Consider the following 71,442-nt stretch of genomic DNA (forward strand, 5'->3'; position numbering starts at 1 on the left):
GGCTCCCTGTGGCTCTACAACCAGCAACTTCAGATGTCCCCTCCCCATTCAACAGATAGGGAGATGAAGACAAGTGAGGATGAGGGCAGTGTCAGGCCAGGCTTCGTGAATTTGAGATGGAGTCATATCAGGGAAGGGTCAGGAGAGAAACAGACTCCCCTGGACTTGGACTCAACTTCTTCATGGGTTCTATTTGAACGACCAGATTAAGTGAGCGGTTCCTTCGTTGATTCAACAACATTTATTTGGCATTAGCTGTAGGTCCCCTGGGCTTCCCAGGTGACACTAGTGGTAAAGAACCTGCCTGAAAACGCAGGAGACATAAGAGATGCAGGTTCAATCTCTGGGTTGAGAAGATCCCCTAGAGGAGGGCATGGCAACCCACTCCAGTATTTTTGCTTGAAGAATCCCATGGACGGAGGAGCCTGGTGGGCTAAAGTCCATAGAGTCACATAGAGTTGAACCCGACTGAAGTGACTTAACGAGCATGTAGACCCCCTAGGGAGCACAATGGTGAATTAATTACGCTTGGGCTTGATCCCTGCCTCTTTTGGAACTTTCTTTGCAGCCCAACTGGACAACTCAGCACTTCCCAAGGAGCCCTGGGGGGCCCGCCTCGGCCCCTGGAAAGCCCCCTGCCTTTCCGCTCCTGCCCCTCCTCAAGGCCCAGCAGCTTCCACGCAACGCTGCCCAGTTGAAAACCTGCTTATCCTTCTGGGCCCAGCTCCCACGCCTGCCTCCCACAGAGGGATAAACGGGACCCAGGGGTATAGGGAGAACTGGAGCCTTCCGTGCCATCTCTGGGGGTGGCTCCAGCTGCAGAAGGAGGTGGGGGAAAACCATCTCTCAGGACTGTTCTGATTTACGATGTTCAAGCGGAGGCGGAGTCTCTCCCTCTTAAAAGTGCAAAGCTACACTCTCCTTCCCATTCATCATGGCACCTGAGAGCAAGGGAAAGCATGGGATTCAATCCCATCTTGTGAGCCAGAGCTCATGGACTAGGATCGAACTGGGTCGCTCCTTCACTTTTCCAACATGTATTGATGGAGCATCTACTTACTATGTACCAGATCTCCAGAACTGAGGCTTGCCCCGCTCTGCTCCCCTCTTCCTCAGGAGACCCTTGGGCCCCTGTGTGTGTGTGTGTGTGTGTGTGCGCGCGCGCGCGCGTGTGTGTGTGTCTCACTCTGAGACTCTTAGGGTTTAGCCAGGCTTGGTGCCCTCGCAGTAGAGGCAGCTGGGCTCTCCTCACCTATATTACCAGCCTGGCTTCCTGGAGACTGAAACCACAAGTAGAGCACAGAGGCGTGAGAGACACTCGCAGGCTGGGCTTGGCCGCATGCGTGCAAAGGGTGCCGTCTTCTGCAGAGAAAGAGTTACAGACAGGAGCAACCAGGGACAGAGCAGCTGCGAGGGGCCCTCAGCGGCCTGTCCACCTCCTGGCCCTGGGATGGTGCTTCCCACCAGCGGGCACGCATAGCGGTCGGAGATGGTGGCAGACATGGCGCTCTTCTTCGTGGTTGCTGGATTGCTGACGGCAGCTCTCTCAGGTAGCCCCCTCCTCACCTCCTGCCGTTCCTGCGGGGAGGGCCTGGAATCTGCCCTCCAGGCCCCCTTTCTGGCTGTTTCCTCATGCTCATGGAGCCTTTCTGGAGCCTTCTAGCTAAGACTACAGTCTGGTACCAGGATGGTCCCAGCTGTGCCAACAGCATTCGGAGCCCAGGGAGGGTATAGGCATCCCCGTGAGGGGCTGGGGCTATGCCTGGACAGTGCTAAGAGGACCCCTGTGGGTCAAATAATGTGGGCAGCATGCAAGCTTCTTATCAATGGGCTCCCAGTGTCTGAGGAAGGAGACACCTCTCATCCATAGGCTAAGGATTTCTGGCCAACTTTCTGGAAGAAACCGTTTTCCTTTCAGAGAAGCAGGCTCACTGATGGTTGTGTTTTCAACCCCAAAGCAGAGGCTCTGGGTTCACCAGGCTTGTACCACGCATGGTAGAGTCGTCCTGTAACAGAATTCGGGGAAGCCAAGCAATGTAGGGGACAGCTGGCCTCTGGTGACTCCATTGGGGGTAGCTTAGGTCAGTGTTCCCCAACCTGTTGGGTGGCAGAGACCAGTTTTGTGAAAGACATTTTTTATTTTCCACCAACCAAGGTGGGGGTGGGATGGTTTCAGAATGATTCAAACACATTCTATTTACTGTGCACTTTATTTCTATTATTATTACATCAATTCCACCTCGGATCATCAGGCGTTAGATCCCAGAGGTTGGGGACCCCTGATTTAGGGCACAAATGAGCAGAAAGTCTCTTGAGAGCCAGCTCCTTTCTGATCCTGAGGCCCTCATGGGGACCAAGGCACCCCCTGGAGTGACCTGGGCCAGGCAAAAGATGGCGGAAAGGTTTGGGCACTGGGCTATGCTCATCGGATGCTTGTTGGTCCCCCACAGAGGGTGGGGTTCAAGGTGGCAGAGGTCCTGCTGCTCTGGGCCCTCACGTCTGGAGAGTAAGGAGATGGGGATGCTAAGTGCTTTCAGTTTGATGTGAGGGAGACCCTGGAAGGCGCCGTCGGGAAACCTGGAGCATCTGGGAAGCTGTGGAGGGCTCTTCTCTCTGCCTCCACGTGTCTAGAGGCATGTACTTCCAGCCTCCTGACTTCACACTGCTTCAGGAAAAACTGATTAGCTCTGGAGTGGGTATGGGTATGACTTTGGCACCGTATGGGTGGCCGGAAGAGAGGCCTTGCCTGTTCTCACTCTACCAGGAGCTTCCGGAGCTCGGCCACTTTCTGCCTCTGAGCTGGACAGACAGATGGCCCCTCACTCTGCATCTCTATCCTCTGTTTTTCATGAGTGGCTGGCTTCAGCTTCGGGTCTGAAAGGCCTGCAGGCCCTGGGATCTGGCCTTGCACGGTGTCTGAATGGAGGTGGGAACCCGGGCTGGGCAGAGCCGAGGAAGGTGGAGTGGAGGGCACCTGGGGCCTGTTCTCTACACTTCACCTTGGCTCTGCCCAGCCCACTCCACTCTCAGGATTGTTACCTCGTGTTTTCAAAATTGCCTTTATGCTCAATTGACTCACTTGTTACTAATACAAGTTCAGTTTTGAAAGGAAACTTTATGTCACAATTTACACATGGAAAACTGACATCATTTGCCACAAATAAAAGGAAAAGATAAGCATAAAAATATATGGCAGTGAAAACCAGTTCTTACGACTTGTTAGCAGACAGTTAAAAGAATGTAACGGCCCTTGAGCCCAAAGCCAGCCCTCTTTGTTAAAGGGGAGATACAGAGGTGATAAAGACATCCTGCCTCCAAACTGTGATTTTTGTCTTGACTGTTCAAGGGGACTGAGAGCCCTTTTGTTCATAGTATCAGTCTTTGTGACCCCATGGACTGTAGCCTGCCAGGTTCCTCTGTCCAGGGGATTTCCCAGGCAAGAATACTGGAGTGGGTTGCCATTTCCTCCTCCAGGAGAAAGCCCTTTAGACGGGAATAGTTTCCTTGCTCTGTGATTAAATGGCATTAAATGTTGCTCCCTTCAACCCTCCTAAGGGTGCCCAGAGGTATAGATCCTAGTTCTTGGAAATATGGCCTGACAATAGGGGCACTCGGGCAGAAGGGAACTTGAGAAAAGCAAAGAAAGAAAAGCAGCGGAGAAGAGGGAGGAAGGAAGGGGAGCTGGGAGGATGAGGTCCATGAAGAAGTTCCAGGGCTTTGCCCCCATGGCTGCATGTGGCCCGGGCAGCTTACCAGGCGTGTGGCACGTGGAGTCTGGCTCTCTCATGTCGTGGTGGACCTGATCATGGCTCTTTGGAGTTGGGTTGGCCTCCCCTGTCCTTCTCCCCTTTGCAGTCCCAGCTTCAGATTCCATCCTGGGCCTTGCAGAGCAGTTTCTCTGGCTAGGCTGGCCTGGATTCTGGGCCGGCCTCTCAGCAGTCTGTCCTGATGAGTGACCAGGGCAGGGACCAGGGTCTAGAGACCGATGCTTCCCAGTTCTCCCTTGGTGCTCCCTAGAGGCCTGGGCCGGAGACCTATTGGTCCACCTACCCTCCAGTTCTGCCTCAATTTCCAGATCAGCCAGGGGTGGGTGGAGAGGTGGAGAGAAGGAGCCAGAAACCCCTGACTGGGGAGTTTGGGAGGGGTGAGTGGGGGAGTCAGGAGACCATCGATGGATCCCTGTCACCCTGCCTCTCAGTCACATTGTAGTAGGGCTTCTCAGCTTTAGACCTCAGTTTGTGTGGAACGGGGAGCTTTGGACAGACAGTCCTGAAGGGCACCATCATATCTGACACTATGAGAGACGCGGGAACAAAGAATCTAGCCATTCCTGCCAGGGCCGAACCGAAGCCAGTGACTCGAATTCCATCTGGACTATGGTTGGCGAGGTCCTCAAGGGCTGCTGCTGTGCACTTGGAAAGGCTATATATGGTCACTTGAAAAAATAACTTCTTAAATTAAAAACTTTTTAAAAAACATCTATTATTTCCTTGCCTTGTAAATACACAGACCTCATTTTCTTTATAAGTCCAATAGCTTTTAAACAATGGCTCTCAAGGACTCTGATTAATATTTCAGCAAGTCAGGTTGAACAGAGTAAGCCTCCTTAAATAATAAATACCACTTACAAATGTAGCTGATTTAATTCCCTTAGATCTGTGATGTCTAATTTAGCTGCCACTACAATGTGCTGTCCAAATGTGGTCATCCGAAGGGAGATGTGTTAAGAATGTAAGATACACAGCAGAGTTTAGAGATGGGTTCAGAGAAAGAATGTAAAAAATAACTCATTAATAAATTTTATATTAATTACACATTGAAATGAAAATATTTTAGATATGTTAGGTAAAAGTACTACTGTTACAATTAAGCTTACCTATTCCTTTTTAAAAATGTGGCTGACAGAAAATTTAAAATGATGTATGGAGCGTATATTACATTTATACTAGAGATCACTGCCTTAGATATTCTACACTGCATTTATGCGTGGGTACTTGTAAGTCACTTCAATTATGTCCAGCTCTTGCAACCCCCTGGACTGTAGCCTGCTAGGTTCCTCCATCCTTGGGATTCTCCAGGCAAGAAAACTGGAGTGGGTTGCCGTGCGTTCTTTCAGACACTGCATTTATAAATTGAATGTACTTGATTGTCTTATAAATGCCTCAAATACCTTTAAGAAACACAGCCTTACCAAGGATTTAAAATAATTCTCATAAATCTAAAAAACTAAGTTATAAACAAAGTGAATATTAGATTCTCTTAAGTAGTTTGATCATGTTTACAGACATTGTCAAATTCTCCTAATTTTTTAGGTTAAAATTTCAACTGGAGTCAATTACTCAGTCACAGACATGAGAAACTCTGCTGCTGCTGCTGCTGCTGCTAAGTCGCTTCAGTCATGTCCTAATCTGTGCGACCCCATAGACAGCAGCCCACCAGGCTTCCCTGTCCCTGGGATTCTCCAGGCAAGAACACTGGAGTGGGTTGCCATTTCCTTCTCCAATGCATGAAAGTGAAAAGTGAAAGTGAAGTCGCTCAGTCGTGTCCGACTCTTAGCGACCCCATGGACTGCAGCCTACCAGGCTCCCCTGTCCATGGGATTTTCCAGGCCAGAGTACTGCAGTGGGGTGCCATTGCCTTCTCCAAGAAACTCTAGTAGCCAAAAATTCTTAAACACTAAAATACAGGATTTTATACACCAACATGCAGAATCTGACCCAACTTAAACTTGACAAAAAGATACAAATACTATGGATTTTTATGTTTTTCATTACCTGTGTATTTTAAATTCTAATCTTCCTGGGCTTAAAAGCCACTTACCAAGGAGAAAATAGTTGTACCACTGCAGGTAACTTGACTTATCCCAAGCAGGCTGGAGTTTCTATATCAGTGGACTGAGATGAGGACAGCTTTTTTTTATTGTTTTGCCAAAATATGAGATAGCATTCTCTTGTGCTGCTGATGGATAGCTCATGCCCTCTGATTGGACTGGGCTCTCCACACACAATCCAGATTTCACAAACCTAAGCAACCCACTCCAGTGTTCTTGCCTGGAGAATCCCAGCAATGGGGGAGCCTAACTCATGGGCTTTTACCACTTGATTGGATTAAATTAAACAAATGGTTACTATTCTTTTTTTTTTTTTTAAATCTCCCATATTCTTCCTGTCTGGGAAGACTCAACCATCTATGAATAATATATGACAGCCACCTCTGTCACCAGGGTGGTAACACAAGACAAGGCAGCTCCTAGGGCGTTGGGGCTGGCATAGTCAGCCTAACATAGATGATTCCAGAGGGATCCAGAAGGAGTGAGAAACACTACCCACAGCATCCCTCATTCAGTTCACATATATTGAAGCCTGCTCTGAGTCAGCCTCATTTCTTACAGAAACGCTCGAGAATTAAGCTGGGACCCCAGCTGTCAGATTCTGAGGCTAAAGCATCAGTCGTCCCCCTGGGACAAGGGGGCAGGTGGTCCATTTGAGGCTTTGGGACAGGGGCCTGGAGGAAAAGACCCCCTCCCCCCTCCACTCACCGCACACACACCCTGGCATGCAGCCTTCGCCATCCCCCTGCATGGACCACAACTAAATCCCATGCTGGGTTCTCAGCCCTGCACTGAGCAGACCCTGGTGGGGCTGGAATGCCCGGATCCCTTGTTTTCCCCAGTCTCAGGGTCTTCCAACTCCTCCATCCCACCCTCATCACTGCCCCCCTCCCCACATCTGGTCAGGGCGAGGTGCGTTAGAAGAGCAGCATTTTCTGGCCGTCCACATTCCTGCCCCTTCTAGGTGTTTACTAAAGCTGCCATTCTACCTGACCATTTGCTTAATATTCTTAATAGATGCTTACAAGTATAAAGACATTTACTTAAAAAAAAACACAAAACCTATATATTGCTGCCTTAAAGCCATTGTCAATCACCTGAATGGTAATAATGGTGAAAATAAACATCATGGAAAAATGTTATTCATTTCTGGTCAGACCTGTGGTATTTAATACCATGTCAGTGACCACTTAAATGTGAACTTATAAATGTTACACAGCCAGGACAAAGATCTCATATGTGTAAGGACAGGATTTAGTGGTTAACATAATGTCGTTTGTACCATAAGCTCGTTTACCCACATGAAGACCCCATTGTGTAGGTGAGGAAACTGAGGTTTAGCGAGGCTCAGCCCTGTCCGAAGTCTGTGGCTAAGACCTGCCGGGGCTTGAGCTGAGGTCTCCTGACTGGCAGCTCTGAGCTCTCTCCCCAGCGAAAGGCTGCCTGGCCTGTCTCCCGCCTGGCTGCTCTCCAAGGATGAGGCATCTCTCCCAGATATTGTATCCTCCCAGGCTTGCAGCCTTAATACTGGGTCCAGGGATGGCCCCAAGGGGCCTCAGGGATGGATCCTGGGGCCCCCAAAAGGCTTTTAAGGGATGGATGAGAGCAAATGGGCTGCCTCCCACCACAAGGCTCCACCTTCACGGACTTGCTGTGCATGTACCCTGCCCACCAGGCCAGGAATGATCTAAGTGAAGCTAAAGAGACACCATGTCAAAGAGGTACGATAAGCCAAAGGAGAGCTTGCATAGCAGAGGGCTCCATTTATCTGCATTTATTTAACATCTGTCAAGAAGATCCCCTGGAGAAGGAAATGGCAACCCAGTCCAGTACTCTCGCCTGAAAAATTTCATGGACAGAGGAGCCTGGTGGGCTACAGTCCATGGGGTCACAAAGAGTTGGACACAACTGAGTGACTTCATACTCACTCACTGTGTGCCAGGCCCTGAGCTGGCACTGAGATATGAAGGCTTAACATTGAACGTGTTAAATGTTGAAGTGAAAGTGGCTCAGTTGTGTCCGACTTTTTGTGACCCATGGCCTACAAAGTCCATGGAATTCTCTAGGCCAGAATACTGGAGTGGGTAGCCTTTCCCTTCTCCAGGGGATCATTCCAACCCAGTGATCAAACCCAGGTCTCCTGCATTGCAGGCAGATTCTTTACCAGCTGAGCCACAGGAAACGGTGGTAAAACATACAAGGGTCAGCCCAGGGTAGATGTGACAACAGGTGCAATCTGATGACAGTCATAACCACCATCCATTGCAGGGGACTTGCATTCTCCAAGCACCAGCCATGATTATTCTGTCCTCCCTTGACATTGGGGTGCTTGCTCCCATTTTATACTGATAGGTGGGAAAACAGAGGCTCAGAAAGTTCTGTGCTTTGCCCCAGTCTGTGGCTGATGCTGAGCTTAACTCCATGGATTTAAGTCCATGATGCTGAGTTTAAAACACGGGTTTTAGATCTCCAAAACCCACGTTCTCCATCACTGGGTTGCACAGTTTCCGGGAGCTGGAAATCAGAATAGGGAGAGCTTGAACTTGCCAGAGAGGGGCTGAACATGGGGACAAGAAGGCTTTGCATACCAAAATATGATGGCAAAAGATATCTTAGGCCCAAAGACACTTTAAAAAAATTTTTATTTACTTTCTTTGACATTAAAAAAAAATGAATGCCTGCAAAACCTGGTCAGATCCTTGTGTTGTGTGGGTATCTACTTCCTGGTTTTGGTGAGTTACTCTAGTTTTAGAGTGGGTCACCATCCAGGGAAGCTGGATTTTTCTGTGTTCTTCTGTATCTGGGATTTCTCTGTGCTATTCTGGCAACTTCTTGTGAGTCTATAATTTCAAATTAAAAAGTTAAAGGGAAAAAAAAGGCATTTCAGGCAAAAGGACCATTTCAGCAGAATCTGGAGAGCAAGGCCGAAGGCCTGTTGGGTGGGTAGGGCCCCAGAGCCCAGAAGAGCTGTGTGGCAGGCTCTCTATCTGTTGATTCACCCAGACTGCTGTATCAAGAGGATGCAGTGAGCATGCCAGGCACAGAGATTGGCACAGAGACGGCCCACACAGACCGTACATTTGCCTGCGCCAGGCCAACTGGGCAGTGCTTTGTAAATCATACACCTGTCTTGCCCTGCTCACAGCCCTGTGAAGTCTGATTATGAGTGCCACTTTACTGATCAAGTGTCAGGGGCTCAGAGAGGTGAAGTGATTTTTCCTGTATGGCACAGCGAAGAGTCGGTTGAAAGATTAACTGAGGCATATTAAAATCTTTTAATGCAGTAAAAATTTTAAAGAGCAAAAAGCAGTTAGAATCGGCAGCATGCGCTCTGACAGAAAGGATAGGTATATAAGGGGATTTTTATTTTATTTTCGAACTTTAAACTTTAAATTTTGTATTGGGGTATGGCTGATTAACAATGATGTGGTAGTTTCAAGTGAACAGTGAAGAGACTCAGCCATGCAAATACATGTATCCTTTCTCCCCAAAACCCCTCTCCCATTTAGGCTGTCACATAACACTGAGCAGAGTTTACAATGCTCTGTTAGTTTTAGGTATACAGCAAAGTGATTCAGTTATGCATACACATATATCTATGTTTTCCAGATTATTTACGCTTATAGGTTATTGCAAAATGTTGAGTATAGTTCCCTGCGCTATACAGTAGGTCTTTGTTGGTTATCACAAAATTGCTTTCTTTTAGGAATGGCAGGGTCTAACAGGCAGATGACTTAACTAGCCCTGGTCAGGTGAAACCATACAGTCTCGACTTGGTGATGTGGGGCTTAGCATAAGCAACCCCATTTGGGGCCCCTTGTTTTTAACAAGGCTCGCAGCTAACTATTAGGTGCCAGATCTTTTTTAAAAAATTCTATTTATTAATTTATTTTTGGCTGCATTGGTGTCTTTCTTGCTTTACATGGGGTTTCTCTTGCAGTTGCGGTGAGTTGAGGCAACTCTTGCAGGCTTCTCATTGTGGTGCCTTCTCTTATTGCGGAGCACAAGCTCTAGGCGCTCAGGCTTCAGGAGCTGCACCACAAGGGCTCTGTAGTTGGGGTGCACTGGCTTAGTTGCTCTGAGACATGTGGAATCTTCCTGGCCTAGGGATTGAGCCCATGTCCCCTGCACTGGTAGGCGGATTCTTATCCACTGTGCTGCCTGGGCCTCCAAATTCGTAATGTTTCCCTGCCCTGGAAGATGGCAGGGTTTGGGAACCCATCCACATCAATTTTTCTAGGAAAGGTCTCCCATTCTCTGGAGAGTCTTCACCTCAGCTAGGCTGTCATGGAATGAGTGTGAAGAAACTCTAGAAGGGGCTTGTGTGTCAGAAGCCATTTCCTGGCCAGTCGAGCTTCCACCTAGCCTCGGTTTCCCCAGTTGTAAAGCGGGATCAGTGGCAACCTCCGGAGCCCCGGGTTGGGATGAGGCTGCATGAGATGTTGGCTGTGAAGTACCTGGGGAAACTCAGGGCTCCCTGGGGCCCCAAAGAGCCCCACGGCTAGGGTGTGGAGCTGGGCCTCAGGGCGGGAGCTCTCGGGGACAGCGGAGGGAAGCCCGGGTTTCCGCCCACCATTTTGTAGACTCTTGCGGCCAAACTGCCTCTGCCTAAAAACGGCAGCTGAAGCAGCCCCCAAGAGGCCAGCCCGGGCAGGGAGGCAGGGCAGATGGGCTGGGGAGGAGCCCGTGGGGGCCTTGGGGAATGCTGGATTAGGGTAGTGTAATGGAAAAGAGACCCCCTTTTTTTCCCCTGCGAGGGGGATGCCCCAGATCTCCACTGTGTATCAGAGATGGCAGAACACATTAGAAGTTCCAGCGTCTAAGTTTCCAGGTCACCCTGACCACTCCACTGTGACCCTGAACCAGGCTGGGTTCTCCAGGTAGGGCCAGCCCAGCTCAGGGAGTCTGCGTGGAGGGTTGGCGGCCTGGGCTGTGGGGTCCTGAATGAGGGGCTCCTCAGAGCTGACAGCTTCTCAAGGTGTCCTGAGGGTCTTATCTGAGTGCCCCGCTTTCAATTTGAAAATCACCTACTGAGCCCTGAGCCGAGGAGAACAAAGGTGAAGTCACTGTGTCCTCAGCTGTGTGCAAAGCCATGCGTGGCTCTGCCATCTTGCAGGAGTGATGCTCGGAAAACTGCAGCCATGCAGACAGTTGCTGACTGAACCGGGACCAGAGTGGCTTTCTGGTCTCTGACCAACCCATCCCTACCAGCTGCCTCTTCCGAAATAGGGCTTCAGGAAAGATTTTCTCTATACTTCGGTATAAGTTTTTGCTAGTTGTGTTCGTCTCTTCCAGGAGGGGTGCCTGGGAGCAGAGCTGGGGTGGGGGAGTGGGGGCAGAGGTGGAGAGGCGTGCCCAGCACGGGGAGAACGTTCACTCCTCATTCTGCTCAGCGAGACCACCTTTCTGTCTTTCCTTCGGCTAAAGTAAACATACTTGCCAAATGAATCGAGTTTCTTGGAGAGATATGCTGTACTCTCCAGATGGGATTCTAGAAATATCAGAATGAGATGGTTGGGTGGCATCACCGAATCAATGAACATGAGTTTGAGCAAACTCCGGGAGATGGTGAAGGACAGGGGAGCCTGACGTGCTGCAGTCCATGGGGTCGCAAAGAGGCAGACACGACTTAGTGATTGAACAACAACGACAAGCTGAGTTGGAAGACTTCATCGCCAGAGGGCTGCCAGTCACTGACATCTACCCATTTGTCAGAGGAGGGAAGTGAGGTGCAAAGTGGGGAGTGAGACACCCAGGGTCATGGTCAGGGGTGAGAAGTTTGCTCTGCAGGCTGTGCCCTGGGTCCCTTCCACACATTACTCAGAGGGCCCACATGCGTCCTCAGTTCCCCCACCTCGATATGGATCTGTCAGGGAAGCGCTGTGGGCTGACATGGTTTAAGGTGAACACAACTGACCCTGGTCTCTAAGAGGTCAGCCTTGTGAAGCGGGGAGCTGGCTTCCTGCAGCCACTTTGCCTCCACCATCTCAACGGCTCCTCAATTCCTAGCCTTCTTTCTAGCTCAGTATTTTAGTTAGTTTTTTTTTAAATTTATTTCAGCGCAATTTTAGACTTCCTGCAAAGCTGCAAAAATAATACAAAGATTTTCCTTGTGCTCTTTACTCAGACTCCCTGACTGGTTAATACTTTTTATAATTTTCTCTATTTTTCTACCACATTTTTTTCTTAAACCACTTGAGAGCAAGTTGTAGACATAATGGCCCCTTCTCTTAAATATGTCAATATGTCCTAAAAAAAAAAAAAAAAGAGCGTTCTCTTATGTAACCACAGTGCATTTCTCAAAATCAGGTGATTAACATCACTACAAAAATAATCTACAGAACTCTCTGAGATGTTTCCAAGGCAATTTGCCTTAGAGGCAAAAGAAAATTCTGTGGAATGTATTGTGTTTCACTCTCCTGATTTTCTGGAGCATTTGCTCAGATTTTCTTTCTCTTTCATGGTATTGATCCTTTTGAAGAGTGCAGGCTAGTTTTTCTATAAAATATTCCTCATCAGGGCTTGTCTGAAGGTCCCTCGTGATTAGTTGTTCTTATTTTGTCAGGAGTTTCACAAAAATGAAGCCGAGTCCTTCTCGGACGTAGTATCAGCTCATCCCATTACCAGTGGTCTCCCTTGGGTTGCTTGGATTAAGGTGCTGTCTGCAGGTAAAGTCACTCATCTCCTTTGTAATGAATATGTCTCTTATGGGCAGAGTCTCTGAGAATATATAAATATTTTGGTCCTCTTCAAATCTTTATCCACTCCTAGTAATATTATGGCTGATTCCAGTCTGAATCAGTTATCATGATAGTGTCTTGATGGTGATGTTGTAAAGCCTTCATTCTTTCACAGGTATAATTGCTGCCATGGCTTTCTCTGCTGGCTCAGTGGGTGGGAACCAGTTGGCTCAGTGTCTGGAAGGCTGACGGGGCCATGTGTGAGAGCCCTCAGGCTGAGCCTCTGATGGCCGCCATCTTGCCGGCCTCCTTGTTGTGCCCGGTGGGCTCTGCCTTGCTCCCTGGCAGCCCTCCCTTCACCTTTACAGCTTCCTACCACTCATTTGTGGAGCTCCTATTATGAGCGGGCACTGTTTTCAGCCACAGAGGAAGTGGGACAAAGCTCCAGACTTTAAGGAGCTTATATTCTAGAGTAGAAAATAGATAAACAAATAAACACATTAAAAAATTAGTATTGGGACTTCCCTGGAAGTCCAGTGGTTAAGACTTGGCTTTCCAATACAGGGAGTGCAGGTTCGATTCCTGATCAGGGAACTAAGGTCCCACAGGCCTTGAGGTGAACTCCCCCAAAACATTTTTAAAATAGTATCATTTCAGAGAGGAATATGTGCTATAGGGGAAGTAGAACCAAGGAAGGCAGATAGAGAGACTGGAATGGAGATTTAGGACAGGCCTCTGAGAGCCTGTGAGCAGAGATCTGACTGATGAAATGAGCCGGCCTTGCCGAGATCAGGGAGTAGGACATTCCAGGCAGAGGGCATGGCAGGTGCAAAGGCCCTGAGGCGGAAGTGAGGTTGACACGCTGGAGGAGATCACAGAGGGAGGGGGAGCCGGAGATGGAAAGGTTGGCAGTGTCAAGGAAAACATCAGTGTGGACTTGGAATTAATCCAGAGGAAATGGGGAATCAGAGAGTTTTAAGTGTACAAGGATGTGATATGATTCATCCTTGTGCTTACTCACTCAGTCCTGCTTGACCCTTTTTGACCCTTTGGACTGTAGGCAGCCAGGCTTCTCCGTCCATGGGATTTTTCAGGCAAGAATACTGGAGTGGATTGCCATTTGCTTCTTCATGGGATCTTTCTGACCCAGGGATTGAACCGGTATCTCCTGTGGCTCTTGCATTACAGGTAGATTCTTTACCATCGGGAAAGTCCTTATGTATATGAGGGAAAGTCCTAAGCCATCGGGAAAGTCCTTATGTATATACAGTTACTTAACAAATATTTTTTATAGTCGACTTTGTATGTAAATCTAAGTAAGTTTATTTAAACCTTGAAAGTCTCCAGGTTTCCTATATCTCAAACCAATGTTACTTCAATAAGTTGATTATATCCATATAAACAGATGAGTCCCTCAGAACGACTGTGTCATTCACTAGCCTGCTATCCAAACCTAAGTCAGCTCTCCTTGTGTTAAAAAATCTTAGACATTAAAATAGAGAAGCATGACAATAAGACTTGCAATCCCCAGGACTGAAGAACTGGAAAAGGAATCCTTTGCTTACTATGGGATTCAATACATTTTAATCTTGAATCTGAAGGTCATCTGCTTAGGAAATACTGCATAGCTGGTGGAAGGACCAGCTGGGTGGAGGTGGTAGGGACAGTGGGAGCTGTGTTCTGAAGCACTGTCTGCTTGGCAGCCTCAAATCAGGGGCCATTGGAGGCAACAGAACCCAAACCCCTCTGGCTGACCCCAGCTTGCCCAACTCACCCATTTTCACCGTGGAGACCCTAAGGCCCAAAATGGGACAGGGACTTACCCAAGGTCATAATAATGGCTAGTCTCTATTCTGCCATCTCTCCTTGTGACTCCCACCCAGTTCCAGCTGAGAATTCAAACACAATGTAAGCATTAGTCATCCTTATTGTAAAAATGTTATAATAGCCACATTAAAAGAGATCTCACCCAGCACCCTCACACAACATGGCGTTTCGTTCTCGAAGAGGGACTGTGTGAAGCTCTGGGCGTGGTGGGTGTTTAGCCTCATCAGTATGGAGGTGGGTGCGCTGAGGGGCACTGTGTTGGCTCTGATGAATGTTTATCAGAATGGCTGTGAGCATGTGAATTCTGGGGTCTCAGAGACCAGCATTTGCTCTCAAGCTCCGCCACCTCCTCTGTGACCTTGGGCAAGTTTCTGAACCTCTCTGAGGGAAAATGAGTATGACTGGAATGTCAGCATCCCAATTCTTGCTCTCTGAAGTGAAGTATTAGCATATGCTATATAATGTCTCAGCAGGGGCCTGAGTAGCCCCTGTAACCAAGTACACTAATATTTTTGCAGCAAAATATATGATTTTTTCACACCGTACAGAATAAATAAAGACCATGAAACAACCCTGCATCATTTCAGGTCAGGAAGGCCACTCACAGAGTTATGAAAAACCCAGTGGTTTCCGAGGGCTTCAGAATTGCAGTAAAGGACTGTGTAAGCGCAGTGCCGACTAGTTAGGGAGAGTCAGGCCCCATGACAATCATTTTCTCTTTCAATCTCCCAGCATTGCCAGGAGCTGGCTGTTAATGTCACCACTTTCGTGGACAAAGATCGCGGAGGATACTAGAGGTTAAGAAGAGTGGCTACGTTTACACGTAAAACTGATTCACTTTGCTGTATGCCTGAAACTAACACCACATTGGAAGTCAATACTGTATGCCAATAAAATTTCTTTTTAAGAAAAGAAAAGAAATCCAGATCCTAGTATTAAGAGGAAGAGATGAGATTCGACTTCAAAGCCTGTGACTGTGTGCTAAGTCGCTTCAGTTATGTCCGACTCTTTGTGACCCCATGGACTGCAGCCCGCCAGGCTCCTCTGTCCATGGAATTCTTCAGGCAAGAATACTGAAGTGGACTGCTGTGTCCTCCTTCAGGGGATCTTCCCAACCCAGGGATTGAGCCCGTGTCTCTTACGTCTACCTGCATTGGCAGGTGGGTTCTTTACCACCAGCACCACCTGGGAAGCCCATCGGCTTCCAGCTCTGCTGTGCTGACCCTGGCCCTGCACAGATGGCTTGACGTCTCTGCTCCCCAGGACTCTGAAGTTTAGAAACAGAGTTGCCAGCCAGCAGAGTGGATTAGGAGGGTGGGATGCAGCTGGGAATAGGTTGGGAGGTCAGTTCGCTGAGCCAGACACTTATACAAAAGCAGTGGGTGTTGGATGCTAGAGCCTGGGATGCCCACCTTAAACCTCTGCAAAACTTCCCAAGGGTCCAGCATACTTTGGCACTGACTAGACATTCAGCTGGCTCTCTGCTTGCCCCAGTTAAAAGGCTTCTTTATTTTATCTTTTAAATTAATTTGTTTATTTCTGGCATCACTGAGTCTTTGCTGAGCACAGGCTTTCTCTAGTTGTGGTGAGCAAGGGATACTCTCTAGTTGTGGTGCGTGGGCTTCTTATTGCAGTGGTTTGTCTTGTTGCAGAGCACGAGCTCTAGGGTGTGTGAGCGTCAGTAGTTGCAGCTCGAGGGCTTTAGAGAGCCAGCTCGGTAGTTGTGGCTCACGGGTTTAGTTGCCCAGTGATATGTGGAATCTTCCTGCACCAGGGGTTGTACCCATGTCCCCTGCATCGGCAGGAGGATTCTTAACCAATGGACCACTCAGGGAAGTCCTAAAGCTTCTTTTGACACCATGGGGAGAGACACTGGCCAGAGATGTTACCCATCATTGGGGTTCAGGGGCTGAGAAAGCAACAATGTCTTCTCAGCTTTTAAGTCAGGGCCCAAGCACTTTTGTGAGGAAGAATGCGGGAAGCCCCGTGCTGCCAGGCTACTGGTGAGGAGAAAGGGTGACATGGAGAGTGAAATTTCACTGCCCCACGTGCTCTTGCCTCCAAGCCCGCTTACCCTTTGGAAAGATACATGTTAGATCCCCCAGGTTGTTTGGCAAAGACTTGGATATCTCCTGCTGTCCATCACATTCTCATCCTTGAGAACTCCTACTCATCCTCTGAGACCCCTCTCAACTGTCCCTGTCAAAGTTATGGCCTCTCATCTCTATTCTTTGCAGAGCACTTTGTTCTGATGCTCGGATTAGCACTTCTATTTGATCATAATCAACTGTGAATATACCTTTGTTCCCCACCATGGTGAGGGGCTGGTACAGAACCTGGCTGGAAGGGAGGGAGGGAGGGAGGGAGAAGAGAAGGAGGCATGAAAAGAGGAAAGGAAGGAAGGGAGGAAGGGCACCTTCCTGACCAAGGTTTGGGATAAGCAAGAACGTGAAAGTGGTTTGAGCCACCTCGGAAGCTCCCTAGACAAGACTTATGAAGGGGAGCGTGGGGTGATGCTACGGCCCCACAGCCCAGACGTGGGCTTGAATTTAGAGAGACCAGAAGCTGAATTCTGGCTCTATCTCTTACTGCCTGTGACCTTGAGCAAGTCAGTTTGAGTTCTCATCTGGAAAACTGAGACTTCAGTGGGTCCAACGGAAAGTAATTAGAGAGCATGTGCTGTTTGTAAAAGCAGGTAAACACACACGCTACCACCACCCAGGGAACCCAAATTTATCTCCTGCACTTGAACTCATGGGTCTGGTTGGCCACGTGGCCATTGACCGCTGCTGGCCTTCGGCTGCTAAATGGCACAAGATGGCCTTGGAAATTCAGGCTGAACATTCCCCCGTGTCTTCTCAGCTTCCCCTCTGAACCTGGATTTGGGTCTGGATTTGTTTAGAGAGTGGAGGTGGGTGATGGTGGGAGGGGTGGGGCTGATGGACACATGCTGAGCCAGGGTTGGTCCCCATTCTGTTCCAAGCCCAAGGTACCTCCTGCTGAGAAGGACTGCGTTGCCTTCCTAGGAAGGATGCCAGTGACTTCCAACAGCTTCTAGATATTGACATTAAGGGCGCCCTTCTCTTAAGGGGGCTATAGACCATCTCAGGAAGGTGTCAGCATCACCCCCTGAGAGTTGGGGGGATTTTCACCTCTTGCCTACACACAAGCTTCATTTACCCAGAAACTGCTGCTCCAGCAGCTCTCGGCAACTTTGACCCAGAGTCACTCCTATGAGCCGGTGGGTGGGGACGGGCCCCCTGGAAAATCCTGCATGACCCAGCAGAGTTTCAGCTTCCACTGAAACCCAACCCTGCACTTTGCCCAGAGGGCTGGGCTCTGGGGGATTTTATTCTTTCATTTCACATACCTGAGTTTCTAGCTAAACATGGCAGGCCCTATCCTGCCTCTGGGCCTTTGCACGTGCTGTGCCCCCCTATCTAGAATGCCCCTCTCCTCCTCTCACTTGCGGATGCTGCCTGGTACAATGGAAAGGGTGACTCTGGAGAACAGACTTGGATTTCTACCCTGGCTCTGTCACCACCAAGCTCTGCGACCTTGGGTTAGTAATAGTTCCTCTGAGCCTCTTTGTCAGTAAAATGGGTCTCATAATAGCACCTCCTCACAGGGTTTTCATGTGGGTTCTGTGTGACAACATACATAAAGCTCTTGTTTCAGTAAATATGCCCCCAAAGAAATGTCCGTTGACCATCAAGGCTTAGCTCAAAGGTCGCCTCTCCTGTAGTAACTTCCTGAGCAGGCAGTCTAGGAAATCCTCTGTCTGGGTTCCAATCCTGCTTTGCCTCTTATGAGCCCTGGTTCTGGAAAGTTCCTCCACCTCTCTTGGACCCTAAATTTCCCCATGTGTAAAGTGGGAATAATAGTACTTTTCTGTAAGCATCGTGATGAAAACAACAGAATTTAAAAAATATCCGAGTAAGCACACAAGACTCATTGGCAGGGGCATTGATATGATTCAAGCAATTCACAAAGCTTTTTTTTCACATATGTTGTCATTTTTAAAAAGTGTTGCTTTCATTTTCATCATTACATTACGTATAATGTAAAATTACAGAATTTAGCAACTCCGGGAATACAAAGAAAAAACCTACCTGTAATAAAAACTGTTGTTATTACCCTGTTATAGAACCTTCTAGAAATGGCAACCTACTCCAGTATTCTTGCTTAGAGAATCCCATGGACAGAGGAGCCGGGTGGGCTACAGTCCATAGGGTCACAAGAGTCAGACATGACTTAGCGACTAAACCACCACCTCCAGACGTTTTGTTAGAGAGAAATATTGCAAACGCACGGAAGTGCACTGACAGTGTTCCCACGACCCCTAGACATTCCTACCACCCAGACGGAAGAAGTGCTGGCCTTTGTGCCATGTTTTCTCAGATCTGTTTTAATAAGGAAAAAACCACACAGATGCATTTGAAATATTTTCTTATCCCTCCCTCCCCAGAACACTCATGCTCCAAAGTGTGGTGTGTCCCTTCTCCTCCATGTTTTATATTTTTATTACACAAAAATGTATCAATACTCAATAGATAGTACGTCCACCATATTTTTCTATACATGGTATCATATTGGACATATTATTCTACAACTTACTTCTCTTGCTCAGAATGCATTTCGAAGATCTAGCCAGGTAGGTAGATAATAGATCTAGTTCGCTTTTTTAATGAAATAATTCCTTCTATAAATATCGCAGTTTCTTTAATGATTTCTTGCTCGTGAACTGTTAGACTACTTTTAATTTTCTCTGATTACAAGCAGTGCTGTGGTAAAAATCCCTGTGCATGTCTGTGTGTGAACATGTCAGCGAATATTTTTCTAGGCTATAAATAGAAAGGTATCGTTTTGGAGTCAAGACATCAGCAACTTCAATTCTATGAGGCCTCATTGGCCCTTTTTTCTATGCATTATAGTTATAAGAATGTGATCATTCTATGTGTTTTTTTGCTTAATTTTTAAAAAAGATTTTTAAATTTAATTAATTTAGTTTTTGACTGTGGTGGGTCTTCGTTGCTGCACTCAGGCTTTCTTTAGTTGTGGTGAGCGGGGGCTACTCTTCATTGTGGTACACAAGCTTCTTATTGCGATGGTTTCTCTTGTTTTGAAGCAAAGAGTCTTGGTGCATGGGCCTCAGTAGTTGTGGCTCACAGGCTTAGTTGCTCTGCGGCATGTGGGATCTTCCTGGACCAGGGATCAAACCAGTGTCCCTTGCATTGCAAGGCAGATTCTTAACCACTGGACTGCCAGGGAAGCCCTCACCCTTTGTATTTTATTATACTCTGCTTTTACCACTTATTGCACACATGCACACACACGTCTATCACACGGATACATCGTGCTTGTTGATTCTGCAGGGCCTTCTTGGCTACTTACCGGGGCCAAGGTATTGGAGTTTTATGTGATCTTGTTTCAATCCTGTGAGGTTTTTATTACCTGTGAGGTGAGTGAGGCAAGCTGGGCATATGAAGAGATTCGCCCAAGGTTTTCATAGTGAGGAAGAAACTGGTTTTCAAACCCAAGTTTCTTCAGTTCCAATCCAGTGCTATTTCTGCTGCCAAAAACCTGGTAGATGGTTCTACCCAAACCAGATTTTAGGACCCCATCCAAGACCAACTGAATTGAAATCTAGAGGAAGAACCTGGATGTCCGCCTCTTGCCATGGTCTGAATTCTTATGGGGAATCAAGAAGATGCAGTTAGTAAAAGGCCAGTGTCTCTGGCCTGCTGGGCTCACTTGGAGCCATATCCTTGTTACGCCTTGAGATTTTTTTTTTTTTTTTTTTTTTCACAATCCTCTGTGCTCTTTGGTGTCCCATCTTACCATCTGGTAGATGCAGGGAAGGTATCATTTGGCATGGGAGCCTGAGCAAGCCTTGTGGCCAAGACCAGAGAGCCTTTGCTTTTAAAGGAACTCATTACCATGGAAACTGCAGTCCCTATCTCATCTCGAGGAATGCTGGATGACATGTTTGTAGAGGTGGGGAAGGGAATAGTGAGTTGTGAGTGTGAGGCAGCTCTGCTAAGCTTCCTAAGAAAGATGAGGAGGCAGGAAGAAAGAAGGATGTTTGGGGGGAACTGGAATTGTCCCTTTGCAGAGAAAACTGAGGCACCCTCAGATCCATCTTTATGCCTGGGATGAACATAAAATTAGTCAGTGGCCAGCTGCCCTTCCATGTCCATTCAGGACTGAACAGGAGAAAGTGGATCAAAGCTTCAGAGAGGGGCATGTAATGGCAGCTGTATCAGTCCCAAACATGTTACATATGCCATCCACGCACTTCTCAAAGCAATCCGATGTGGCCCATGTATTATGCCAAGCACCAGCTTAAAACCCATCTAACAGAGCCCAGAGACTTTCCCAAGGTTGCACAGCTGGTGATTGACAGAGATGGGTTCAGATCGCTATTCTGTCGGTTCCCAAGGTCCCCACTCTAAATCATGAAAAAGGAACTTCCTGTTTGTTTCTTGTTTGGTTATTACAGATAAGCTTACTATGAACATATACGTAAAACTCTTTATATGAACATGCGGTTTCATAAAATGAATGACTGTGTCTATTTGCATTCCCAGTGACACTATGGGAGCATTCCAGTTCCCCTGTATTCCTCACCAGGGGAGGAATGGTTGGTACAATCAGTATTTTGAATATTGCCTGTTTTAAAATTGTGGAGACGTGGCTCACCAGCACCTGATTGCGTTTCCTTAAGATTCATGGGGCTTTCTGGGTAGCTCAACTGGTAAGGAATATGCCTGCAATGCAGGAGACCCTGGTTCAAATCCTGGGTTGGGAAGTTCCTCTGGAGAAGGGATAGACTATGCACTGCAGTATTCTTGGGCTTCCCTGGTGGCTCAGACAGTAAAGAATCTGCCTGCAATGTGGGAGACCTGCCTTCAGTCCCTGGGTTGGGAAGATCCCCTGGAGGAAGGCATGACAACCCAGTCCAGTATTCTGGCCTGGAGAATCCCCGTGAACAGAGGAACCTGGAGGGCTACAGTTCATGGGGTCAGAAAGAGTCGGACACGACTGAGTGACTGGGCACAGTACAGCACAATGATTCGTGATGTTGGACTTTTTTGTATTCATTTTTGTGTTCACATCAAATACATATGTATGATAAAATGTCTGTTCTTATATTAGTAACTGTTCCACTAGTAACTTGCTACTAGTAACTGTGTTGCTACAAGACAATGAATGTGTTGGAACCTGAAAAAAGAATTTCCCGAGAGTGCTGACTGTGAAGCAGATGCATCGGCGCTAGGGAGGGTGTGGATTCTGCCACTCCTGGGATCATCCCATTCACTCTCTCCTCCCTAATACCTGCCCCAGGCCCTGCACGTGGTCCGAGTTCGGCACATGTTAATGGAACTGAATGCAGACCAACAATAGACTCATTTCTCAGCTTTCAGGATAACGTCGCTCACACGCCCTCACTTTCTTGAGCATGAGAGAAAGAGGAGTTCCAGGAACTGAACATGCCCCAAACCGGTGGTGTTGCTTGATCTAATCTTTGAGCTTCCTCTCAATGCAGATTGTGAGTTGCTGTCCTTCACCTCCCCTGGGTTTGGTGATGGAAAGTGGGGGAATTCAGTCTGGCATGAAGGGAGGATGTAAGGCAGGTGAGCATCCTGGGTTGTACAATATGGTGATAAAAGACAGTTAAAAAGGTTGATTTCTTTGACCCGGGTAACTGAGGACCTTTGGGTCTGGGACCCTTGAAACCTTTGCCATCACCTTGCTCTGTCAATCATGTGCTCCCTTAGCTTGGGCTGCTACAGCAAAATACTACAGACTGGGCAGTTTAAATGTTTGTGGCTTAAACAACAAACATTTGTTTCGCACGGTTCTGGAGGCTAAGAAGTCCAAGATCAAGGTGCCAGCAGCTTCGGTGTCTGGTAAGGGTTCTCTTCCTGGTTTGCAGACGGCCGCCTTCTTGCTATACTCTCACAGGATAAAGAGATCTTAGGTCTCTCACTTTTTTTTCCCCATCATGAGGGCCCCACGCTCATAATCTCATCTCACCCAAGTTATCTCTCAAAGCCCCACTTCCTCATACCATCGCAGTGGAAATTAGGGCTTCAACATATTAATTTTTAGGAAGACACAAATATTCAATCCATAGCTTGTGCCTTGAGTTTTCCTTATGTCCCTAAGCCCTTTCTAGGTATAGGGAGAGAGAATGAGAAGGAACAAACAAAAATCTTGTAAAATAAGTTAAATACATTTAAGATACCATTTGCTAACTTTGTCTTTTTCCAGGGGGTTGGGGGGATGGGATTTCAGCCCACTCTTGCTGGCTTTAGAAAGGCCACAGTGGGTGCCACCTGGTCTGTTCACTGTAGTCATGGATGTCAGTCACCTCTGGAAGCCATGAGCCTTACTGTCCAACTGAGCCCCCTCTACAGCCTCGGTCTCTGTGATAAACTCAGCCAAACCTCTCCAAGTCCCTTCAAAGATGGGGCACAGCTCTTCCCTCTGAATCAAGTCATACATTACTTGTGTGAACCAGCCATGCTTCTTTCTAATTTTAATGGAATTATAACCTCTCTGGGTTTTCTTTCCAGTTGTTTTACCAATTGCCTTCCATCGAGTTTAGGGTTGACATGAACACACTGCTAGTGGGGAAGGAGAGGGTAAGACAAATTGACAAAGTAGCTAGTACTCTTGCCTGGAAAATCCCATGGACAGAGGAGCCTGGTAGGCTGCAGTCCATTGGGTTGCTGAGGGTCGGACACGACTGAGTGACTTCACTTTCACTTTTCACTTTCATGCATTGGAGAAGGAAATGGCAACCCACTCCAGTGTTCTTGCCTGGAGAATCCCAGGGACGGGGGACCTGGTGGGCTGCCGCCTGTGGGGTCGCACAGAGTCGGACACGACTGATGCGACTTAGCAGCAGCAGCAGCAGCAGCGTTGATATTTATATACTATCATGTGTAAAATCAAGAACTAGCAGGAAGCTGCTGCATAACACAGGGAGCCCAGGCCAGCACTTGTGATGGCCTAGAGGTGTGGAATGGAGGGGGAGGGAGGCTCAAGAGAAAGGGGATATACACACACACATATATATATATATATGACTATGAGTAATTCCTGTTGATGTATGGCAAAGACCATCACAACATTGTAAAGAAATTCTCCAATTTAAAAAAAAAAAAAGAAAGGAAAAAGAAAAAAGAAGCCCAAATGCTTAGATGGAAGAGGAGGCAGTTGGCCAGAGAACAGGGAAAGAGTGTTCCAACCTGAGGAAGTTGCATATGCAGAGGCTGGAAAGCAGAAGGAAGGGGAGAGACAAAGAGAGAGGGAGAGAGAATACGAATGACTTCTAAAAGCAGAAACGTGTTCAGTATGTTCGGGGCGTAGAAGGGGATGATGAGATGATTAAAGAAACCCCCAAAGGGACATGAAGGCGCTCATGGGCCATGAGGACACTTAGGTCTCATTCTGTGGGCCGTGGGATTTAAGAAGGAATGTGAGGAGAATCAGTCTGGGGAGAGTACGGAGAATTGATATGCGTGGGGAGTGTGATGGCTGGGGACCACTAAGAGACTGCTATAAGTCATCCAGATGGGAGCTGAGGGTGACCTGCTTCAGGTAACGGCGTTTGAGAAATGAAAATACCTGATGTTGAAGCAGGTACAGGAAACATGCATTCTGAAATCCTGCTGCTGAGATAGCTGATGCAACTTTCTGGAAAGCAATTCAGGAACACGTAACAAAGCCTAAAAAACGGGTATTACCTTTGATTCAATAATTCCCTTTCTAGGACTTATTCTACATAAATAATTAAGAATGTGCAATTCATCTCAATATTAATTATAAAAGGAAAATTTTGAGAACAAATGTCCAACACTGGGTATCAAACATATGTACACAAATAACATTTTAGACATTAAAACCATATTTTAAGATAAAAATTAAAACATATAATCAACAAGGGTCTACTGTGTCGTGCTGGGAACTCTACTCAATATTCTAATAACCTAAATGGGAAAAGGATTTGAGAAAGAATAGATACATATATGTGTGTGCATGCGTGCTACAGTTGTGTCCAACTCTTTGCGACCCCCATGGACTGTAGCCCGTAAGGCTCCTCTCTGCCCATGGGATACTCCAGGCAAGAATACTGGATTGGATTGCCATGCCCTCCTCCAGGGGATCTTCCCCACCCAGGGATTGAACCCGCATTTCTTATGTCTCCTGCATCAGTAGGTGGGTTCTTTACCACTTGCTACCTGGGAAGCCCTACCAGGAAAGTCCCTAAAATAAAGATTATAAAAGAAAACAAAGCATTTTAGAGGTTTACTGTTCCACTAAGGATCCTTGTTGTCAGTCATTAAGTCATATCCAACTCTGTGACCCCATGGACTGCAGCATGTCAGGCTTCCTTGTACTTCACTATCTCCCTGAGTTTGCTCAAACTCATGTCCATTGAGTCAGTGATGCCAGCCAACCATCTCATCCTCTGTTGCCCCCTTCCCCTCTTGCCTTCAGTCTTTCCCACCATCAGGGTCTTTTCCAACGAGTCGGCTCTTTGCATCAGGTGGCCAAAAGTATTGGCCCTTCACTTCAGCATTAGTCTTTCCAGTGAATATTCAGGGCTGATTTCCTTTAGGATTGACCAGTTTGATCTTCTTGCAGTCCAAGGGACTCTCAAGAGTCTTGCCAGCACTACAATTCAAAAGCATCAATTCTTAGGTGCTCAGCCTTCTTTATGGTCCAACTCTCACATCGGTACAGGACTACTGGAAAAACCACAGCTTCGACTATACAGATCTTTGTCAGCAAAGTGATGCGTCTGCTCTTTAATACGCTGTCTAAGTTTGTCATGGCTTTTCTTAGCTATTAGTAAATAAAACTAGTATTAAACTTAAAAAACAAAGAACAAAAATAATTTCTCTCCATCAACAACCTCAAGGAACTTCTCTAAAAACAACAAAAAAACCATTCACTGGAATTCCACACTCTTCGGCTCAGGCTCCTCCCTCTAAATTCCCTGGGGGTATCAGGCATTGACTAGCTCTTCATTTCCAACCAGTTCTCCTCTGGCCTCAGAAGCGAGGCAAGGGAGTTCAGGTGGCTCTGGAGCCAGGCTGTGTGGAGAACAAGTGGAGAAGAGGTGGGGACGCTTTTGGCTGGGCTGCCAGACCTCATCTCGTCGTTGTCGTGGGGCCAGGGGACAAAAGCCATCCCAGAGGCTCCTGCCCTGGGAAAGGACAGTTTGCTCCCTTCTGCGCATCTTTACAGTCAGGGCCCTTCTAAGACTTGGTCCCTGAGGCTTGGCTGGATTCTGAGTTGTATCACCTCCGTTGTTGCTTGGTTGTTCAGTCGTCTCTAGCTCTTTTGTGACGCCATAGACCACAGCCTGCCCAGGCTCCTCTGTTCACAGGATTTTCAAAGCAAGAATACTGGAGTGGGTTGCCGTTTCCTTCTCCAAAAGGGTAGTACTCCACCACTGGGAGTCAAACCTGGACTGCCTAGATCAAAACCAGGAATCCTAACCGCTAGACATGTGGGAGACAATGGGATATATCACCTTTGGGGGTGGGCTGTCTGAGTTCAGGGCTGGCTGAGCATGGTAGAGTTGGGAGGAGTTTGGAAGCCCACCCGGGTGGTCAGAGATCTCTGCCCCTTACCCTCGGCATGGTCACTGAACCAGAAAGCAGGATGCTGGATTCCAGTCCAGTGGAGTAGACTGGTTAAGAGTGTGGATTCTTGAAACAGTCAGCCTGGTTTTGAATCCTTGTTCAGTCACTCAGTTGCTGTCGTGTCCGATTCTATAGGTTAGACTCCTAGCTTTGCTATTTTCTAGCTGTGTCAACTTGGGCAAATTACTACTAAATTTTTTGCTCCTTGGTATCCCTACTTTGTGGACTTTCTATGAGAATTCAATCAGTTAATTCATCTAAAGTATTTTTAAAAGGACTGGTGTATGAAAGTAGTGAATAAATGTCAACTGTATCACTGAGCTGTGCCTGGAGATTGTAGGGGGTACTCGGCATGTCTTGGGGCCTCCACTTTCCCCATCAGAGCAATGGGAAGAACCACAACGTCCTTCCCTATTCCCTGTCCTTTGAACTTGAGATCCTTGAGATGGGCAATGACTCTCCTCAGTGCAGGTTGGCAGTAGAACACTAGGTGCCCATCTGGTTGCATCCCAAATGTCTGTCTGCAAACTGGGAATGGCAGTCCAGTGCTCACCCAGTGAATCTCAGGGCCAGAGCTCAGTTGGATGTTTCAGGACCACTCTCTGAACCAGCGCTGCCCTCTGTGAATATCTGGGCCCCCAGCTCCAGCCTGGGAGGCAAGCCATCCTGTGGTCAACTAGTCTTCATCACCTTTCTCAGGTAACAAAAGTGGGTCTGCATGAACATGGTTCACGGTGATGTCCAGGCCATCAGGCCCACGCTGCTCCCAAAGCTTGTGGGCTCTGCGGCCCCAGGGGCCTGGTCCTAGTCCTGGAGAGGCACGCACTCTGCCCTTTCCCCAGCAGTGTCCCAGAGCAACAGCTGGGGAGAATGCTGCACTGGGGTCTGTGGGCCTTGGGGTACACATGGGACACTTAGAATCTCATAGGACTTATGGCAATGAAACTGCTCACAAACAAAGTACAGACTTGTCTGTTGGCTGGGGTCACAGAGGAAAAGTCCACGGTGTGATGAGAGGCTAGAACGGAGAGTTGAATTTGGGTTCTGGAAGGCCTTCAGAAGCTTAAAGCCAAGGGCAGGGCGGGCACTGGGGGAACTGTGTATCCTGCTGGTTGTTGTTCAGTCACTCAGTCGTGTCCGACTCTCTGTGACCCCATGGACTAGAGCACGCCAGGCTTCCCTATCTTTCAGCATCTCCCGGAGCTTGCTCAAATTCATGTCCACTGAGTTGGTGATGCCATCTAACCATCTTGTCTTCTGTCGTCCCCTTCTCCTCCTGCCTTTGACCTTTCCCTGCTTAAGTTGATCACTTAACCTAGCAACATGTCCTAAAAAACTCTTGGTTACTTTTTTTTTTTTTTTTTTTTGGTTACTTTTTTTGCAAATATTTTCTACACGTTGTGATTTCCTAACCAATCTCCCCTTTCTAGACAAATGAGTGGTCTCCGATTGGGTTTTTGTTGTTGTTGATATATTTACTGTTAGAAACTACATAGCCTCAGACTTTTACTTAATAGGGCAGCAGCTCAAGGTGCTCCAAGGCACTGAGCTCCCTGGCTGCATCATCTCCCTTAATCCTCATGGCAAGCCTGCCATGTGAGTGCTTGTTGCTTCTGTTTTACAGAAGGGCCGCTGAGGCTCAGTGAGGTCAATGATTTGCCCAAGTCACATAGTTACAAACAGGCTTAGCTGGAAAAAAATAATTGAGAACTTTCCAATTTTCGACTAGTGGAGGCTTACTACTATGTGGTACTGTATTCCTGATCATTTCTTTAGGAAAGGTTCCCAGAAGTGGAATTATTGGATCAAAAGGGCCTGTTTTGTTTTTTATTTTTAAGGCTGTTGACACATGTGCTCACAAACACTTTACACTGATATTAAAGAAAGAAAGATATGCTTTCAGCAAATATCACCTTCCATGATCCCCACACTGGTTCTTCTTCATTTAAAAAAAAATATATTTATTTATTTAGCTGCACCAGGTTGTAGCATGTGAGACCTAGCTCCCTGACCAGGGATCGATCCTGGCCTCCCTGCATTGGGAGCTTGGAGTCTTAATCACTGAATCACCAGGAAAGTCCTCGTATATGTCTTATAGCCCGTCTCCACCATTCTCTTGCTTCTGCACAGCATCTCTCCATCCATCATCCACTCAGTGAGCATCTACCATGCACCTACCTGTTTCTTGAGACATCGATGGGGCCGGGGCTGCAGGTTCCCTTAGCTATGGTAGGTGGTGTTTATCTCACTCCCCTACGTGGGTGTGCGGGTGTGGCCAGGCCTGAGTTCCCCCAGCCCCTACAGGGACCTGAAACTCTCCCCACAGGCCTTGTTCTGACACTGGGCTGGCCAGCTGGGGCATCAGCTGGGAAAACACCCCCTTTCCTTCAGTGTCTGTACCTCCTCCCTCCCTGTGTCTTTCATTTCCCAGAAGCCAAGGGGAAGTCCCACAGGCCTGGTGACCCAGGAAGGGGAGGAGTGGCCCATTTTCTTGGGCTTCAGGAAAGGTGGCTTTGCAGTGCATTCATTTTCCCCGTCCTCTGTCTCCTTCACTTCATCCTCCCCTGGCATCTTCTTCTTGCCACCCCAGGTAATGTCCTGCCCCACTCTGCTTGGGACCAGCCTAAAAAAGCTGCCGTCTTCCTGGGCCGGGGGTAGCTCTCTCAGCTTCTTTCCTCTCTTGCTGGGAAACCCTCCCCTCCTTTCCTTATCCCTCTTGGTCCATAAGTTTCCAGAATGTGGGCTCAACTCAAGACTGTTTTCTGGGTACACACGAGAATTTGAGGCTTCCCTGGTGGCTCAGAGAGTAAAGAATCTGCCTGCCATGCAGGAGACCTGGGTTTGATCCCTGGGTTGGGAAGATCCCCTGGAGAAGGGAATGGCAACCCACACCAATATTCTTGCCTGGAGAATCCCCATGGACAGAGAGCCTGATGGGCTATAGTCCATGGGATCACAAAGAGCTGGACATGACTGAGCAATTAACGCACACACACAGGAGAGTTTCAGGAGGTAAATGAACTGAGCATTAAATAACACTGAGCTACTTAGCAAGAAAAGTTTTCAATTATTTTATTTTCAGTGCTCCGTCGTTCTTGCTGATCTCCTCAGAGTCTCTAATTGACGACGCTGCGTCTTTCAACATTTATAATGTGGCTTTATTTTTATTTATGGGGAGAATATATCTTTATTCATTTTTATTTTTTGGCCACATGTGCAGCATGTGGGATCTTAGTTCCCTGCCCAGCGATCACACCCACACACTCTGCTTTGGAAGCATGGAGCATTAACCTCTGGACCACCAGGGAAGTCCCTAGTGTGGCTTTACTTTTAGTGTACTTATTTTTACAGTTCCTTTCTGTTTTAGGCAAGCAATACAAAATACCCATTTATATTGTTATATTTTCTAATTTTTCTGTGTACCTACCTCTGTACCTAATCTCATATAGATGGAGTCTATATAAACTCGTGTACAATCATCTATATACATGATTTTTTGAAGTGTAGCCTTTTTTCTCTTTCTTTCATCACTTGTTTTCTTTTTTCTCTCCCTCCTTTCTGGCAGGATCAGCAACATAATTTGCAGGACTAAGTGCAATGTGAAAATGCAGTACCTTATGCCTCAAAATTGTTAAGAATTTTGAGATGGAGACGACAGAGCATTAGAGCAAGTCCAAGACTTTTCTAAGTGCAGGGCCCTCTGATGCATAGGCCACCTGGCTTGTGGGATCTTAGTTTCCCCAGCGGGGATTGAACTCATGCCCTTGGCAGCGGAAGTGCTGAGTCCTAACCACTGCACCACCAGGGAATTTCCACTCACCTTTCTAATTTACCCATTTTCATAACCTGGTCTGTGTTCTTCCATACGTCCCTCCATGTTCACATAATCATACCAATTCCCATGGAAATCCTTCCAAATGATATGTTTATTTCATTCTTTACAAAGGCTGCATAAGATGTCATGATGTAAACGGACCATCTTTATTCTGCAATTTTCCCAACACATGGGCATTCACTTTTCCCAACTGTTTGCTGTTCAAAAAACTGTAATGAATATTTTTACATTCAGGCATCTTTGCATTGTAAAGTGAATTCTTAAGACAGGGTAAAGGTTCCTTTCCAGATGAATTTATTGCAGCAAAAATGTGAATCAAATTTATGGAAAAATGTGAAACATAGGCAGAAATGAGGTCTTGGAAGTGTGGATCCTGCATTGGGCCCTCTGTGAACTGAGGCCTGGATGGAAGGAGGCTGAGAGGTAATGTCTGCTTTTGTTTCTGCAGCACAGAAGTCCAAACACAAAAGTCAGCCTCACTTGTTGGGAAAAGGGACAGGAAAATGCCTGTGACACAGAAAACAAATCGAGTATCACTTGTATCAATAAACTGCCTTCGCAACAGTTGTCCTTGGAGTTGACACCCCCTGCTCACTGTTTCACTCAGTCAGTTAATCAACAAACACTGTGTTGGGCACCCTGGGGGATGTGGGGCTGACCCAGACTTCGGCCCTGCCCTCCAGGGTTTTCTGATGAAAACATGTGTGCCTTTATGTATGAGAAATATTTTCTCAGACCCACAGAGAGGTGTACAGAAGTGAGCTAGAGCCCCCCTAATACACACATATAGTTACAGCCTCATACACACTCATATATACATGCAAAGACATACACATCAGGGTACACATACTGCCACAACCACATACACACATACACACACACACCACAATCATACACTCAAGCACTGCAGCCAGCAGTCCAATTCCCCCGTCCCCTCCCCCTTTCCCCAGCACACACAGAAATAACAATTACACTGGAGTGCTGGGACCATTGCTGTGGGAACTGAGATTCTGCAGTTCTGACTTGAGGGCATCTGAATTCTTGCTCCGACTGTGATATTAGCCGCAGAGTCTGTGCTCTGAATTCTGAGTCATTTCACCCTCAGGAGGTCAGGCTAGGCAGCCAACCAGGGAGTTGGTGAGAACAGGCAATTAAAGGTCTGATTATTTTCTGTCTGAGTGATGGAGTAGCCTGGTTGGATGCTTGTAGGGGAGCTGTGTCTGCAGGTACGCGTGTGTGTGTGTGTGTGTGCCCGCGTGCACAGGCTTGTATGCTCATCCAGGAGTGAGTCCATGGAATAGTCTCAGATGAGGCTGAGATTGTGTAGTAGTCATGCCTGAATCTTCAGCTCTTGTATCATTCAGGCCAGGCTGGGCTAGGTTGTGATAATAAATACATCTCAAAACTCTTCATTTAGTTGCTGAGTTGCTAAGTGGCTTAACACTAAAAAGCTGCACTTCTTACACAAAATTCAAGATGGGTCAACATCCTCCTCCATCCTGTGGTTGAATCTGGAATCCAGGATCTCTAATTTGGCCCCAACAGAGCAGAAAGAGATGGAGGAGGCTCACTGACTCTTACCTACCTTGACCTGGCAGTGGGCACATGTCTTTCTGCCTAGACATCAAAGGCTCCAAACTAAGGACAGGAGAATCTGGAACCGCAGAGGAGTTCCTTAGTAAGCTCACAGTCCCAACCATATCCCCCCTTTACGCTTCTGCAAACCAGAATATCCATGCCCAGCATGGAGCCCATTCCTCGGAGACAGTTCAAATCCTGGCTCTGCCACTTGCTAGCTGGGTGGCTTCAGGCCATGTATCAGCCAGCATCCCAACGGGAAACAGGTGGCACCTTCAAAATAGGAGTTTGAAGGGGTCTTATTTGGAAAGAATAATGTGATAACCAGGTGCTTGGAGCAGCTGAGCTGTTACCATCCTTAGCCAGAGGAGACAAGACCACAGAGCAGTCAATGAGATCCAGAAGGAGAAAGTCAAGCAGAGGTGAGCCCCTGGAGATAAGCAATGACCTTCAGATGAAGGATCAGGCTACCCAAGGGATTGCATGAGAAGGAAGTCAGGAGGATAACTCCACGACTTCACTCCTCCCCTCCCTCGTCTCTCTGTGGGGGTTCACCACTGGCTGAGCCCAACAGAAGCCCAAGGGCCCTACAAGATGCTGATTTAGTCCAAACAGGTCAGCCTCTCAGGGCAAAGTGGACAGAGGCTCTGGAAGAATAAACGGACACAGTTTGGCACAGACAACTGATTTCTATTTTCTGGGCTTCCCTTCTCTAATTTCTAAAAAGTGGATGCTAATACCTACCTCACTGTGTTATTGAAGGAAAATGAAATACTGTATGCAAAGACCTGGCATATAATTGGCCCTCGGCAAATGTTAGTTTCTCAGTGTCTGAAGGTACTTCATAGTCCAACGGCTCCCAGTCCAGGATGTGCCAACTACCCTAAAGTCTGGTAGGAATTTCTCAAACAAATTTTCCAAACCAAAAGTGTTTTTCCTAATAATAACTCCCATTTTCGAGCTACTGATATATGTGGAGTATTTTACTGGTATTGTCTCCTTTTCGCCTTACAATACTTTCTTAAGTGTTATTGTAAACGAACTGGGACTCTGGCCGAGAGCAGTGAGTAACCCCTCTGTGCTCACTCAGGCAGTGAGCGGGTCTGGCCCCAGAGCCACAGTTGTTCTTTCTGCTCTCCTCTGATCTCTGAGCACGTGTGCACAATGAGAGATGAAGTGGGGGATGCTGAGAATTCTCATGTCCTGAAGGAGGTAAATGCACCCAAGGTTGAGGGCCCCATCTTAGGAGAGGCCCCATGTAGACACTGCAGGCTCCAATGAGTCCCCCCTACTCTTCACCTGTGTGCTCTCCTCAGGCTGGAGTTCACTCACCCACCACAGCTGTTGCTGGTTAATTTCAGGTCACCCATCTCCGACCCCATCTGACCAGCCCAACACCACCAGTGCAGAGAGCCAGACCTTGCAACCAGGTAAGGAAAGATCTTACTGGGCTCACAGGCAGCTTTCTGAGACCAAGCAGGTGGTCTGCTGGTGTGATGGAAAAGGGAAATGGGTTTTTATGGTACCAGGGAGGTTCCCTAACTTCAGACAACACTTCTCCTTCCTGACCCAATGCCTAAAGTTCCACCACTGGATTCACTTTGAGATCTTAGTGCTGCCATCTTTGAGAGGCTATTGATCAAAAATCATGCACATGTGGGCAAAGTATTCAGTGAGCATTTAAAGAGGATTTGTTGAGAACAAGCTAAAGGACTCTTGGTAGGGGTAGTGGGGTTCCATCAGATGGGGCCTTGTTTAACTCAACAGATGTTTAAGGATCCACTCTGTGCAAAGTTTTGTGCAACCCTGGGCAGAAGCAGGAGGCAGGCTCTGGGGAAGAGGAACTGCCACTCACTGAAATGGCCCATCTTTAACCCCATCATCAACCCCATGTCCATCTTTAAAGTTTCCAGAGTCATGATCCCATCCTCCTTGGTAGTACCCTCAAAACAGTGGAAGAGCCTGGGAGGGGAAATATGGCCCCTACAGTACTGGGAGGAAGTGGGGGTGGGGGAGGGGAGGAGGGATAGGGGTGTCTCTGAGCCCACAACCTCCTTTCACACAAGGTGACTCTGGAGGCGGAGGCAAGAGAGAAGAGTTTGTGGGGACTGGACACCCCAGGGTTAACTCATCTTAACCTCTAATCACCTTCGGCCCTACCCTTTCCTGATTGTAAGGAGGACCAAAGGGTCAGGGGAGGAGCCAGCCCAGCTCCCATTTTGCAGACAGGAAGGCTGAGGCCCAGAGCGGGTAGGGGACAGTCCAAGGTCAAGCAGCAGATCCGCGGTGAAGCCCTTGGCCGCTGTCCGCGCCTCTCCACCCCCTTCCATCCCTGGGGTCGGCAGCATCAGCATCTGCTGAGGCTCAGCTGATGTCTGGCACTTCTAGGGGAGCGACTCCAGGTCCGTCTGGTGAATGGGAGCAGCCGCTGCGACGGGACAGTGGAGGTCTGGTTCCAGCAGTCGTGGCAGCCCGTGTGCGGGGCGCTCTGGGAGCTCAGTGCCTCCCACGCCCTGTGCAGCTCGCTGGACTGTGGCCAGGCTCACCAGCTGGAACTGCCGGTCCTGCAGACCCCGGAGCCGCCGCCCTGGGGAGCCGCGTGGAATGCCAGCTGGGCCCCGACCACCACAGGGGCCCTGGCCCCTGCCGTCCAGTGCAGCGGCCCCGAATGGCTGAGCTGCAAGGTGGTGGAGCGCGACTGCCGCAGCGACGAGCGGCCCGCCCAGGTCAACTGTACAGGTACTAACGGACTATCGCGCACCCGCCGCCGGGCCCCCTGCCCGTCCCACCTCCCAGGCCTTCGGCCCCTCCCCCTCCATCCTGTCCTCAGTTCTGGCCCCTGGGCCCAAGCATCGCCCTCTGAACTGAAACCCCACCCACCAGGGACGCAAATACAACCAGTTCCCACACCGGAGGCGCCAGCAGCACCCCTACCCGCTAGTACATAAACAGGCCAGGTTCCCAGCATCTCTTAGCTCTTCGGCTCCCCAGGCTCTTCAGGCCCCGCCCACCGGGTCTCTAGCCCCACCCACTAGTCTGCCCCTCAGCCTGCCCACGAGGCCCAGAGAGGAGATTCCTTAGTACCGCCCACCAGGCTACTAGCCCCTACCACTGGCTCCCCAAACCCAGGTCCCCAGCCTTGACAGACAGTCTTCTCAAGCCCCTCTCCCTGGGTCTACAACCCCGGGGAACCACGCCCCTGCCCAGTCCCTACAGACAATCCTCTCACCCCGTCCCTTCCTCTCCCTCTTTCCTCCCATCCCCAAACCCATTCTCCTCCATCCCCAGAAAAACGCGATTTGAAATTGGTGGGTGGTGGCAGCCCATGTGAGGGCCGCGTGGAGATGCTGCAGCACGGCCAGTGGGGTTCGGTGTGTGACGACACGTGGGACCTGGAGGATGCTCACGTGGTGTGCCGGCAGCTGGGCTGCGGCTGGGCCGTCCAGGCCCTGCCCGGCTTGCACTTCGCCCCTGGCCAAGGACGCATCCACTGGGACCAAGTGAACTGCACTGGGTTGGAGACCTACCTGTGGGACTGCCCGGGGCTGCCCGGAAATGGGTACTGTGGCCACAAGGAGGACGCTGGAGTGGTGTGTTCAGGTGAGTGGGTGATGCTGATCCAGGGTCATCCAGCACTCACTGTAGGCCTGCTGGGCCTCCAGTGAGTGCTGGAGAGACCCACCCTGCCCGTGGGAGGTCCCAGTCCAAAGGGAAGGTGAGGCCCAAACAAACATAATCCTGGAGAGAGTGGCACATGACCTAAGAAAGGCAGCCAGGTGGGGTTAAGAGGCAGCAGGCAGCGCAGAGGTGGAGGGTGAAGCCTGCCTGCCTCCTGGAATGGGTGACATGAGACGAGGCTCTTCCCAAGTGAGAGTTTGTCACCTGGCTCAGTGCAGCAAGGGGAGCTGGAGGCAGGGAGGCCCTGAGGAGGCTGTCAGCGGCCCCCCGATGAGGACTGGAAGTTCTGGTCCAGCCAGGGCTTCTCTTCTTGTGCCCAAGATTGGAGAGGGAGGAGCAATCTTGTCCAAGGTACATTCTGAGTCAGTAGGTCTGAGGCAGGGCTTGAGAGTCTGCATTTCTAACAGGGTCCCGGGTGATGCTGAAGCTGCCGGTCCTTGAACCATGCTTTGAGCAGCAGAGATGTAGATAGCACAGGGTCAGCCAGAGCAGACAGGGCGGACAAGAGGGGTGTGCAGAGGCAGAAGGGAGAGCATCTGGAGACCCCTTGGCTCTGGGGAGTCTGCATCCAAGGTCAGGGCTGGTGGGGGTTTTCACCCAAAGGATCCTGACCTGACTCTGACCCCCCCACCCCCTGCAGAGCACCAGTCCTGGCGCCTGACCGGGGGCACTGACCCCTGCGAGGGGCAGGTGGAGGTGTACTTCCGAGGGGTCTGGAACACAGTGTGTGACAGTGAGTGGTACGACTCAGAGGCCAACGTGCTCTGCCAGGATTTGGGCTGTGGGACCGTGGCCCGGGTGCCCAAGGGGCTGCCCCACTCCTTGTCGGGCAAGATGTACTACTCATGCAAGGGAAGGGAGTCCACCCTCTCCAAATGCTTCTGGCGGTTCAACAACTCCAACCTCTGCAGACAGTCCCAGGCAGCCAGGGTCCTCTGCTCAGGTACCCTTCCTCCTCCTTCCCACTCCACTCTCCGATCCTCAGGACTTCCATCTGAATCCACAACCTAAGAACTTGTAGCCCAAGGGCTAGAGCTTGGGCTAGATCAAGAATGGCAAATTCTGGCATAAGAGGGACCGTGGCCCTTACTGTGCCCAGGGTACACAATATTGATCAGGTATTCTTTCCCCCAGATCCTTGACACAGCCCCAGAATCATGAATCCAACCTTTATTAAGGCATTATTATATATGAAACAGTGTTCCCTAGTAACGAGTTGGCTCAGGAAACAAAATCAATTTGCTATCCTAGGGCTGGTGATCACCGTAAAAAAAATTAGAAGACACTAATAATAGGGCTACAGTGTCTGGAGCTCTAATCAGATGCCAGGCGTTCCTGGGGACTTGGTATGTATTTCAGCAAAGCCTCCTACCTGCTCTGTGAATTGGGTTTCACCGAGTCTAAGATGGCATTGATCATAAGTCACACTGTTATTGGGCTTCCCTGGTAGCTCAGTTGGTAAAGAATCCTGCAATGCAGGAGACCCCGGTTCAATTTCTGAGTCAGGAAGATCCACTGGATAAGGGACAGGCTACCCACTCCAATATTCTTGGGCTTCCCTGGTGGCTCAGCTGATAAAGAATCTGCCTGCAATGCAGGAGACCTAGGTTTGATTCCTGGGTTGGGAAGATCCCCTGGTGAAGGGAATGGGTACCCACTCCAGTATTCTGGCCTGGAGAATTCCATGGACTAGTCCATGGGGTTGCAAAGAGTTGGATGTGACTGAACAACTTTCACTTTCACAGTTATTCTTTTATGCACCACCGGGGACAAAAACACTGCCAAAATAAACTCTTGATATGCCATCAATTGAATTGATTGATATTACCACCCCTATTTCCGAGGTGTTAAAATGTGAAGAAGCAAAAGCGTTAGACTTGAACAAACACAGTGTCAGCATCTCTGTGGAGTTCAGACACCAGGCTATGAATTCTGGCTCTGCTGATTACCAGCTGGGAGGCTTCATTCATGAATATGCAGATGTTGATACCAGGCACTTCACAGAGTAGCTAGGAAATCAGACAGTATCCACTATGGAATGTTGTAAGCCCCCTCCCTTACCAGTCAAATGATTATGATAATGATGAGACTGTCAGCTTCCCACTTCTTGAGGCAGGTGTGAAGAACAAATTCAATACAAGATGGAAAAGGGAAATAGTTGGGTTCTCTAGCAGATTATACAGAAGGAAGGGCTAATTCTTTCATTAGCCCTTTATTTTAACCAAAGAATCGTCCTTGCATTTAATCCATCAGATCCTCTTTATTGTGGGGTGTGGGACTCAGCCATGGGCCCCGGTGGGAACACGCCCCCAGTTTCAGGCCACTTGTCTGTCCTGTCCACTTTCTAGCACAAAGCCCAGCCACCCAGGTGCTTGGGTGCACGTGCTGAGTGAATGAGTGGTGCTTTCTAACAGGTGCCCGGAGTCTGCTCAATCTGTCCACTACTGAAGTCCCTGCAAGTGGTCAGCCAGTCACTGTGGGTGAGTATCCTTGGGGGCAGATTTTCCAGAACCTTATTTGCGTGTATGCATGGTGTGTGTGTGTGTGTGTGTGTGTGTGTGTGTGTGTCTGAGAGAGGGGTCTAATGGTCTCTCCCCCATCCCCCTTCTCCAGACAATGAACTTGACTCCCCAACTGTCCCTGGGCTCTCTGGGTGTTCTGTGCTCTGCTCATTTCATCTGCCTCTGCATGTCAGCTCCACAGTTCCCTGAATCCTGACATTCCATGGGCAGGAGTCCTCCTCCCACTCTCCGTGAGCTCATGTAGAGCAGGAGGACAGAGCTGGAGAGAGTCAGAGCTGATCTGACACCAGCCAGAGAGTGGGGACGCCGAGGGTAGCAGCCAGTGTGTTTATAATGTGCTGGGCACTGGCCAGGGCTTGACAGTCATTGTTTCCCTACCCTTTAATCCTCCCAGCAGCCCCCTGGGGAGGTCTTCCTGCAACCCTTACACAGAAGCAGCAGCTCAGGCTCAGAGGGTGGGTTGCCAGCCTGCCACTGTTGCCTGGAACCTGCATCTGAGGCTCTGAACTCCGAATCCACACTTGGTCTGTCCTCCAGTTGCGTGTAGCTTAGCCATCTCGGGAGTCGACTTCTGGGGCCCAACTCTCAGCTGTACCTCTTGCTAGCGGTGTGATGCTGGGCAGTTCTTAACCTCTCTGAGCCTCAGATCCTAGACTACAAAATGAGGATGAGAATCACAGTACTTCTCACTTAGCATTGTTGCTGTGAGTCTCCGGTGAAGAGCATACTTCACAACAGGGCTCAGTACACAGTAAGCACTGTCTGGGCATCAGTTATTCTTATTTATTGACTTAGTCCAGGCGTGGAGCCCCTTGGCAGCCCCAGGATAAGCACAGGGGTCAGCCCTCATTTATAGGCTTACTCCTCCCTCTGCTTCTGTCTCCTTGTTTCAGATCCTCTCCAGAGGCAATGGGTAGCTTGGGGAAGGGGCAGAAGGCCACCAAGTTCTGCCAGAGAACCTGTCGATGGATAAGGGTACAGAGAGGGAATGAAAAGCTTTAGGGTGAGCTCCTATGAGGACCCCTACACATACCCTCTCACACTTTTAATTCCTGAGGTTGGGGTAGGGGACCACTCTACCCTCAGAGGAGCAAAGCATTTATGGAGACCTATTCTCTAAGGACCACACTCCAGCCCATGATCCAGCAGCCCCTCCTTCAGCCCCTGACCCTCTTGGCTCATGTTCACAGGCCTCCCCCAGCCCCCTAGCCCAGTCTTTGCCTTGCACCTTCTTCCTGCTGCTACATCCAGTTCCCAGCCTGGCCCAAACTGCTCCATTTTCAAGAGGAGGGGAGAAAGTGAGGACGGGGAGAGGGGTGATCCTCCTAGTGGGAGCAGACACTGCTGCCAGTCAGGGGGCCTGGGTGAGCTCATCCCCCCAGCCCCCCATGTTACTGTCACTCCCCTTCCTCCAGCCCTGCAGTTCGCACACCCCAGGCCTTCTGCACTGAGCAGGAGATGCTTCAGGTCTCTGTGGTGATGACGGTTAGGGTTTCACTGTGGCCTCCATCCATTCTCTGCTCTGCGTTATTTTCAGCAGGGGTGGGGCCAGGAGGGAGGGGAAGGCAAACAGTCACACCAGGGCTTCAGGGCCGAAAGTTCTGGAGTTCTAGCCCTCACCCCTTCCCTCAGGGAGTGCACCTCCAGTAGGGGGGATGCATCTGGGCCAAGGGAAGGAGATCTCTCTCTCTCCTGATGCTGTTCCCTGCCTGCAGAGGCTCAGAGCCACCTTCTCTGGGAATCCAGCCCTGGTCTAACCCACAGAGAATCAGTGTCGCTTGGAGGGATGCCCGCCTGTCCATACCTTCATCACACCAGGCATCTCACTGAATTGGACTGAGTCAGCTTGTCCATCCATCTTCCCATTAGACAGAGACCCTCAAGGCCTGTGACACTACTGTCCTATTTGTCTCCCCAGGTCTAGTGCCTGGCACATTGTAGCTGCTCAGTGATTATTGAGCAGTGATTATTGGGCTGGTGGCCAGGAGAAAGTTTCATTCAATGACTCGTTCAGTATGCATTTCTCAGGCACCTACTGTATACCAGACGGGCTTCCCAGGTGGTGCGGTGATACAGAATCTGCCTGCCAGTGTTAGAGACACAGGAAGTGTGGGTTTGATCTCTGGGTTGGGAAGATCCCAGGAGCCCCTGGTGGCTCAGACAGTAAAGAGTCTGCCTGCAGTACAGGAGACCTGGATTTGATCCCTGGGTTTGGAAGATCCCCTGGAGAAGGAAATGGTAACCCACTCCAGTATTCTTGCCTGGAGAAACTCATGGACGGAGGAGTCTGTCTGGCTACAGTCCATGGGGTCACAATGAGTCGGACCAACTGAGTGACTTCACTTGGGAAGATCCCCTGGAGGAGGAGATAGCCACCCATTCCAGTATTCTTGCCTGGAAAATCCCATGGACAGAGGAGCCTGGTGGGCTATAGTCCAGGGGGTCACAAAGAGTCAGACATGACTAAACACACACTATATACCAGGCACCTAAAAGCAGATGGGAAAATTGGAAAAAAAGAAGGGAGGTAGAGGAGAGGTCCAAAAGGGAAGTGGGTCAGGTGCAGAGAGGAAGGAGAGGTGAGATAGACAAGGAAAAGTCCATGTCCGTTCCTCTTTCTCCCTGATTTGGGGTTCTTTCTTCCAGAATCTTCTGTGATGGTGAAAACAAAGGACTGGGAATCTCGAGAGCTAATGCTCCTCATCCCCTGCATCATTCTGGGAATTCTCCTTCTCATCTCACTTGTTTTCATAGCCATCATCCTCTTGAGAATTAAAGGAAAATACGGTAGGTGCAGACTCCTGGGAGCCACAGGAAAGGCTCAGGGATGAAAACAAACAGACCTGAGGTGCAGTCTTCCCAGGGGAACGTGAGCCATGGGGGTCGCCAGCAGGAGTGAAGGTGATCCAGCAATGGCCATCCAGCCCTGGTCCCAAGAAGCATCTCCTGATGGGAAGGATTTTCCCAGCATGCCCTTCAGAAGTGGTCTACGGGAGGACCACATTGTATGTGTGTGTGTTTAGGGGCATATGGGAAGGTGAGGAGGGAAATGACTCTATCAGAACAGAACCAGGAAGACTGGAAAGGCACAAAAAGTGACTTGTAGAATCTCTGCCTCCCCTCCTTCAGCCCTCCCTGCTGTGGTAAACCACCAGCACTCACCCACCACCACCCCGGCAGGGATGGAAAACTATCAAGAGGTCCCCATCACCATCGCCAAAGAAGGTAGGATGTCACCATCCTGGGGTTGGGGAGGGCAGGGGAGGACAAAAAGGGAATACTTTCTGGAGGGTCAGTACTGCTTAGGTCAAAGCAGTACCCCAGCTGGAGAAGAGACCTGGACCAGCCCACGCATGCTCACGGGACCTTGAACAAGTCTAGCCTCAGTCTGGGCCTCAATGGGCAGATGACCTTCCAGTGCACTCATTCTAGAGCTCTAGGCTTTTGAATTCTGGACCAAAACAGGGCCAAGGCATTTTGGACCTTAGTTCTCAAGGAGAGCTCTGTTCTGCTAATTGGCCAGTAGGTTTGTGACATCATCACCTCTTCTAACAGTCTGCCCAGAATCAGCCTGTCTGCAGAGCCCCATCAAAGTTTTCCTGAAATACATAACTGTATTTCATATTTTCCAAATAAAAAAAAGGAATCAGTCATCCATCTTTAATGATATACTGATGTATATCTCTTGAAAGTCTTGTGAAGGAGTTCGAGTTTAATCCCATGGCGTTATGAATGTATTAAATCACCTTTATTTGAAAGAGTTCGATGACACAAAACCATTACAAAAGTCAGAGAAATATTATAAAGATTCTTTGCACACAGGATCCATATATTTGAGAAGAGAATATGAACACAGAACCTAGCACAAGGGTAAGCCCAGAGCAGCCACTCACTGAATATCATGGTCTAGAGATTAAGAGCCATGCTGCCTCTTCTCTGGGCTATATGAGACTCTCTCTGTGCCTCAGTTTCCCCAGCTGTAAAATGGGGACCCTAACATAGCTGCCTCACAGAGTTATTATGAGCACTAAATGAGATAATATTGGGTTGACCAAAAAGTTCATTAAGGTTTTTTTCCATAACATCTCCTGCATTGGCAGGCGAATTCTTTACCACTGAGCCACCTGGGAAGCCCTCTGTAAGATCTTACAGAAGAACCCGGATGAACTTTTTGGACATCCCAATATTAGTAAATGTTGGAATAGTGCCTGGCATGTAGTGACTACTATGTGTTTGTTAAATTAAAAAAAAAAACAAAAAACAAAAAACAAAACTGTTATTTAGTTCCCTGTGTTTGAAATGGATGGGGGGAGCTTAGACTACCCAGGCCTGACAGTCCTGCACAAGGTGGGCTGCCTGGCATGCTCCCACCCCTCCATCTCCGGTCCCCACCATCCATGCTGCCTGCCGCCTCTCTCTGCTCCTTTCTGTGCTCTGCCCGGCCATGCCCCCACTCTGTTCTCTCCCCAGTTCCCAAGCTGCCCATCCAGGTCCAGGCCCCGCCCCCCGAAGACTGGCATTCCAGCTCGGACTCAGACTATGAGCACTATGACTTCAGAACCCAGCCTCCTGTGGCCCTGACCACCTTCTACAGTGAGTGCCTGGGCCCGACTCCCGAGGGCCCACCTACCCGCTCCAGGGAGAGGGCCCAGCTGGCTGGGGAACTGCAGTAGGCTCCCCCCCAGTGACTCCTGCACGTCGAGGGTGGCACCTCCCTTGTTGTGACCACTGGACTGACTCTCAGTGGTCCTGCACTGACGTTTTCCAAGTGTGTTGTGACCCTGGAGACATCTCAAGGCATTTCCCCTTGGACTACCTTTTCTCTGATGTTTGTGACCATGCAGGGTCTCAAAATCAGTCCGTCGACATTCACCTCAATGTGGCTGCAACTCTGTACGATATGAGGGACTCCAGTTCAAATGGCTTCTCGCACGCTCACACCCGTTCTGTGTCCCATTCTGCTCCTTCAATCTCACCTCCTCTCCCACCTCCACCATGAGCCCAGCTCGCACCCCTTAGCTGGCTTCTCCAGCTCTGCTCTCTGCCTGCTGAGGATGTAGGAGGAGGAAAAACAGTGCTCAGGCAGAGCCCACGTGATGCAAGGAGGTCGGAGGAAAGCAGAGACTCTCACAGCTATCATGAATCCCTTGGGAGCTCATCAAAATTTCCTGAGCCCCACCCGGGACCTACTTTATAAGCTAGGATGAGAGTTTGGTTGTGTGGGACACAGCCTCCAAGTGACATCATCTGGATAAGCTGGAGGGGCCCAGGCTCCTTTCTTGATGCTCTGCAGTCCCTAAGATGTTGCCCTGTCCTCATGGTCCAGAATGGCTCACTGCCACGTCTGCATTCTAGACCGAGGGAATGGCGGAGGCAAAAAGCGGCATGCCAGGGACACCCACACGGCTCCCATTCACTTTCCACCTGCCAGAATTTAAACCCAGCAGCTACAAGAGAGGCAGGGAGACAAAGCTCTTGTCCTGGGCAGCTGAGTGTTCAGATGAAGGCCAGAGATCTATTACTGTGTGGTGTGGTGGGCAGGATGGACACTGGGGACAGCAGCCATCTTTGCCTCCCCCACTACCCCCAGATGGACCAGGGCCTCTGGAGGGGCAATGTGGATGATTCCAGTCTGAGGGGCCATGGACCAGCCTTGGGGAGCCACAGAGATGCCTGTCCTTAGAATCTGAGATTCTGAGCCCAGTCATGTAAGATCCCAGACCGGCAGTCCAAAATGCTATTAATATGACACCGAGACTAAAAGTCAGAAGTAACACGTTTGAAAGAGCTGACTCCCAGATTCCTGATACTCAGGTCCTTAAGATGCTATGAATTTGCATCTCTCTGATTTTGAAATTGAGGTACCACAGCCCAGGATGCTGATTCCAGACCCTCGGCTTCTGCTCTGGGAAAGCTCCACTTTCTGGCCAGAAGCAGCCTGTCCCCGGGCTGGTTTAAGATTGAGGTTCAAGGTCTGCCTGAATTAGAATGTGAGCCTGGGATCTGATGAAAGAGACTAAGCCCCTCCATACGTCAGGGTGGTTCTCCTGCCCTGTTCAGCCTCCTGAATCCCACAGAACACCAGCCTCTGCTCCGGGCTCCTCTGGACAAGGAGGTGGAGGCTTCCCCACCTCCTTCCTCACCGCTACCTCTGCTTGTAGATTCCCAGCGGCACCGCTTCACAGAGGAGGAGGCCCAGCAGAACAGGTTCCAGATGCCCCCCCTGGAGGAAGGTGAGTCAGCCTGGGGAGGGACATGGAGGGAGGGAGGCGACTAGGATTCCAGCACTGCCTCCAGACCTAGCAGCTCACTCACCTCGAGAAGCATCGGTGCAATCTCCCTCAACAGGTCCTTCCTGACTTTAACCAATTCCCATTGGCAGTAAGTTCTTTCTCAGGTCTAACTTAAAGCCCTCTTGCTGCGCTGCATCTTCTTGCTCACCATTCTCTTTTTCAGGCCCAGGACTGGAAGAGGTGCATGCCTCCGAAGTTCCACCTGCCAACCCTGAACACTGCATTGCACACCCTCCCTCCCGGGACCTTCCCCCACGGAGCAAAAGCAGCTCCAGCACATCTTCGGGGGAGGTGTACTGTAACAGCCCCAACAGCAAGCGACCTCTGTGGAACTCTCAAGTGTTTTCAACAGAGAGGAACCCCCTCCTGGAGCAGCCCCCCAACTTGGAGCTGGCTGGCTCCCAGGCAACTGTTCCAGGTAAGGTAGGCCCAGGACTGTGTACCTCCTCCAGCTTCCTATCCTATATGGGACCCGGCTAGAGGAAGTGTAAAGCTCAAAGCCCTGAGCCAGGCTGAGTTCAGGATTCTAGTCCCCACTCAGCAGCCACTTGTTGTGTGACCGTGGTGGACAAGTTTCTTGCCCTCTCTGGGCCTTTGTTTCTTCAGTTGTCAAGCTAAGGACTTTACTGAGTCTTGAGGGCCTTCTAGCTCTGGCACTTTGTGAACTAGCCTGGCAGAGGGTGACTGGCTCTGGGGTTTTCCAGCAGGGCCCTCAGCTGATGACAGCTCCAGCACCTCCTCTGGCGAGTGGTACCAGAACTACAAGCTGCCGCCCCAGCCCCTTTCTGCTGAGCAGTTTGGATGTCCAGGTGCCAGTGGTGGGGGTGAGGAGGAATCCTGGGAGGGGGCACGGAGAGGGACTGGAGGGTGGATTAATGGGGGAGCTCTGAATACATCAGCTCAAGGGGAAAAGAAGAAAAGTACTGAGTTTTTTTTTTTAAAAAAAAAAACAAAAAAGAATTTGAGGAGGTAGAGAAAATGAAAGTGGGACGGAGAGAGATTCAAAGAGACTTCCTTGATAGGAAGTGAGCTCCCCATTAGTGGAAGCATCCAAGCAGAAGCAGCCAGATGGCCCCATGGGGGAGATGGTGGTCACAGAGTGGCTCCCAGCACTTGGGGACCACAGCCCTGCTCTACGAGACTCTGCCTTCAGGACTGACATTCTATCGAGGGCAATAATCATGAACAAGATGATAAAATGATCTCATATAGCATCATGGGGGAGAACGAGGTGGGTCCAGATCCGCTCAGCTCTGTCCCTGCTCACCAGGGGCAATGACTGGGCCTCTCACTGACCTGAGCCTCCCTTTCACACAGGGTCCCGTGCTCCCCAGCCTGACTTCTCCTCTGATGAAGAATATGATGACATCGGAGCAGCCTAGCCAGGGTTCAGCTCTGTGTGCTCCCTCTCTCCAGACTCCTGCTCTGCATACTCCCTCTGCTCCATGCCCCACCCCTCCATCCTCCCCAATCATCCCCAAGGGGCTGATAGTCCTCCCCTGGAGACAGGAAAGGAAACTCCACACCTCTTATGGCTCAGCTTCGATCCATCGACAGAACCTACCAGCACAGCCCTCCTCCAGCCCCAAACAGCAGCCCCAGGGCACCACAGGCACTACCCCTGAGAGGTAGCGAGCTCTCTGCCTCGGGGGTGAGCAACAGCAGAGTCTGGGCCACTTCTTGGCAGGCCATGTGGAGGGGCTAGGCTGGATGATTCCTGGGGCCCTTTCCAGTTCTTGTGTGTCTGGAGCTTTGGTTGCCTGAGTGTCTGACAACTCAGGGTTCAAAGGTACTGCTGGGGGCAGTGGAGCCTCACGTGCAGGAGCTGTTGGGCTGGTGTTGCTCTGACAGGTGGGTGCTGGGGCTTGGGGAGTGGGGCACCAGCTGACCCAGGCTAAGCTCAGGTTGGTACCTGCATCCAGCAAGGAGTCCAGCCGTCCTGGGCACAGCCAACTGACAGAAATCAGGATGGCTGCCCCTCCCCAACCACCAGGGCTGGGGCTAGAGGCCAACCCTGCCTCTAGAGATGCTTGGAGCCCACCAGGGACACAGCCCTGTTCTACAGTGACCATCCCTGGACAGCGGATCCTTATTCTGAGCCTCCTACAGTTTACAAAGATGGTCCTGTCCAGGCCCCACCTCTATCCCCAGAGGCCCAGAGTGGGGCCCAGCCCCCGTGGGGGCAGAAGCACAGAGACGTCTTCTAGGAGGGGCCCAGAGGCTGCACTAGGCCCTGGGTTCCCACCTGTCTGCTTGGATTGATGGGAGCATCCCCGATGAACGTTGTCATCAGTGTCACTCCTGGAGCTGTAAATGCGTCCAGGCAGCCTCCAGGGAGAGGCTTGAGGGCTCAGAGCCAGCTTCTGGTGTCCTGTTCTGAGTATCCCAAGATTAAACTCATTGCTGAATGAGACTGGGGCGTGCAGTGACAAGTCCTTGAACTCACAGAACTCAGGCTGTGTGTGTACGTGTGTGTGTGTGTGTGTTGGGTGGGGACAGCTCTGTTAATTGAGGTGGAAATGTCAGGGCAAATTGGAAATGTACTGTGGCCCGGCACCGTGAAAAGTGCTAGGAGTACAGCAGAAACAGGGCCTGCTCTCCTGGAGGAGATGGACAGACGCCTGTGAGTTCAATACCACCCGCCTACCTGATCTGCCAACCAGCCCTGGATCAGTGGGGCCAGGGGGACACTGTCCCCCAGCGGGACAAATTTTGATCTGGCTTCCAAAAGCTTCTGAGGCAGAGGAGGACGAGTAGATTTTATCTCAGTCCTGCCTGGAAGAGGCATGGATCCCAGGCTGCTCAGAGGCTGAGGTGTTAGCCCAGCGGCACCAGTGAATGCCCAGCTCTGCCTTCAGGCTGGGGGTCAGATTTTCTCTGAGCGCTCCCAGAGCCGGGGGACAGAGCAGTAGGTGGTTCCTGCACTGAGAGGCTGGGCAGGCCTGTTTTCTGTTCACCTGTCCCAGAGGTGCAGAGAAAGCTGGCACTCTCCAGGGCAACCGTCACAGGATGTGGTTGCCGCTGTGAAGGGGCCCCCTCTTCAGGCCCTCCGAACCCTTCTGGGGTGGTGGGGGATTCCTAGGGGAGGAGCCAGTGCTGGCATGGGTGGGGTCAGACTCCCAGGTCAATTTGTAGAAAGCTTTTTTTGGCAAACAGCCAAGATTCAAATCCTAGCTCCACACTGTCCTGGCTGTGCGGCCTCTGGCAAGTCACTCAACATCTCTGAGCCTTTGCTATAAAGTTCGACTGCGTCCACGGCAGCAGAAGGCACCACATAGTGGTGGCAAGGGTTAGAAGCTTGGCAATAGATGTTCCCTATTGGCAATAGATGAGTCTAATGGGTAGATTCGCCAGTAGAGGCGAGAGATCTCTGTGAAAGGAGGAGGAGGGGATGAGAAGAAACTCTGAGACATGTCTCCCTTGCTCTCTCCCAGGCTTCAGGCAGCCTGGGATCACCAGGTCACACATAGCAGGGACTTTTTGAGGGCTGGTGTCGTGACCCACAAGCCCTCCTGCTCCTGGGCTGGGTGAGGGGAGCTCCTCCCAGGGAAGACCCTTCCCCCATCTCTATGCCTCCAGGGCACTCAGACGATTCCTTACAGAGTCAGACCTTGACCTGGAACTGAAGAGGCTGGGATGAATGACATCCACATTGACCAGAAGGAGTGGAAGCCTGGCAGGGAAGTTACCGTCATAATCAAGTGTGCTATCCTCTAATCCATGGAATTCTCCAGGCAAGGATACTGGAGTGGGTAGCCATTTTCTTCTCCAGTGGATTTTCTTGACCCAGGGATCAAACTCACGTCTCCTGTGTTGGCAGACAGGTTCTTTACCACTGAGCCACCAGGGAGGCCCTACACATGTTGCCCTCCACTCGTTAGAGACCAGGCTTCCCTGGTAGCTCAGATCATAAGGAATCCATCTGCAGTGCAGAAGACTTAGGTTTGATGCCTGGGCTGGGAAGATCCCTTGGAGAAGGGAATGGCAACCCACTCCAATATTCTTGACTGGGAAATCCCATGGACAGAGGAGCCTGGCAGGTTACAGTCCACGGGGTGGCACGAAGTCGGACACAACTAAGTGACTAACACACACACACACTTTAGAGACCTTACCCTGTATATACCTCAAGTATCTGGGAGAGGAAATACAAAGATATTAAGTGGATGGGGAGCTGAATCCCAATTTCAGAAACACTGATTTGGAGGAGGGGCTATATCTGAAATGGAGGCGTTCCAGCAATTTTCCAGCTCTGTGAGCGCAGGGAAAGAATGAGGCACAGGGAAAGCATGGGGCCCAGGAGAGCCCCTGTCCCTGCTGGAGGGTGGCCATCCTGGAAGGCTTTCTGGGGAAGTGATGCTGAGCTGGGTCATAAAAGATGGGTAGGAGTTAGCTATGGGAGTGGAGATGGATGAACATTCCAAGTTGAAGGCATCGCATAAGCAAAGACAGAGCAAGAAACTGGGTGTCTTTCAAGGTAGAGGGTGGCCCAGCCTGTGAAGAGAAGAGGCTGAAGATCACCAGTTCTCACATCAACTCTATTTCATAGGTGAGAAAACTGAGGCCCAGAGAGGTTAAGTAAAATGTCCAAGTCACACAGCCAAAAAGCGGCAGTGCTAGAATTTCAGTACATGCCATCTGACTTCAGAGTCTGAGCATTAACCATGGCACTTCCGACAGAAACCTGTCCCTGTACCCCCCTGGAGCCACACTGCTGGTCACAGAGCACCAGCTGAGCTCTGAGATCTGGAGACACCAGCCTGTCTGTCCACCAGCAGCAGAGCTACCTCCTGGGTGCTCGGATGCTAAACTCAGGGATGGGATAACTCACAGTCTGGGCACCATAGGCGACAGACTCTATGCTGGCCTCAGGGCACAGAGAGGAGTGAAACCCAGGCCTTCCCTGAGGGAGACAGACACAGGGATCAGTATATCCCATGCGTGGGGCGGCGGTGAAGATGATGGTGACAAAGACGACAGTGAGTGGCACTCACTATATGCCAAGCATGTATATTTCTTATAATCCTCATAAGAGTTCTCTGAGAAGTTAGTATCCCCTCCAATTTATAAATAAAGAAAATGGGGCCCAGACCAGAGAGGTTAAGTGATTAGCCAGAGGTCACACAGCTTGGCAAGTAGTACGACTTTTCTACCTAACTCCAAAGCCCCAAGGTGAAACCACCACACTGCACAGTGGGGGCGCATCATGGGCACACTTAAAACCACAAGACCTTAAATGTCTCTACTCAGCAGCAAAAGAGAAAGAAAAAGAACAGCGAACCCAGCATATCCCTCAGTGAACAAGCACCCAGGAGGAAGGAGAGGTGTGGGAGCCAGGACTCTGTTCTCTCAGACCCTGAAATCATTCCCAGAGTGTGGCCACTTGCCACACTGGATGGGATATTGGTTGCTAATGATTCACATTTTTCATACGTGATGGGCCTGAAACAAAAGCTCGAAGCTTCTCTGTTGATCCAACCAGCCTCCATCTAGGCTGGAGGCAGCAAGAGAAGACTGAAATGCAGGAACCTTCCTGTGGGAGCTTGTATTTTCTTTCCCCTTCCTTCTTTCCTCCCTTCTTTTCACTTTTCCTTCCTTCTTTTAAATAGTAAATATATTCACATGGTTCAAAATTCCAAACAACATAAAAATGCATATCATTAAAACCTTGTTACCCACCTTCTACCCTCTCCCCGACCCAGGCCCCAAGTAAACGCTATTATTTCTCTGGTTCAAACATCAGCAAATAGGAATACCTCTTGCTTCCCCCACCGCCCCACATCCTTATTTTAAAAGGGCATTCTATACACACTTCTAAGCACTTTGCTTCTTTAACTTTTCAAGGGATTTTTCAAAAGTAGCATTGACCATAATCAAGTTGTGTCCCACATACTACCTAAGCATCCAACCTCTGCCTCATTCAGGACTCCAGCACTTTGCTACCAAGGGCCGTGTGAACACCAGAACAACCAGAGTTTGTTGGGGATAGCATGACAAAAAGGGAACAAATGAGTAAGCTATTGAAGGATGCATAGGAGTTTGCTGGACAGAGAAGGGAATGACAATGTGTGGTGCATGCTGGCTGAAGCGGGAGGGCAGGGAATGCATAAGTGGGAACGGCCACTGAAGGGCATCTCAGAGGGTCTGTGACACTTGCCCGGGAGTTTGGTCATTGTTCTAGAGGCACTGGGGGATCCTGAGGAGTTTCTAAGGCAGGAAACTGACCTAATGAGATGGATGCTCTAGAAAGATGACTGCTGCAAGGTGGAGGTGGGTTTGAGAGGTAGCCATGGAGCTCTGGCAGCTGGGACTCAGGGATGGGGAAGGATTCTACGATTTGGACAAGGATTCTACGATTTGGAGAGTGGTCATAAACACACGTGAGGTGATTTCTCAGCACAGCAGCCTCCAGCCATGATGGACTAGGACAGTGACATTGATAATAGCTTCCGTCCCTGAGTATTTACTCTGAGTCAGGCACCGTTCGGGGCGTATTACAGGTACTGAGTCATTCATGCTCACAGCAGCTCTCTGGGGTATTAGTGTCATCCTCATCTTAGGGCTGAGAAAACTGAGGCTCGGGATGCTTCTGAGTTTTCCCCACAGCTGCCAGCTCATCATGGTGTGGCCAGGCTCCACGTGGCCTCCTGAAGTGGTCAGGTCCACACTTTAGTGGCTCATTTCTGTGCTTACCTATCAGAATGCTTAGGTGAGTGTCTTATCATTCTTCCCCGAGGTTCATTTATGTCCTCCTGATCTGGGTCAGCCCAGGGATGAAGCCAGAAGGGCCCTTGGGCTGGTTTATCCACCAGGCTCTCCAGCTTCTGCCTGCTCTCTGGGCCACATCGATGTAGTTTCAAGGCTCTGAGACCACTCCCAGGACCATAGGCTCAGGCTTCCCAGCCCTGGTCAGGGCACTGCCTGCTGGTTCCTGACTTTTTCCACTGCAAACCTCACCTTGGAGGCACGTCTGCCAAGCCACCACCCAGCTCCCCATCCCTCCCTATCGACCCATCTGTGGTTTCCACTTCCGCCCCTCTCTGCGACCCTCTCGGAGGGTCTGGAGATGGGCAGAGGGGACTGGCGCCCCGTTCGGCGAGTCGGCACGGATGCCTCTTGGCCGTGGTCCCAAGCCCTTGTCTGTTGCTTCATGAAGATGGGATGGAGTCTCCAAAGTGGGGAGGAGCCGGGGAGACCCATTAAGGAAGGGATGAGTTCAAAGCAGCCTCAGTGGAAAGTTCATCTCCCACCACATCCTTCAGCTGTTTACCAGTTTGGCGGGGTTCTGCATCCTGACATGAAAAGAGGCTCACCCCTCGCCGCCGGCATCATCGAGGAAGGACCGAAATAGCAACAGAGGAAGACAAAGAAGAGAGAGAGACAAAGGCAGGAGAGAGAGAGAGTGCGTAATGAGACGGGCAGATAGGAGGGTGCAGCGCCATCCAGAGCAGACAGCGGAGCTGACTGCAAGGCCCCCCACAAAGCTGCCTTCATCCCCAATCTGTTTCCTCCGAGCCAGGTGCTGTCCTAAACCCCTCACACACATGGACCCACTTAATCCTCAGACCCTCCCAGGGTAGTGAGATATCCTAATTTCCATTATTTTTCCAGGTAAGAAAAATGAAGCCAGAGATGTCACGGAACTAGTTCAAGGTCACCCAGCTGCGAGCCGAGAGCAGCCTATCAGCAGGGCTCCGCACAGCAACCAGGATGGGGAATAGGAAAGAAAATGGGAAGGTCGAGGTTGGAGAGCCAGGGGGGTAGGGTAGAGGTTGAGGCAGGATGGTGATGTACCCTTTCTTGAGGAAGGAATTCCCTCCTCCCGAGGATCACGGCCCATCCTGGCTAGAGGCACATGCCCCTTCCTGGCTTCCGTTCCCTCGCCCACCGCACCCAGTCTGGCCATCCCCCAAGTGCAGAGGAAGGGGAGCCACCCTCCAGGGCCGTGGCTGCCTGAGATGCAGTTTCCTTCTGGGCAACAGGTTCTCAAGCATCCTCTCTGCCTGGGGGTCTCCTGCCCTCCCGGCTAAGCGGAGCCAGGCCCACAGCCTTCCGTTAACCCTCACACAGTGGGGAGAGAAACGTGAGCAACGTCCCCACACTCACGGACATGTTGTCCCCCATGGCCCCTCAGGCCGAGCATCGCTCTCCCTCCAGAACACACGAGCATTCAGCAAATCCCAGTCTCCCCTCTGGAATGTGGCCACCCGTCCCCTGGGCCTCTCTCAGACTGCCCAGACTGGCATCCAGGCAAGTGGAGCTGGCTCTGGTGAGGGTGAGATGCTAAAATACCCATGCATCAGTAACCGCCCCCCAACTCTTCTGCACAACCTCGACACGGTACGGTGACACCCTCTGTCACGTGACCACGATGGTCACCCTCTTCTCCCCCGGCCTGGTGGCCCCTTCTGCGGCACTGCCCCGACTTCCTGCAGGTTGCTGCACCCTGCTTTCACCCTCGCGCATGAGAGGCACACAGCAGTCCCAAGTCTGGCCCCCACAAGACCACCACAAGCTCATGCCCACACTCATCCTCTTGCAAGAGCAACCCATCTCTAAAGAAGGCTCTGATGGCATCCAGGGTCACAAAAGACCATCCTGACCTTCTGCTGCCAGGCCACCTGCCCTGGAGGTCAGGCCAGAGACAGCTGTGGGGAACCTCCTGGATGGTAGGCCTGATGGCCACAGCATCGACACTGGAGGCCTGCCCAGTAAAGACGCTGAAATCCCCACTTCTTGTTCCAGGAAGCTCACCTCCTCTCCTGTCCGCACGTGAGTCTTCCAGCTGCTTTGCCAGGCTTTCTTCTCCATTCCTGACCTTATGGACTGTTCTCTGGTGACCCGCACAGGTGGGATTTGCAGGCATAATGGACCCACAGGACAGCACGCCTTCTTCCCAGTACCTGGAAGAAAGCCCAGCACCCCATCCCCCACACCTGCCCTGGTGAGCTCTGGCCCAGAGTCTAGAACAGCCTTTGTCCCACATTTAATCCGTCACCCTTTACCCAGCCAATCCTGACCACGCAAGTCGTAAGCACCCTGGGGCAGAGCGAAGTTGATTTAAACCAACAGTTCTCAAACTTCGGTTTTCTGTGTGTTTACATGTTTTGTTTTTGTTTTTTTGCTTTACCTGTGAACAATTTGTTATCCTGCTTATTCAACATTCAGAAAATGAAGATCATAGCATCTGGTCCCATCACTTGATGGGAAATAGATGGGGAAACAGTGGAAACAGTACCAGACTTTATTTTTTGGGGCTCCAAAATCACTGCAGATGATGACTGCAGCCATGAAATTAAAAACGCTTACTCCTTGGAAGGGAAGTTATAACCAACCTAGATAGCATATTCAAAAGCAGTGACATTACTTGGCCAACAAAGGTCCGTCTAGTCAAGGCTATGGTTTTTCCAGGGGTCATGTATGGATGTGAGAGTTGGACTGTGAAGAAAGCTGAGCACCGAAGAACTGATGCTTTTGAACTGTGGTGTTGGAGAAGACTCTTGAGAGTCCCTTGGACTGTAAGGAGATCCAACCAGTCCATTCTGAAGGAGATCAATCCTGGGATTTCTTTGGAAGGAGTGATGCTAAAGCTGAAACTCTAATACTTTGGCCACCTCATGGGAAGAGTTGACTCATTGGAAAAGACCCTGATGCTGGGAGGGATTGGGGGCAGGAGGAAAAGGGGACGACAGAGGATGAGATGGCTGGATGGCATCACCGACTCGATGGACGTGAGTTTGAGTGAACTCTGAGAGTTGGTGATGGACAGGGAGGTCTGGTGTGCTGTGATTCATGGGGTCACAAAGAGTCGGACACAACTGAGTGACTGAACTGAACTGAACTTACTTAATAGTTTTTTTTTAAATGGAGTCACATTTTTTAAACTTTATAAAGAAATACCATGTGCTTTTCAAAAATGCTACTATCATAAAATACAAAGACAAAAACTATTTCAGGTTAAAGGGGAGAAAGAGACACAGCAATTGAATGCAAGGCAAGATCTGGGATTTTCTTTTGCTGTGAGGGACATTATTGAGACAGATGGTGAAATAGGAATGAAGTCTGCAGATTAGATAATAATGTATCAGTATTATGTACTACAGTTATGTAAGAAAATATTCTTGCATTTAGGAAATACAAACCGAAGTATTAAAGTATTTAGCAGTAAAGGGACACCGATTTTTTAAAGGTTAAAAAAAAATTACCTGTGGTTGCGGTGGGTAAGGGAGAGAGACACAGAGACAGATATAGAGATAGAAAGAGGGAAAAGCAGTAAAAAATTAACTCCAAGGGAATCTGGATGAAAGGCATCCAAGAATTCTTTGTATTATTCTTGCAACTTTTCTCTATGAAACTGTATTAAAATTTAAAAGGAAACTTTGTCATTGCTGTTTTAAATGGAAAACCAGTATCACTTGCTACAAATTGAAGCAATTCTAAAATAAAGCAATGCTCTCGCTCTTGCCAGATGAATTGGTTTGCTGAATCTGAGCCTAAGACCTGCCTCTTCTTGGTTACATGTGGTGATGGGCAAAGGTGGGGGTGAGGCATTCTCCTTGATGTCAGAGACAGGCTGGTGCTGAGCTACAAAGAGCATTGCTTTCTCACTGTGTGAGCGGATGGGGTCTGGAGTCCCGTCCCACGGCTACAAGCTCCGGGATGTTCATTTCATGACATTTTCACAGGCACCCTTGGGACCAGGCCCAGTAGGGAGTCCTAGCACCAAGGGAGGATGGGGTCACTGCCCTCAGGAGGATCACAAGCTGCACAGAGACAGTTACAAGGGAGACTGCGATGGATGTGAGGCTGGTGAGAACAGAACATCATCAGAGGGTGGGAAAGGAGGTGGTAGGACCCAGCCTGCATCTATCACACCCAGGAAGATGGAGCCGACTCAAACTTAGCATCTGTGCTGATTCTTCCTGATCCTCATGCTCTTCCTGTCCCTGCTCAGATTGCAAGCGAGGCTTCTCCCCACTTTTCTTACTTTATTTTTAAAATTAACTTTTAATTTTAGAATAGTTTAGATTTACAGGAAAACTGTAGTACAGAATTCCACACCCCACCCTCAGCTTCCCCCGTTATTAGCCCCCTACATCAACATGGCAAACGTGTCACAATTAATGAGCTGATATTGATACATGATTATTAACTACAGAAAAGTGAAAGCATTAGTCACTCGGTCATGTCTGACTCTTTACAACCCCATGGACTGTAGCCTGCCAAGCTCCTCTGTCCATGGAATTCTCCAGGCAAGAATAGTGGGGTGGGTAGCCATTTCCTCCTCCAGGGGATCTTTCTGACCCAGGGATCGAATCCAGGTCTCTTGCACTGCAGGCAGATTCTTTACCATCCGAGCCACCAGGGAAGCTAAAGTTGTATGCTACTCAAGTCTCTTTAATTTTTACCTAAGGTCCTTATTCTGCTCTAGGACCCCATGAAGGATACCAGATTACATGGACTCATCATGTCTCCTTTGAATCCTCCTGATTCCCAGTTTCCTAGTCCTTGTTTTTGATAACGATGACAGTTTTGAGTACTGGCCTGTGCTTTGCAAAATGACCCTCAATTGTGTTTTTTTCTTCCCCCTCATACTTAGAGTAGGGTTATGGGTTTAGGGGAAGAAGACCGCAGAGGTAAAGGGCCGTTTGCATTCCAGGCCATCCAGGGTCCATCTCTCACCATGATCGTTATCACTGCTGATATTGACCTTGACCACCTGGCTGCAACAGTGTTTGTCAGCTTTCTCCAAGTGAAGATCTTTCCCTCCTTTTCATCGTGTCCTCTTTGGAAGGAAGTCGCTATGCACAGCCCACACTTGAGGAAAAGGAAGTAATTGTCCAAATCCACATAAATTACGTGGGATTTTTCTGCATGAAGGTTTGAGTGTTTTCCTCTATTTATTTATTGAATCATGTATTTATATTGGTGTGTGCTCTGGGGGTTTTACTTTGAACTCTAACATGGCTTTATTTAGTTGGTCAACTTGTCATCTTTGGCCACTGGGGGCTCTTTTCATTGGCTCTGGGTCCACTTCACCAACCCCGTCATGGCGTGTTACTTTGTCTGTTGAACCCTTCCTCACTTTCTGGCACTAAAAGATGCTCCAGGTTCCAGCTGGTATAATCCCTGTGCCAGTCTTTGAATCAGCCATATCGCTAAGGAGCCCTGGTTCCTCTTGTTGGAAAGTAATATTAGAAACCAAGATAGGCACTGGGTGTTAAGTATAGTATACTCTTAGCCCCTGGAGCAGAGATGTCTCTAGACCCACTCAGCTGGCAGAGCCAGGAAATGCATGTGTGCGCACTGAACTCTGTGTATATGTCAACCATAAACACATCTGCCTTCAGCCACCTGCGTGCATATTAGGGTAAACACAAGCTCATACTGATGCCTCCAGCTCTAATCCAGTACCACACGAATCCTTCCAGCCTCCTTCTATTCACCCGTTATCTGCCTCTCCAACGGGAAGAAACCTGGCCCTACCACCCGCCATCCATTTACTTAATCATTCCAGTCTATGTATTATTTCACCTTCTTCTATTTTTCATATTTTGTCCATCAAGATTATAAGTTCCTCAGGGGAAAAGCTTGAACATTTTTTTTTTCCATCCTCACTGCCCCACTCCCCGACCAAATGCTAGCAGAATGTCCTTAAATTATAAATTATATATATATATGTATATATATATATAATTTTATGAGTGTCCACTATGGGTCATTTTCTGTGCTTGTCTTCAGGGATGCCAAGATGGATAACACCTGGTACTGATTCTCCAGTTGTTCCTGGTGCCAATAACCATTTGTTGAACATTAAATGAAAGATCGTGGCACCTGCCTGGAATGATGAGACACTCATCACAAGGAGAGGATAACAGAGAGAGAAGGGGGAGCCTGGAATGGCCGCTCCATGTGGGCAGGGATTTTTTTGCCTATTTGGTTCGCTGTCGTATCCTGGGTATTCAGAACAGTCTGGCATGTAACAGCTGCTCAATAAATGTTTGAGGAAGGGAGGGAGGGGAGGGCCGTCCTCTACTTTTGTCTGAGTGCCTCTCAGGCCCCCTGCACTTTGCTTCCTTGTCCACAGACACCTCTAAATATCCCCATCTGATGCCGAATCTGAGTCACCCACATCAGTGGATGACTGGGTGCGAGAGCTACCACTGCCTGCCATCCACCTTCCTAGTGTGGTGGGCTTATGTTGTTCCTCTGATTCTTGATAAAGCATTATTCTGTCAAGATGAATGGAAACACACTAGGGCGAGTCGCAGTGAGAAGAGTAGGTCTCACTAACCCAGTACACTTAAGGCAAAGTGGAAACCACCTGGCTCCCTCATTCTAGGAAGATCCCTGAAATGGGTCCTGAGCCTCCTGCCCCTCTTGGCACAGTTTCTCCTGCCTCAGGGAAGGGGGTCAAATAAAGAGGCCCAGCCTGGCTTCTGGCTCTTGGGAGGTCGCCCTGGCAGCTTTTACACAGCATCAGCAGGTCTTTGGTTCATCTCTGTTTGAGAATTCTTGCTTGTTCCTCTCATGTGAGTTTATAAATAGATTATACGGCAACCTGAGCATCTGTGTCCCAAATAGATTTTTTTTTCTTAAAGTCGTAAAAGGTTGTCACCATCATCCTTCATTTCTGCCCTAATTTAAAACAATGAAAAACTCCCTCCTGCTCCGCTTACCCCAGTACACACTCCCTCACCGCCCCTCTGCCCCCGGCCATCAGACCTGCCTAGGTCTTCTGAGGGTCCCAGCCCCACCCTGGGGTGTCTCTGCTCGTCAGTAAGCTCAGGCCCCATCTGAGGGGCGAGGAGACTCCTCATTCGGGCACAGAACCCTGCATGGGGTGTGAGTGACACAAAGGAACACCAAGGCCCTCAGGGTCTTACTTCTTAATTAAGCAAGATGAAAAGACGAAACAATTAGAAAGCAAGTCTGTGCAGGCATTTTACCTACATGATTGCATTTAATCCTAACAGCCCACAGGGCAGCTACTGTTATGATCTCCTTTCTATGGATGGAAAATAGAAGCTTGGGGAACAACCAACGATGAGCAGCAGAATAAATTCAAACCTGATCATGGGGTCCAAGACCTTGCTCTGCTCCCAAACCTCCCAGGTTCCCGTGATTGGGCCCTGAGACAGGGCTGCAAGCCTTCCTTCCTGATGGCCTCACACTGGGCACAGCGCCCTCGGCAGGGAAGAGGCGATTCAAAGGCATCGTATGTTCCTCTAAGGGGAAAACGCCCACGTGAAAACCAGAAAGCAGTCTGTGTGCCTGTGAGGAGGTTATCATGCCATCTCAACAGCCGCCCCCTCCCCAGGGGCTCCGTCAGTGGGGCCTAGAGCGTCTCTGGTCTGAGAGGCTTCCTTGGGCGGGAGCGGGGGTGGGGCCGGTTGCCTTTGGCAACCCCTGCCAGGGCAAAATGAGATGGCCAGTTGGCCTCTTGCCCATGCCAGTGTAGCCCTTCCCTCCAGAAACAGAGTGGTGGGCGGAGCCTCAAACCTACCAGACCCACACCAGCCAGTCCCAACTTCACTTCTCTGTCTTTAGGAAATCCTGCCAAGTTTCCCAGTCGGGAAAAGGAAGGGCAGTCCTGAGGACTTCCACGCATCCGCGTGACCCTCCCACTGGGGGTGGTCTTACTTCGGGAGAGGCCTGCAAAGTCCAGGACCATCATCCTGCTTTGGAGATGAGGAAGATTATGCTTCAGTGACAGGCCTGTGGGCCACACTATCAGTGCCAAGGCGGAGACGGGAGTCCCAGTTTCTGAGTCTAAAACTTTGGATCTTCCTTCTTATATTCTCAAATCACTTCACTTTCACTTTCATTCTCAAATCAGGAGCCTGGAGCCCACATTCAACTCCAAAGATGTGTTTGTTTGTTTTCCCCAAAATTTATTTATTTATTTTTGAACTTTTTATTTTGTACTGGGGTGTAGTCGATTAGGGCTGCCCTGTTGGCTTAGTGGTAAAGAATCTGCCTGCAACGCAGGACACTTGGGTTCCATCCCTGGGTCGGGAAGATGCCCTAGAGAAGGGAATGGCTATCCACTTCAGTACTTTTGCCTGGAGAATTCCATGGACAGAGGAGCCTGGCGGGCTACAGTCCAGGGGTCACAAAGAGTCAGACATGACTAAGTAACTAACATTTTCACTTTCACAGCAGGTTAACTATGTTGTGATAGTTTCGGGTTAACAGCCAAGGAACTCAGCCATACATATCCCTGCACCCATTCTTCCCCAATCTCCCCTCCGATCCAGGCTGCCAGATAACACTGAGCAGAGTTCCATGTGCTATACAGTAGGCCCTTGTTGGTTACCCAATTTAAATACAGCAGTGTGTATATATGTCCATCCCCTACTCCCTAACTATTCCTTCCTCCATCCTTCCCCTTGGCAACTATAAGTTCATTCTCTAAGTCTACAGATGTGCTTATTGAGGCCAGCCCGATGTTTCTAATTTCCCATGCTACTCTGCCAAGGAATAGGAAAGCAACCATAGATAAGATGGAAATGAATGAGTACGGTTGTACTCTAATCAAACTCTGTTTTTAGATGCTAAGATTTGAATTTCATATCATTTTCACGTATTAAGAAATATTTTTTTTTTTAACGTTTTTTCAACCACTTAAAGATGTAAAAACCATCCTTAGCATGCAGGCCTTACAAAAACAAGTGCGAGGCCAGATTTAGTCTGAGGGTGGGAGTTTGCTCGCCATCCAATTCCCGGCCCCCCCGCCCCCCTGGAACTGTCCCCACCCTCCTTACTCTCTACCCCTGGCCTCATGGAATGCTTTTAAGAAAACTGCATCACAGGCCCACACACATTTTTAAGTCATTTAAAATGCTGCACCCAAAGCCGGATGAAGCAGGATGTGATTCACATTTCAATGTCACATTTTAAACACTGACATTTTAAAAGAAAACTGTCCTTTTGAATGAACCGAATGAAAAAGAACTTTGCTATCCACCATCATCCTTTTTCCTTTTCAAATTTTTAATTGTGGTAAAATAGACTCAACATAAAATTTACTGTCTTATGCATTTTTCAGTGCACAGTTTCACGGTATTAAATATATTCATCACATTGCACAGCCATCACGACCTTCCCTCTTCATAGTTCTTTTCATCTTGTAAAACTGAGACCCTTAAAACCCACTAAACAATGACTCTCCATCCCCCTCTTCCTCCAGCGCCTGGAAACCACCATTCTACTTTGTCTCTCTATGATTTTTAACTACCCTAAATGTCTCATGTAAGGGGTACCATACAGCATCGGTCTTTTTCTGACCAGCTTATTTCAGTCACTATAAGGTCCCCAGGGTTCATCTATGTTGTAGCGTGCAACAGAACCTCCTTTGATTTTAAGGCTGATAATAATCCATCACTTGGATGGACCACATTTTGCTTACCTGTTCACATCCATCGGTGGATTGCTTCTCCATTTTAGTCATCATTAACGTGGAGGGTGAAGGGTGGCAGAATATGCCACCCTCAAATATACCATTTTGGCATAAGAATTACTTGTGGAGTTAAAGGCACTTGAAAACCAACAAATTAAAAAAAAAATCCAACTCTCCTTTTTCTTAAACTCGAGAGATGAAATTCCCATATGAAAGAGGTCCTCCTAGTCCAGAAGGAAAGCAACATTCTTATCTTTAAGGACAAGGAGCTGAGACCAAACGAATTCTGTATGAACAGACCATGTTAAAATATTTCTTACCTTCCTTCATATCCTGTATATTTTAGCTCCTTTTCCATAATTACCTCCCTTTGGTCAAACTACCATAAAAGCATGTATAATATAGATGGTTCCACCATCTTTTTGGGTTCTTCACTCCTTATGAAGACTCCCAGGTCAAATAACATGTATGTAAAAGTGTATACTTTTTTCTCTTAATCTATTTCAGAGCCCAGCTGAAAAACTGAGAGAGTAGAGGTAAAAATTTACCTCCCTTTCAGTGTTCAACCACCATCTAATTTTTTTTAATTGAAGTATAGTTGATTTATAATCTGTTAATTTCTGCTGTACAGCAAAGTGATTCAGTTATGCATACTATATATATACATTATTTTTTTAATGTTACATTTAAAACACAACATTTAAAAAAATTATAAATTATTCTTTTCCATTATGGTTTATGGGCCACCTTCTAACTTTAAAATATATGAGTAAGCCATTCTTTCACTTAAATATTACTTTCACATCTCCCTATTTTCTCCTTGAACTCTACTCTTTCCATACAGTTTCATTGCTTTTAAGTAGTCACCCTACCATTCTTTGAAACAAAAATGTATATAAATTAAAATATTAAAATTTTACTATTTCCTGTGGTCATAAAGCTCTGATAAAAAGTTTCCCCTTAGATTTTGTTGTCACAATTATTATTAGCACCCAAATCAAAATAACAAAATAATTTTGACTAAATTATTAGCCACAAAGAGCTAAATGTTATTAGAAATGCATCTCTCGCTTAATGGAGTGTTTACATTTTTTTTCCCTCTCATTTAGTTAATGTATCCTTGGATGGATATTATTTATTGCTCAAACAAGAAGGTTATTATCATTCTACTTTTCATTTTTACAGATATGAGTATTGACTGGATGGGACTATAGGGAAATTTTTTAGTGACACCGCTCAATTTTTGTCAACTGTGTCCACATTAGATTCCAAATGTCACAAAGCCACCTAGCATCAGATTACTTCTTAATTTCTACGATGCTGTTGAAAATAAAAACTAGATGCAAGATGATGTGTTATTTTAGAGTCATTTACTTCCTTGCCACCAGCACCAGCATTTCACATTGCCCTTTGCCGGTGCCTCAGTGGTTTTTTTGCCCCCCAAGAAGATCTGGACAGGAGGGATTGCGTGGTTTTAGTAAAGCAGAAGAAAATTAATTATGAAAGGGGATGGGAAGGACCCGGACTGGGAAGGGTACAGAGGGACATCACAGGCCCTGGAAACTGATTCCCCTATAGCCACCTGAGCCTCTTCCCATCTGAAGGACACAGTCTAGAGAAAAGGTGAAGGAAGGCAAATCCTCTGTGTTGAGAACTTCAAAAACTCTCAGCGTGAACTGCTCACCCAAAAGCCTTAGGATACTGGAGCAGGCTCTAGCATGACTTTCTAGATGATCAAGCCCCAATTTGACTTTCTGTCTGGAAAAGAATTTACTGTCGGCTCCAGTCGACACCTTCCCTTCCATACAGTAGACCGCAACCTTCCCTTCCATACAGTATTTTTTTTTTTTAATTTAAACTTTATTTTCTAATGGAGTATAACCGATTAACAACATTGTGATAATTTCAGGTAAATAGGGAAGGGACTCAACCATATATATACAGGTATCCATTCTGCCTCAAACTCCCCTTCCACCCAGGCTGCCACATAGCACTGAGCAGAGTTCGTGTGCTATACAGTAGGTCCTTGCTGGTATCTATTTTAAATACAGCGGTGTGTACACCCCAAACTTCCTCACTATCTCTTCTCCCCCTCCTTTCCCTTGGTAATCGTAAGTTCATTCCATAGAGCATCTATTTTAAAAAGCTACAATTGTAAATCCTTTCTCCATCCCTTTGAGATGTGCATGTATCTCCCACCACCTGGCAGTCTCTCTCAAGGACTGAGGGCCATTCCTTCAAGTGTGATCATTAGGAAGGAGGAGGCCTCTGTCCCTGTCTTTGGGAAGGTAGAAGCCCAACACTGTAACTGCCAGCTCTCAGACAGCCAGTCTAATCATAGGATGCTGACTGACCCTCTTACTTGCTGCAGGTATTTTTTTCACTTCCTAGATTCTGCTATAGCCCCTTGAACCCCTAAACTCATTCTGTGAACCACCCAGTACCCTTGAGCAAATCCACGTGGAACCCAGTCAACACTGGACTCCCTTCCTAGTGCAGGAGTCATCACTGAACAAAATCTGTATCACCCCCAGTGTCTGGCTTTTCTTATGACTGACAGTGTATATGTCCCTTCCCCCAGCAGAACCACTGATCCACTACTGTGATCAACACTGATCAATTGCTCTTCTAGGGACCTGAGTCCAGATGGGGCCTGAGATCCTTTCTCCAGAGTGTTCTGGGCTGGTGGACCCTGACCCGCCCATCCAGCCCAGACCAGAAACTGGGTTTCACTGGTCAGTTGCTCCCATGGGAACCCCCTTCACTTCTCAGCAGGACAGATGGAAGTCCCTGTATGTTGTAGAAATTGCCTCCCATTTTAGAGGGAAGTAGCAAGCACCCTGACATTTTGGGACCTAGAGCAAACCTCAGAGAGCCTTTAAGATCACCTAGTGCAGAAACGTCACTGTTTAGCAAAGGTGGAAATGTGGGACCTGGAGGCTTTGCAGGGGTCATGAAGCTAGTCAGAGGCCATCAGTCACTTCCATCTCAAATGGCCCTGACCACTGCACACAAATGTTGACTGACCTAACAGTGAGCCCCCATCTACTCTCTAAGCCCATCGGTTTGTCTCAGCAGATCCTCAAAACCGGTGGTAGGAGGCCCAGGAGGTTATTGCCAGTGCAAGCCAGCAACAAACTGTATACAGTTGGGACTTTCCTGTTGGTCCAGTAGTTATGACTCTGTGCTCCCAATGCAGGGGCACAGGCTCCATCCCTGGGTGGGGTGCTAGGATCCCGAACGCTGAGGGGCACAGCTGAAAAAAAAAAAAAAGCTGTATATGGTAAAAATATAGGCTGAGACTTCCCCTCTTTTGAAATGTGGCTGTGTCCCTCTCCAATGATCTAAGGCTGCTTTGCTGTAGATTCTGGAAATCCTGAGGCTGGGAACCCTTCCCAGATGTGATAAGCCTGTGGGAAATGCAGCAAATGTTCAGTGACAATCCTACCAAGGCAGGGGCATGGACCACTTGACCCTAGGAACCCCACTGGAGCCTTGATTTCTAGCCTGGGGACTTCCTTTGAAACCCTTCAAATTATGCATAATTTGGGTGCAAAGGATCAGATCTCATGGGCCCCCCGGGGGAAGGGTGGGGTAAAAGCCTCTGAGCTGAAGAAAGCTGATTATAGAGACTGTCTCACTCTATTTAAAGCTCAAGAAAAAGAAAGTGGGAAAAGAAATGCAAAAGGTAAATAATCTTCAGGTTTATTTGACGAGATGGTGTCCTGTGCGGGGAGAGGCTGGGTTGCTGGGAAAAGGTCTAGAAATGTCTGTGCATAGAGGCTCATACCGTGTGGGGGCTGGGTGATGATACCCGTGCGAAACACAAAACAGCCTAAATGCTATCCAAAGGGCGGGCTCTCAGGGGAAGCAGGTTCAGCTAGAGTTATGGGAGTGGGGAGATGATCCCAGCATATTAGTGAGTTAGAAAATGAATTTTATGGCAAAACCAATACAGTATTGTAAAGTAAAAAATAAATAAATAAAAATAAAATGAATTTTAAAAAGTATTTGTAGGGAGGCCCCATTTATATATCATAACACACACACACACAATGTGAAGGTATCTGAAACGGTCAGGAAACAGAATCAGGGCCAGCTTCATGGGTGCATGGGACCCCTGCAGGACCCCACACTCAGAAAGCCCCTTTGCACAAAATAAACTCATGTAAACAACAACTTTGTAGAGGTAAAATTTGCATACAGCAAAATGTACCCATTGTAATGGACAGTTGAGTTTTAACAAATGTAATCACCACCACAATCAAGACACAGAATGTCTAAAAAAAAAAAAAGTTACAGAACATATCCCTTGCCCCAGAAAGCTCCCTCCTGCATTGCGCAGTCGCATCCTGCACCCCAGCCCCAGGCAACCTCTGGTCAACTTTCTGTTGCTGACTTATTTTGTCATTTCCAGGATTCTACAAAAATGAAATTGTACAGCACGCATTTGTGTTTCTCCTCTTTCCTCAGTGCCATATTCGGAGATTCATCAGATTGTTGTACTGCTGAATTTTTTTGGTTCTTTTTTTGCTGTTGTGAAATATGGATACACCCCAGTTTGTCTCTTGTTGATGTCTTTTCCAGTTTGGGGATTTATGAGCACCACTGCTGTGAAGATTTGTGCTCAAGCTATGTCTGGACATATGCTTTCATTTCTCTTGAGTAAATACCTAGAAATGTAATTCTTGAGTTGAGTTAGATGCTTGTTTAACTGGATAAGAAATTGTCAAACCAGTTTCCAACCTGCTTGTCCTCTGTTTATAACTCCGCCAAACCTAGAGGGGTGAAATGGGATGGAGGGTAAGGGCAAGGTTCAAGAGGGAGGGAACATATGTATATTTATGGTTGCTTCACATCGTTGTATGGCAGAAGCCAACACAATATTGTAAAGCAATTATCCTCCAATTAAAAAAATTTAAAAATTTTAAACATGTTAAAATTTCAAATACTATGTTCATATGTTATCCTTTATCCTCCAGTGCAACAAATATATTACAGAGTATTCAAAAATGTCTAGAAATGCATGTGAAAGAGTGATAATGTTTTGCACTTTTTTTCAGATTAACGATTGGACCCATTGCTTCAAATATAGAAGTATTTCATGAGAAAAAGTGTCTAGAGGTCAAAGAGAACAGTTTGGAAATAACTAACCATGGTTTGAAGTAAGTTTATCCTGTTTCCTGAGTTTGGGGGCACCAAAATGCAAAAATAACTGAAATGGTCACCTAAAATTTTCAGGCATTTTATAATAGTGGTGGTGGTTTACTTCCTGACTAAAAAAGTTACTTATTTGTTGTATAAAATTTAGAAAATATGGACAAGAATAAAAATATAGTTCAAAATTTAAATCACCATAATGCTAGTCAGTATACCCGCCTATGTATCATGTTAGTTGCAATTTTTATCTTATGTTAACATCCTAAAACAGCTGCTATTCACAAAAGCATTACTTCCTCATAGCAAAAATTTTAAAATAGAATATTGGTTGTAAAACAGGAATAAGAGGCTCCTACCCAAAGTCATCATGTTGCTGTGCATCTTTCCAAATTTTTTCCACAACTGTTCAGTCCTTTAAATACACACATATATAGGAACACTGTGTGCTTTTAAAAACAGAATTTAAACATTCACAGTGTATTACAACTTTCTTTTTATGCCTAGTAATTTGTCATTAAATATTTTTAGAAAACAAAGTTTCTGATGTCCATGTAATGCTCTATGTAATATGTCATATTCTATGACTATGTAATAGATGCACCTTAATTTACTAAGGTTGTACACTGATTCCCATTTGTATCTGTGTGCTTGTGTGTGTGATGACAGGGCTATGATAAACATCCTTGTCAGTTTAAACTTGGCTGCATCTCAGATTCATTGCTTAGGATAAAGACCTAGGATTTCTAGATCAAATTACATGAATTTTTTTAATCATTAAAAAAAATACTATCAAATTATTGGGACTTTCTTGGCGGTTCAGTGGTTAAGACTTCACTTTCCAATGCAGGGGTTTCAGGTTCCACTCCTGGTCGGGAGGCTAAGATCCCACATGCCTTGTGGCCAAAAAACCAAAGCATAAAACAGAAGTAATGTAACAAATTCAATAAAGTCTTTTAAAATGGTCCACATGAAAAAAACTTCAAAAAAATTTTTTTTCCTCCAAAATGTTTCAGCTAGTTTTTCCTTCAATGGACCAAAACACAGCTGAACTATTCTAAAATGTTTAAGTTATTTTAGAAGGAAAAGTTATTTCTCATTGTTGAATTAATCTGCCTGCTCATGACTATTAGGGAGGTAGGGTTTTTTTTTTTTGAATATACTTATTGGCTATTTCTATCTTTTCTTTTGTAAATTGCTTATGTTTGTGCCTATTTTTCCACTAGGGTCTTATCTTTTTTTTTTTAACAGAAATATAAAAGTATTTAATACTTAACAGAATTCCCAGCATGTATAACACTGCCAAACAGTTGCAAGCATTCAGTACATGTTAAATGAATGAATAACTAGGAATATTAACTCTTCTTCCTATATGATAAAAATATGTGCTCTAACTTACCAAAGACATTAAATTTTTGCTCGTGATGCTTTCTGATTTATATAACTTTAAAATCTACTTTTCTTTTGTAGCTTCCCTTCATTATTTTGGGTTTATTAAGTCCTTCTTTCATCCTTAAATCAGATAAACACTGGCCTACATTATCTTTAGTTCTATTTTTATGCAACGCTGACAGCTTAATATCTGGGAAGACAAGTTTTCTTTCACCTCTCCTATTTTTCAAAAATTTCTTGGTAGTTCTTATCAGCTCATCCTTTAGGTAAACTTTAAAACTACTTAAATCCACCCTCCCTTTTACCACACACACCAATACCATATGGGTTTAGGAAGAATTGCCTTGGTCTCTAAGTTACAATACTTGGCTTTTCCCTCCAGTACTTCCGGATGCCTTTGCACTGGAATGCAAAGACATCTGAAATATTGGGATGCCTTTGTAAAGGAAGGGTTGCAGAAGTTATGAAGCTAATTTTAGATGATCCCCACAGTGCCTCAGAGCTTTGCACCAGCCTCCTGATTTACAGACCTCTAGTAGCTCAGATGATTAGTTTAGTGTGTGTGTTTGTACATATTCAGTCGTTTCAATGGGGTCTGTCTCTTTGCGATCCTATGGACTGTAGCCCACCAGGCTCCTCTGTCCATAGGATTTTCCAGGCAAGAATACTAGAGTGGGTTGCCATTTCCTCCTCTAGAGGATATTCCCGACCCAGGGATTCAACCCACGTCTCCTGCATTGGCAGGAGGGTTCTTTACCACTGGGCCACCTGGGAAGCCTACTTAGTTTAGTAAATAATTTTAAAAGAGTTGCCATGTCGATGAGACTGGAATCAAACTCCTCCTTACTTTGAACTGGAGTGTAAATGGATAGGTTGCTTTTCAAAGCAATAACTTTAAAAAGGAAATAGGTACTGAGGTTGCACCAACGCCTGTACTTTTTTGATCCCAGAAACGAGGAGACCCACATTTAAGAACTGCTAAGAACATAGTGTAGACAACGAGCATATATGCACCAGGATGCCCTTCACCATGTGTGTTATGAGGAAAAACTAGAACTAAATATCCGACATCTGGAAAAACCAATGAGTAAATTCTGGTATGCAGATCAGATTGAATGGTATGCAGTTTTCAGAAGTGATTCTTCTTATAAATCCCAGCAAGATACACAGCAAACAATCACCTGTGATACTCTGGATGGTAGGAGTGGATGGGATTGGCTTTTATCTTTCTAGTTTTAAAACAGTTTTCCAAGTTTCTGCTATGAACATATATTTCTTGGTAACTTTAAACGTTGATTTTACAAGAGCAATTAGCTGTTTTCAAAATGAACGTATGCATCTTTTTTATCACAACAAATCCACATATTGAAAGAAACAAAAGTTGAATGCTGCACAAAACTTTAGAAGAAAGTAAAAATAATCTAAAATCAAGGGAATCACCCGTTACATTTTGTTGTACAATAACAAACACAAAATGCAGGCTTGCAAACAGCTTCTTTCTCTCATCAATATGTCACAGACATCCTTACACATCAATAAAAGTCTGTCTACCTCATTCCTTTTTAATGGTCTGCATTAAAATTTTTCCATCCATACATCTGGCTGCAAGAATGTACTGTCATTTATTTAACCAATCCCCTACTGATGCACACTGAGGCAGTTTGCAATATTTCACTTAGTGATTATCGCATCTGTGAGTGGGCTGCAGTGGGTGGGAGTCAGCCTCCAGGCTAGCGGTCTTATTTACTGTTAGTTCACTATCCCTGGCTGGGCCTCAGCCTCCTTTTCCCTTTGTAAGATAAGGATGCAGGGACATTGGGGAGGACCCTGGGATGTCTCCAGCAGTAGCATTCTGTGATCTCTTGAGGTGGCAACCAATATTTCAAGGATAGGAAGTGTCTGGTGTCATTTAGAATAAATGGCATAGCTAAGAAGAGTGTTCCTTTCTCAAATGATACTGTGAAAGCCCTCAAATACCAGGCAGGCTTAAGCGGTACCTCTATCCTGATCTGCAGGGTGACTAGAAGGTGACTTTCCAGGACACCAGGGCTGGGAACACAGGAAAGCAGCTTTGCCTTCACCACTGAAAAAGTACAGCCATGCAGGCACCGGCTTGTCACTCAGTCACCTGGTTCTCTTCTTTCTACACATTGCTGTCAGAGTCCTGCCTTTTTCTTAACTATGACTTTTTATTGACCCTCAAACATGTTAGGACGTCTTAGGTTCCATGTTTGCTCTGCAGCAAACCTCTCCATAATCTACCTGCTAGCAGCACCATACCCTCCACACAATGCTCCTAAAATGGGCTTCTTTTTAGCAAAGAATTTCTTGTTATATAGCAAATGGACTTCATCTCAGCACACTAGCTCTCACCCCACAGCATCAGAAACAAACTTAACAGGAGAAAACTATAATCCAACTGTAATTCAAAAAGATACACGCACCCCTTAGTTCGCAGCAGCACTATTCACAATAGACAAGACAAGGAGACAAGCTAACTGCCCATCAGCAGATGAACGGATGAAGAAGATGCGGGGCATATGCACACTGGACCACTACGCAGCCAGAAGAAGGAGTGAAAAAGTGCCGCTTGCAGCAGCACGGAGGGACCTAGAGTTTATCCTGCTAAGCGAGGTAGGTCAGACAGAGAAAGACAAATGCCACATTCCACCACTTTTATGTGTGGAACCGGAGCTATGACACAAATGAACGTATTTATGAGAGGACAGACTTGTGGTCGCCAAGGAGAAGGGAGGTGGGAGAAGGATGCCGCGAGAGTGTAGGGTGAGCAGATGCAGACGATCACATAGGCAGGATAAGCACCAGGGTCCCACTGTAGAGCACAGGGAACTGTATTCAACATGCTGTGATAAGCCATATGGAAAAGATTAGAAGAATGTGCATATATACATGTGTGTGTATATATATATATATAACTGAATCACCTTGCTGTGCAGCAGAAATTAACACACGTTGTAAACCAACCGTACTTCAACTTAAAACAAACAGACTTAAAACAAACACGACCATGTGCCAGACACTGTTTTAAGCACATTGCCCTCATCGCTTCATTTCAGAGGACTAGGCAGTTCCTGAAGGCAGTTAGGGGAAATCTTTGTCGAGAAGCCCAGCTTTTAACAGTATTTCTGACTTTAGAAACCAGACTTAGCAAGACCTAATCCTCTGATACATAAATCCCTGCTGAAACAATAATTATATCCAGCCATTTATAAATATCTCTCACAGACATTAATTTGCTTTGAATCCTGAAGAACTGCTTTCCCTGAACTGTGCTTTGGGGAAACCTTCTAGCCTTGAGGTATTTCGTAAGAAAATCTCCATGAAACTTGCTGCTGATTGCTCATACTGACGATGAAAATGTCCTTTAAGGCAGCAGAGAGAGTCCTCAGGTGGCTGCCTTTACCTCTTTCAGAAGCAAACCAGTGCCCCACCACCTACGAAATGGATAGAGCTTTTGGTACAGTGCATCCTGTGGACGACTTTCGCACCAAATTCAGCTCATTTTCTATTCTTATTTTCCTATCTTTCAGATTTCTCTTATTATTTTTTATCCTGCTCCCTTTAACATGTTGCTGCCTCATACCCTTGGTGGAACAAGAAGAGGAATAAGCAAATGGTGGAAGTCAGAAACAGGAAATGGACTGGTTCCAGACTCTGAGCCCCTTCCCCACATTTAATGACTAAGGGCATCTGAGAGGGGTGGTCGCCCTGATGAGCTGATCTGAGTCACCCCATCCTTGCCACTGGAGAACAAAGTGCCTCATTGGCCCTTTCCATGCCTTCTTCAACTGTTCCACACTGTGCTCTTAATCATCAAAGCAAACTCATATTCCCTGCCCCCGATCCCAGGTAAAGGGGACAACGACATTAAATTAAAATTGCCCTTGAATGAAAACTCTAATTCAAAATAAAGATGTATGCACCCCGGTGTTCACAGCAGCAGCCCTATATGCAATAGCACAGACACGGAAGTAACTTAAACGTCCGTTGACAGATGAATGGATAAAGATGTGGTCCATATATACTATGGAATATTACTCAGCCAAAAAAAAAAAGAATGAAATAATGTTATTTGCAGCCGTGTGGATAGACCTAGAGATTTTTATGTAAAGTGAAGTAAGTCAGACAGAGAAAGACAAATATATACCGTATCACTTACATGTGGAATTCTGAAAAATGATACAAATCAACTTATTTACAAAACAGAAACAGATGAACAGACTTTGAAAACAAATTTATGGTTACCAAGGGGGAAAGAGGGAGGGATAAATTAGGAGTTTGGGATTAACAGATACACGCCACTGTAGACAATAAACAACAAGGACCTACTGTAGAGCACAGGGAACTACATTCACATCTGGCAATAGCGTATAATGGAAACTAATCTGAAAAAAACACATGACTGAATCACTTTGCTGCACACCTGAAACTGACACAAGAATGTAAACCAACTAGACTTCAATAAAACGTCAAGCACCTGAAACTAAACTAAACTAAAATTGGCTTTGACCTGCTGTCTCCTGGGATCAGAACTCCAAATGAGCACCCTATCAGGGCCCAG

General features: G+C 47.9%; 1 protein-coding gene across 21 annotated transcripts; it reads left to right on the forward strand.

The window, feature by feature from the left end:
- The first annotated feature begins 1,224 nt into the window (after positions 1 to 1,224).
- On the forward strand, positions 1,225 to 46,322 carry CD6 (CD6 molecule). 21 transcript variants are annotated; one of them, XM_069566508.1, is made up of 13 exons: positions 1,225 to 1,550; positions 32,778 to 32,846; positions 33,805 to 34,155; positions 34,705 to 35,016; positions 35,735 to 36,037; positions 37,509 to 37,574; positions 40,263 to 40,403; positions 40,746 to 40,841; positions 42,087 to 42,209; positions 43,778 to 43,849; positions 44,073 to 44,327; positions 44,614 to 44,733; positions 45,227 to 46,322. In XM_069566508.1, the coding sequence occupies exons 1-13, from the start codon at positions 1,490 to 1,492 to the stop codon at positions 45,289 to 45,291; spliced, it is 2,034 nt and encodes a 677-aa protein (XP_069422609.1). In that variant the 5' UTR covers positions 1,225 to 1,489; the 3' UTR covers positions 45,292 to 46,322. The 21 variants fall into 21 exon arrangements, with proteins under 21 accessions (XP_069422609.1, XP_069422611.1, XP_069422610.1 ...); XM_069566510.1 differs by having other exon boundaries at positions 44,614 to 44,718; XM_069566509.1 differs by having other exon boundaries at positions 44,617 to 44,733.
- Positions 46,323 to 71,442: the final 25,120 nt, after the last annotated feature.

Source organism: Ovis canadensis, chromosome 21, assembly GCF_042477335.2.
Source record: "Ovis canadensis isolate MfBH-ARS-UI-01 breed Bighorn chromosome 21, ARS-UI_OviCan_v2, whole genome shotgun sequence".
Lineage (NCBI taxonomy): Eukaryota > Metazoa > Chordata > Mammalia > Artiodactyla > Bovidae > Ovis > Ovis canadensis.

Excerpts from the sequence above, each read along its gene's own strand:
- CD6 (XM_069566508.1), top strand. The coding sequence starts at position 1,490 with ATGGTGGCAGACATGGCGCTCTTCTTCGTGGTTGCTGGATTGCTGACG. Across the intron at positions 1,551-32,777 it reads GCTGACGGCAGCTCTCTCAG|GTCACCCATCTCCGACCCCA; the intron begins GTAGCCCCCTCC and ends GGTTAATTTCAG. Across the intron at positions 32,847-33,804 it reads GAGCCAGACCTTGCAACCAG|GGGAGCGACTCCAGGTCCGT; the intron begins GTAAGGAAAGAT and ends TGGCACTTCTAG.